Source organism: Actinia tenebrosa, unplaced genomic scaffold (assembly GCF_029948245.1).
Source record: "Actinia tenebrosa isolate PJP-AT-01 unplaced genomic scaffold, QUT_ActTen_1.0 PGA_scaffold10__47_contigs__length_13832649, whole genome shotgun sequence".
NCBI lineage: Eukaryota > Metazoa > Cnidaria > Anthozoa > Actiniaria > Actiniidae > Actinia > Actinia tenebrosa.
In genome coordinates, this window is record NW_028292570.1 from 6,074,474 (window position 1) to 6,134,348 (window position 59,875).

A 59,875-nucleotide genomic window follows, 5' to 3' on the forward strand; every position below is an offset into this window, starting at 1 on the left:
GTACACAAAATATCCTCGAGGAATATAAATTAATCAAACTAGTGAGTTAATTGGGCGCTGAGCGCTCACCTTTTATCAATGCGACCCGAGTCGAGTCCCGCCGGGTTTGATGTTTTATGGTGAGCAGAATTTCTAGTTGGTTCTCTCCTGTGCTTTGAGGGTTTCTCTGCGCGTTCTCCGGCTTTCCTCCCTCCTTAAAAATCAACTCCTAAATTCCAATCTCATCACGTAACGAGGGCTACAGGTTTGTTAGCCTCTGGCTAATAGAGATTTTTAGATTGAATTTTTTTTCTTCCCGCAAACGGCAAACGTGGCTACATTTTCATCATTTTCCTGTATTTTACTTTACCTTTTGCAAACTTTCATATCACAAACAAATATTGTTTTGTTTTTCTACTACTTGGATTTTTTTGCAATTCCTTTTCAGTTATTTAAAATAATTTTTCACTGATCATCTTGCGTTACACGTTTGCCGTGAACGGCTATCTAAAACTCTCTATTAAGTGCTACCCTCGTGAAAAAAGGACGTTTTTTTATTATTGGTGGCAGCCAGGAATCATTGATTCATACTATTACAAATATTTTGTCTCGGACCAAAAATAAAATTAACAGAAAGTTAAAATAACGTCAGCTGTGCGAGATAAAAGTTATTTTGAAAACCATATTTTTCTTTATCATGCTAATGAGTTGTTTTACGTATTTTGGGGTCGGTTTGTTCAACAACAAGTGATTACTAACTAACACTTAGGCTGAGAGCTCCAAGTAATTCATAAAACATGAAATAAAGATGGTTATCAAAATCTATAAAATAAAGTTAGCTGCCGAGTAAAAATAGATGGAAAATGTTTATTGCAAACTAGTTTTTTTGGGGGAGGGGAGGGAGGTTGTTTTAGCAATCAATTAACATAAGTCAGACTGAGCCGGCACCAAGTATGCATAACTTATGAAAAAGTACTATGAATGGTTATCAAAATCTTTAAAAACTAACCAACCTCTTCATAATCCAGGATTTTTATTAGGTTCGAGAATCGAATTGGGGATACGAAGCCTTAAATTATAAGATTGCAGTTTTAAAATAGCTCGTTAAGTTGTCTGGAATAATTACGCGGTACGTTCGTACTCAGCTTTCGGGGGATTCTATAAGATTAAGATTATTTCTTATCCTTGTCATTTGGGAGGTTCCCTCAATCACGTTTTTTTGGGGGGTGGGGGTGGAGGGGGGGGGGGGGGGAGGAAGAGGTTCGGTCGCACATCTTTATGCTTTTCTCTGGAAACTGTGACCAAGGTTACTTTGATTCCACGGTTTTATTAAACGAAACAGCAGTAATGGCCCTGTGGTTGTAAAGTCTCGATATTGTAATAGAAATATGCCATACTTGAAATAGAAAACGAACGAACAAAGCGGCTCTTTTCACTCGTGGCTCGACAAGTGCCGGGGAACACGAGTAGGGCGGCACAGGGATCCCGAAGTTAACACTTCCCACAAAACGAAAATGTGGAAGTCAAGTAGAGTGCATGCAGTCAAAAGTTAAAAACCCTGATTTAAAATGCTTTTCCCAATGCAAGCAGGGCAATGTGTCGATCGGTCCTGAAGTTTCATCACGAACAAGCCCTTTGCAAGTTGCCCTGAGCTATACAGTCGACTTGCGTTCCATTCGCAAACTCGCCATTTGGTTCTCTTCTAATCTTCCAGGGTTCGTTTAATTTTGTTCGGGTTTCCAATTTCTTCCTTTCACAAAGAGCCACAGTCTCGATAGCCCTTTTGTAAAAAAAAATATATGCGCTCAATATACAGCATATCAAACAATTGTCGTTCGCGGGCTTCCTGTGGTGACAAACCACGCTCCCCTCCCCTACACATTTCCAGTCCTTTTTCGGCCAAAACCAAGATGGCTGACTAGCTAACTAGTGGGGATGTTTTCACTCGATTTACTGTAAATAACTAATATTTGAGCAGTTTTGAGCAAGAAATTCGCCTATTTAGTAAAGAAAATTATATTCCAATTTCCAAATATGGTAAGTACATTCTTTATATGATAAAAGAAACGGCGCGAGCGGAACGACAACTTTTCTATGTGGAAAGTTTGATGTGCAGGGCGGCATGACAGTCGAAAAGCTCACGGCACGAACACGGTCGTGACACGGCAAGGCATAAGCCAGACCAATCACATTGCACGAGAATTAACCCATCCAGTTTAATTCTTTTCAATCCAACTCTATTTCCTCCCTCGCGGCCCCTCTAATTAGCATAACTCCCAAGGTCAATTTGAATGATTGATAATTACTTAGAGACAGGAACTCATTGAAATGCAGTAAAGTAAATATAAATAAATCATTTTTATTTAAGTGTCTAGTCTTTCTAGCGCTTTCGCAATAATTCGGGACACTTTTCGCTCACACGCACTATTACTACATTTAATATTCTATGCACATAACGCTCAAATCACATGTTGGTTTTTACGGAGAGGGAGGAAACCGGAGAAAACCCTCGTAGCATGGGAGAGAACAACACATCAAACAAACTCAATTCACATGTGGCGACCGCAGGGCTCGATCCAGCGACCCTACCCGTTAGACTCACAGCGGTGAAAGACAACGCGTTAGCGTTGAAAGACGACGCGTTAGCGGCGAACGCCACCCATGCCACCCAGTGCTGAAGTATGGTTTTCTTCAGGCACAGGAAGCCCAATCACTAGTTTTGGTATAGCGTTTTCTTGTAAGTAAAAAGACATCAATAACTATAGCCAAGAAATTGTGGTATATCAGGAGGTACGGAAGCCTTTGCTTATTTCGTAACTCAGTATAATAAGTGGAACACACACCGACTTACACCGAAAGTTATTGTGGCAAATATATATCCTTTGATTCATTCATTTGAGATGCACAGTCGATATGAACTCCTGTTAAGAGACTCCAAGGTTTCTGTTTTGTCACTAGATGCATATAATCAAAGTATTCTTCCAATGTACCAATATATGTGGTCTCAGTTTCTATATATTCTATATTGTGAACTCGACAAAGATTTTGTAATTCAATGTATATCGTTTGGTGTGAAATGTGATCATCCGGGTGAGTGTAGCCTTGAGAAAGTTCTTAGAAAGCGTGCTGAAGTGGACGCATGCGCAAACGTTTTTCAAATCCGTGAAACTTTAGTAATACTAAATAGCACAATTTCATGCAAATTCCATTGTTTTCTATTGTTTAATTAGCACTATTTTGTCCTATTTTGTACTATTTAGTGTTTCACGGATTAATTGTTCGCACTCTGTAAGGCATGTTTGAAAGTCAAATTTACTTATGTCTTGATAATTTGCATCCGGCGAATTCAGAGCATGCGCAGACGTTTTTCGCTCGTGTCGAGTCCAGTGAGAAAATGAGACAAAGTCGATAAAGGTATATATACACTGCTCATTCCCTCAAATACTCTCTAACAGATATAGGAAAAATTTGAGGTCTATTTTAAATAATCAACTAAATATAAAATACCAACGAAAGGCGACAACTGAAGATAGCTTCAGGGCGGTCAGAGAATTAAGAGCGAGACGAATACTGAACAGTTAAACATCTAGCGGGACTCGAGAACCCAACTGAGGCAGATTTTTTAATCTGCTTATACACTCGATGTAGCATACACTTAACATATAGATCTTTACCGAGTGACAAAAACACATTTCATAGTAAAACATCTGTTTATCAAGTAAAACTAAGTTCCGCTTACTTACGGTATGAAAACGTCTCCCATCCCTCCCTCCCTCCTCCCTCCCTCCCTCCCTCCCTCCCTCCCTCCCTCCCTCCCTCCTCTCTCCCTCCCTCCCTCCCTCCCTTCCTCCCTCCATCCATCCCTATACTATTCTGCAATTATGGATTATCAGACAAATATGCCACTTTGAATGCTCTTCCAAGAAGGTCCTTGCAAATCTGTTCCAAAAATTGAAAATTATATCAAAGGGCAATAAAGGCAAAAATTAAAAGCACACAAACCAAGCAAAAGCAAAAAGAAACAAGAGAATCAAACAAGAAAAGGGCAGCCGTTATCGTGTGAAAAACACGGTAAATAAAAACACTAAAAAAGTATTATATATGACTCTATAACGTAATTACCTCTGTGTAATTTGCTTAGTTATGCTTAACGTTTTTATTAGGTGGAAATAATCAATGGTCTGCAAACATACTGCCCAAGGACTTTCGCTTCATTAACCGCATCAGAGTTTTGTGAATGAAGGATCGGAAAGCCAAAGTTGTGTCAAGCTATCTGGAAGAGAAATTTTACATTTAAGACAAAGAAAAAAAGAAGGAAAGAAATAAAGGAAAGAAGATGGAAAGAACGAAAAAACACTAACTAAACAACATAAAATCATATATAATAAAAATAGCACGGTTTTTGCTATCTCAATGAAAGACAACAAACCTGAAAGCGAATGTTATTTGTGACTTTTAATTAATTTTTTAATTTTTCGACTGGTTTTTGTTTGAGTGAGAAAACTCACAGTACGTACGAAACGACACAGCAAGGCCGCTGCGCTGATTTGAGCTGGTATTTGTTTGATAAAAAAAAGTTACGACAAATTACGGCTCGCCTGCGAAACATCGATTATACCTCAGGAACGATATTCGGCCCTTACGGCCGTCAAATGGCTTCTACTATTTTTCACCAATCAAAACGCTGAAAAATTTTTTTTATCCAATCACAATACTCACTGTACGAAAGCCATTTGAGAGTCAGTATTGTACTCACGGATATATAAAATTCTTTAGAATTTTCGTATTTCTTATGTAATTTCCTATAATTTTTGTTTGTCTTTATTTATCTCACATCGTTTATTCTGGTTGCATGTAATGGCAAAAAAACTGCTTTGCGGAGGCCGCCTCTTGTTAACGTGATCAGATAAAATATAATTTTTTTTGCCGACCGCAGCATTGACCGCTGACAATCTCATTGTTTATTTGTTTAGAGTTTTCTTTAGTTCACTGAGTTCAATTCAAATTAGTTTTGTATTTTTGCGCTACATATTGTATTCCTTTAAGAAAAAGATATGCGATTCGTTCGGCATATAAATTAAGGTCGCGTAATCTAATACCATCAAATCAAGATACATTTGGACTTGGGGACCGATGGACTGACGACCGACTAACTCTCCCCATTCGTAATCGAAATATTCGACCACTTTAATGCTTTCTGCTCAAACAACGCTCATAAATTACCTTTAAGACCAAGGACTACTTAGCTGATAGATTTGGGGCTGTAGAAGTCATGAAGATGGCCATTTTTAATTGCGATCTTTATTTTCTCCTGGTTTAATGACAACTTCAAGAGCTGCCGTCTAAGGTTGCTGTCACGTAGGATTTCCACCGTACAAGCTGTCATGGTTTATGGTCTCCTTCTAGAAAACTTCCAAACTCTCCTGGTTAATCGTTATGGATCTGAGATTTGGCAGAAAATAATTGATCATGCAGGCGTCCAGCACCATACCTTCTCGACACATCACATTTATTCGGACTCGCTTCTTCAAAAACTTATAACTTCGGCTGTTGAAGTTACTGGAGATCGCAGAGACGATGTTCTTGAAGCTACCGGCTCTTTATTTGTGAATTTTATAGGACAGTATGGTTATGATAAAATATTACGGGTTTTAGGACGGCATATTCGGGATTTTCTCAATGGCCTTGATAATCTGCACGAGTTTATGAGGTTCACGTATCCAAAATTGAAGGCACCTTCTTTCTTCTGCACAGATGAGACAGAACGTGGAATGAAGATCCACTATCGTTCATCTCGTAAAGGATTTCTTTATTATGTTATAGGACAGATTAAAGAAGTTGGAAGAGTATTTTATGATCAGGACATTGACATGGAAGTTTTAGATCAGCGGGAAAGCAAAGAAGGATTTTCGGCAGTCATCCAGTTAAACTTCGACAACCGTGCGTTCATAGCCGCTAGGAGACGACCAAAAAGACATTCTGTCATTTCTCTTAACGACGAAATAGAGAATGCAAATATTCACATGGATGTATTTTACGAGGTTTTTCCCTTTCACATTGTTTACGATCATTCAATGACAATCACAAGTGTTGGCTCGAGTCTCGATGCTATTCTACCTGATCTCGTTGGAAAGAAAATTGCTCAAGAATTCTCTCTTATTCGACCGTTTTTGGAATTTTCATGGGAAAACGTAAGTTCATTGATTCAAAAGTATACTACTTTATTGATATAATATTTTTTTACCTTCTAGCATTTCAAGTTTATCTTGATTCCATGCCTGACTACTTAAATCAATTAGTTTTTCATCGATTCCACTTTTCTTGGGGAAGTAAAAGCTTAATTTAGATACAGCTTCAAGAGAATCCATATCTGAAAATTTTTATTGCATTTAAGAATTCCCATTTATAGAACTCACTGGAACTGCCAAAACTAAAGATCCCCTACCCTACCCCCCTACTCATGGACATACCCCCCCCCCCCACCCTCACAAGAAAAATTCTTAAGTTATTGTTGCTATCGAGTCCCCATCAAAAATTAACGTTTCAAATAAAAAATAAAAAATTCATTTCATTTTATTCCATTTAATTTAGTTCAATTACCATTATATATTACTACTACATTATATTTTTTGTGTGATCATAATAAATCGCTGAAAATCTCAATTAAGATTTCCTTTTAATATCTACTTCATTTGAATAACAAGATAAACTTGAAGCAGATTGCCGTTGTCAAGGATACAAAGATTATGATTCATCAAAATGGAATTAGAAGTTTCTAGAGCTAATGAAGAGAAAAATGGATTTGCGTTTTGGTATTGAAACTTTTCCATTTCTATTTTCAAGGTAGTTTTCCATTTTTTTTTTTTTTTTTTTTTTTTTTTTTTTCATCTAATTTATCCTACATTGCCGAACCAAGCCATATTTTCTTAACTACATTGTAGTAGATTTTTAATGCTGGTTTTTTGAATAAAAATTATGATTCTTAATTATTTAAAATAATATAGCTTTAGGTCTGAACAGCAGCAAATTTTAAAATATCAAAAAAAAAGAACAGGATTATTATTCTAAAACAAAACATGTTTCGGCAGTTAACCGCAATTCTTCAGTCATGAAAGAAATATGATAAAGCTTTTCCTTCTTATTCCCTCATTAGCAATACAGTTTTCATCCAGGCATAAATATTGTTAATTAGAACTGTCCAAATGGATTGCAATGACTGTTTCCTGATCTTAATCTGGTTTAACCTGAGGTTTTAATTTTGTTTTAAGTTTCAAGCTGATTCTATTTTTATTTGGTGCTCCTGTACCATCAATATAACTATCAAGCAGTTCTAATGTTATTACTTCTTATAATCCTTACTTATTCTTATAATCCTTCCTTCGTTCCTTTCTTTTTTCCTTCCTTCATTCCTTCCTTCAATCCTTTCGTCACTCCTTTCTTTGTTTCTTCCTTCGTTCCTTCGTTTATTCATTCATTTATTCCTTCATTCGTTCCTTTTTTTTTTTGTACTTTCAATCTTTCTTCCCTTCATTTTCCTTCCTCTATCTATCTTTGCACTCTTTTTCTTCTTCCTTAGATTTTCTTCCTTACTTATTCAGTTTTTGATTGATAAAGTTAAATTACCATGTTGATCGATCAAGATCTGGTTTTACGAAGGGTGGATAGCGCTATCCATACTTCATCTTTCACCAAAAACCATGTTGTGGAGGTTTGAAGATTATATTTGGTTTTTAATTAATTATTTTTTAAGGTAAAATACTAAAAAAATACTTAAGTCTTCACTTTACATCAATCATTCCCATGCCTAGTGATGTGTCATACTTAAGCAGCTAGTGCAGTAAAGGACCATTCATGCATAGTTAATTGAGTCTCAGATCTATTATCAGCTTCAGTTGTACTTGAAATCATTAATGCAACAGGATTTTCTACCACCTATATATGGTGATTGTCGCTGCATTAATTTAGTAAACAAGATGATTTTTGTTTCTCTCCTTCTCTTCTCTGCTCTGCTCTTCTCTGCTCTGCTCTGCTCTGCTCTGCTCTGCTCTGCTCTGCTCTGCTCTGCTCTGCTCTGCTCTGCTCTGCTCTGCTCTGCTCTGCTCTGCTCTGCTCTGCTCTGCTCTGCTCTGCTCTGCTCTGCTCTGCTCTGCTCTGCTCTGCTCTGCTCTGCTCTTCTCTTCTCTTCTCTTCTCTTCTCTTCTCTTCTCTTCTCTTCTCTTCTCTTCTCTTCTCTTCTCTTCTCTTCCTTCTCTTCTGAAGAGAAGAGAAGAGAAGATCTCATTTCTCAAGCTCCTCTATTTTCTTTCTATTTATTTTCTTCTGATTTATTTTCTCTTTTCTGACCTCTCTTTTTTTTTCTCTTTTCTTTTGTCTCTTTCCTCTTCTCTTTTTCTTATTTCTCTTGTCCTATTTCCCTTCCCTTTCCCTTCTCTCTTTCTTCCCCTATTTGCCCTTCCATCCTTTTCCATTTTATTGGCAGGATTATTAACAATTAAGTTTTAAGAATTGTTGCTCAAAATTGACTGTGTTACAATATTTCAGAAGCTGTATTTTTAGAGCTTAAACAAACCAGATTAACAAGATTTTTTCTCTTGACAAAGAGACCAGCTGTGATATATAATATATGGAGTAGTAGGCAAACAAAAATTTTAGTTTTTGGATAGCATTGAATTATTAATGGCATTTTTGAAGTTAGAAAGTTTTGATATAGAAAATATTACATATTGCACACAAAGTTTATTTTTAGCTCTTAAGCAAACATGTACAAATGTCATGTTGGATTGATAGTCTATACTTTTAATAGGATTGTTATACTTCATTTTAATGTATATTAACATAATAATGTAAGTTATGGATTTTAAAATGATTTTAATGCGCATTTGAGTATTTTATAGAAAATGCGCAATATGAATATGAAATATTTATTTTTTTCTTGTCATGCTGATTAGAAGACTATATCTCAAATATTTTCTATACCAAATTTAGATTAAATCTAATAAGATTTTGAATGTTTTTTGTTACATCTGCAACACATTGGACAATAGTATTTTTTTAGGTAGCAAATCCATGAACAAGCTAGAAGTTTCTTTCATCTCGTCATGTTGAGTAGAAGACTATAACTCGGATATTCTTTCTAGGTTTCTACATATGCCAAATTTAGATTAAATTTAATAAGATTTTCTAATGTTTTTGTTACATTAGACTGCCAAACATTGGACAAAAGTATTTTTAAGTAGCAAATCCATGAACAAGAAGTTTCTTTCATGTTGTCATGCTGAGTAGAAGACTATAACTCGGATATTCTTTCTAGGTTTCTACATATGCCAAATTTAGATTAAATCTAATTAGATTTTCTAATGTTTTTGTTACATCAGACTGTCAAAGGTTGGACAAAATTATTTTTAGGTAGCAAATACATGAGCAAGGTGTTTCGTTTTTCTCGCCATGCTGAGTAGAAGACTGTAACTCGGATATTCTTTCTAGGTTTCTACATATGCCAAATTTAGATTAAATCTAATTAGATTTTCTAATGTTTTTGTTACATCAGACTGTCAAAGGTTGGACAAAAGTATTTTTAGGTAGCAAATACATGAGCAAGGTGTTTCGTTTTTCTCGCCATGCTAAGTAGAAGACTGTAACTCGAATATTCTTTCTAGGTTTCTACATATGCCAAATTTAGATTAAATTTAATAGGATTGTCTAACGTTTTTGTTACATCAGACTGCCAAACATTGGACAAAAGTATTTTTAGGTAGCAAATATGTGAACAAGGTGTTTTCGTTTACTTGACATGCTGAGACATTAGACCAACTCTGATAATCTATAGGCAAAATATTTAATTAAAAATTGGTTGTTTTATATAATATATACTGCTACATACACCTAATTGAAAAAAACATTGTCATATAACACTAAAAAATAACAAAATAATAAATAGGAGTTACTAATTTTTTGAGCAAAACAGGTGTAATGTTTTCATTGTTTTAAAGTAATATATATAGATTACATTTTTGATATACCTTTTGTTAGTAGTATACAGTTATATTTCAAATAATGTCCAATACTGCATACTGAATGGTGCTTAGTGAATAGCAACTCGTGTCATTGTGGCAGATAATAATAGTATTTTGAAAGCCAAGTTCAGAGTTAGATACATTCTTTTGATAACATATTCAAGATATTCTATTTTTTGTAAGAACTGGTTTATTTACATTTTAGCTTGATTCTAAACCTCCTTTGTGCTCTTCATTATGCATGCAGTATCCAGTACTCAACATCAAACCTTTATTGATACTAACTTCAGGAGCTTTGGAAGGTGTGGGGCATAAGGGCTACCCTGCTTTTTCTCTTTTCCCATACTAGTCTCTTATATTTTCCAATCTTATCCCCCACTTTTTCCCATACTAGTCACTCTTATATTTTCCAATCTGAGCCCCCACTTTTTCCCATACTAGTCACTCTTATATTTTCCAATCTGAGCCCCCACTTTTTCCCATACTAGTCACTCTTATATTTTCCAATCTGAGCCCCCACTTTTTCCCATACTAGTCACTCTTATATTTTCCAATCTGAGCCCCCACTTTTTCCCATACTAGTCACTCTTATATTTTCCAATCTGAGCCCCCACTTTTTCCCATACTAGTCACTCTTATATTTTCCAATCTTAGCCCCCACTTTTTCCCATACTAGTCTCTTATATTTTCCAATCTTAGCCCCCCACTTTTTCCCATACTAGTCTATTATATTTTCCAATCTGAGCCCCCACTTTTTCCCATACTAGTCTCTAGTATTTTCTAATCTTAGCCCCCACTTTTTCCCATACTAGTCTCATATTTTCCAATCTTAGCCCCTACTTTTTCCCATACTAGTCTCTTATATTTTCCAATCTTAGCCCCCACTTTTTCCCATACTAGTCTCTTATATTTCCAATCTTAGCCCCCACTTTTTCCCATACTAGTCTCTTATAGTTTGCAATCTGAGCCTCCACTTTTTCCAATACTAGTCTCTTATATTTTCCAATCGTAGCCCCCCCCCCCCCCCCTTTTTTCCCATACTAGTCTCTTATATTTTCCAATCTTAGCCACCACTTTTTACCATACTAGTCTCTTATATTTTCCAATCTTAATCCCCCTCCCCCTTTTTCCCATACTAGACTCTTTTTTTTTTCTTTTTTTTTTTTTTTTTCTTTTTTCTTTTTCTTTTTTTCTTTTCTTTTTTTATTTTTGAAGAACAAAAGTTATATTAATCAACATACCAACTTGTTATCTCTCTTGTTGTGTTGAGCAGCTCGTTGATCGACCCATTCAAATGTGTAGGAAGATAAAATCTTGAACACTGTTCAATTAATTAATGTTTAAAGCTTCTTTTGATGGGAAATGCATGTAGAACAAACTAGAAGTATTTTTAAAACTCAAAAAGCATTGAAAACCAGGTGTTTTCTGTTACCAATAGGAAATAATATTGGGAGGATTATTTGATGGGGGACCTTACGTTCAATTGGGATTCGTTTCCATCCATCCGTTAATCCATCCATGCATCCATCCCATCCCATCCCATCCCATCCATTTATTTACTTTTTTAGTTTTAATGAAAAAATAGAGAATTGATAGAGAATAGAGAGCATAACATTCCGAAATTAATAAATATATTTAATAAAGTTTTGAATTCAAAATGTTACATATCAATGGAATTTTTCTTTTCAAGCTTAAACAAACGCAGTGAAAATTATAAGTTTTGTTTATATCTTGCTGAGATATTCTACTGATAAAGGCGCTATTACAGAGATTTCTAGAATCTAATATAACTTTTTTTTTCAAATTTTGACAAAGTTATAGCTTACGTGTTACTTAAGGTTATCTCTCAAAATATTTCAAAAATTGGTTATTGACGTTGATAAATGTGGTTTTCATTACATTCCACATCTTATCGTTTTGGCAGCTTGCAAAAAAAATTTAAATTTAGAGATTCAAGTGATTTGAAATGTTAACAAGTAGTTTCATTTCACAAGAGGTTTATAAATAACCCCATAAATCTGTTGATAATGTTTGGTTTTGCAGTCCAACTGGCAAACCTCATCGAAAAATATGTGGTGTTAGAATAATTAGTGTTGCATAAACGAGGGCTGGAACTTGGCAATTCCTCAGCGGACACACTAACCGGGATAAACCAGGACCGCTTAATTTAAAAAACTTTAGCCAATCAGGAGCGAGCAAAATCAGCATCATATTGAGATGAGATATTGTCAAGAGAGCATACAGTCAATTTCAAAAAACGTTGTCGTCGACCGGCTCAAGCCTAGGCGACTGGACCGAAAGGAATATGGGTAAAAATCACTGAAACGGTTAAATCTTCGTTCTGAATTAATTGTTCCCTAGTAATAGCTAGTAATAACATAATAATGGCGAGAAACAATCCATCAAATGCATGTCTTATGGTTTAGGGAAAGAAAAACAAAAAAGTTATGATCCAGTTCACAATTTCGAAAATATGAAGGCATTAAAAAAACGTCTCCTTCAACACTTCCCGCTCGCCTACGAAGGTTCGTGCTGTAAACCAACCATAACTAGTCAGATAAATTATGGAGTCAACTCGGCTTCAATGATTGCTACCCAGAGTTCCTTTCGGTCCAGTCGCGTAGACATGAGTTGGTCGACGACAACGTTTTTTGAATTGACTTTAAATAAGAGAGGGAAACTTCATAATAACATGCGTGCGCCGTGTAAATTATCGGTTGGGCTATTTTTAGTAACCGGATGCAGTTTAAATTTCGCCTTACCCTACTCCCGTGCGTCATCAATTTACGAGCGTGTGCTCTTTCCCTTTTGTTTTTAGTGATCAAAAGAATAAACGGAACGAGCGCACGCACGCGCGCGAGTTGATGACGCACGGGAAAATGCTAAACATCTTCACTTAAAGTTTTCGCGCCCTCAAAGTCTGTCTCCCTCTGGTCGAGTTTAATTTTATTGACAATGTTTTGAATGAAATCTCCAATGAACAGAGCCCCAACATCGCGCGCGCGTTATTAAGAAGTTCGTGCCATGGGGTATCAAATCATTGTCAAGTTAAAGGATATTGATAAGGTTGTTAAAGACAACATAAGTCGTGCAAAGAACGAGGGATCTAGATATGAAAGTGCACTTAAGGACGGCACAGGGGTGAATTTAATAGGGAAACCCTAGTGAGGTCTTGTGGGACGTGGTGGTTTTTGGTAACTCAATCTAATTATTTTTAGAAAAGTATAAAAGGAGGAAAGAAAGAAAGAGATAAAGAAAAAAAGAAAGAAAGAAAGAAAGAAAGAGAGAAAGGAAGGCCGGAGGATGGCAGAAGAACGAGAGAAGAACGAAAGAAGACAGAAAGCAAGAAAGCACGAAAGAAAGATAAGACGAAAAAAGAAAAAGAAAAAAAGAAGGAAAGAAAGAAAGAAAAAAAGAAAGAACGAAAGAAAAGAAACAGGAAAAGAAAAAAAAACTATAAATTCTGAACGTGACATTTTTACATTAGCTTTTGCGACAATCTTGTTCCTTCTATCATGTTTCTCTAAACCGGCTCTCACCCGCTTTGTTCTGTTCCTATTAACATATAGAAAACTAAGTGTTCACTTAAGAAGCCGGCTTGTGGTGTCAGGAAATATCCCTCTTATGAAGTGAAAAACAGCACATGTCGAAAAGCACGTCCTTTTAGTAAAGTATATTAGAGCGATTTTAATGTTTCGATTTTCACAACTTGATTACATCCGGATTTTGTCTTACGATAATCCAAAATTTATCAACACAGTAGAGTGCAAACAATATATCCGTGAAATATTAGTAATACTAACTTACACTATTTTATGCTAATTCTATTGTTTTCTTTTGTTTAACTAGCACTATTTTGGACAATCTAGTAATCAGTGTTTCACGGATAGAGAGCAAACAATTAATCCGTGAAACACTAATTACTAAATAGTACAAAATAGTGCTAACTAAACAATAGAAAACAATGGAATTTGCATGAAATTGTGCTATTTAGTATTACTAAAGTTTCACGGTTATATTGTTTGTACTCTACCAATGTTTTGAAATCCCACGGACTTTTCAATGATATCTTTGAATAGCTGACTCTTAAACGAGGCTAAGCCTGTGCAAATGAGTCTGTAGTCTTCGAAAATAGCGGCTTTTATGGAATTGAGGGGTTGCAAGCATTACCAAGAGAGTTAAAAGACAAAAATATGGCGGCCATTGTGGTACCGTTAACAATGGATGCTAATGAGAAATCTTTTGTTAAATGCTACCAACATGGCCGAGATGACGTAACGTGCAAACGAAGAATACGATGGGTTAGTGTAGGGTGTTTCACTTAGTGCCAAACTGAAAAATCACCAACCGGTTACAAGTATTTGATTTGAATTTTCTTATCTTTCAGATTGCTTACCACACAAACGTCGTTTTTGAATTACAATCTCGTCAGTCATCAATCAACATAAGGCTTTTAAAACAAAACGGAGTCAAGCGTAACCATTCGTCTTTTGGCTGCCCCGTGGCTAATGGCGGTCCAGTCGAGAACAGTGTGCCTGTCGAGAACTGGATCACTAGCACTAAAGAGGAGATGCAAGGACGTATTCACCTCAAGGGACAAATGATGCATATTGAGGAATGGAAATCCATGGCTTATCTGGCCACGCCTGTGTAAGAGACCTGTCATTTTTATCACCTTGGGGAGGAGGGGTCTGGAAATTTTTGCTTCAAGGTGGCAGCTTTAAAAAAAGTGCCGAAGTGTGACGTCTTCAAATTACAAATTGTGCAATACAGGTTTGAAATGTTCATATTTTAAGAGAACACACTATCGTCTACATTTCTGCCAACTTTAAGGCTGTTCCTAATTTCAGAAATGGAGATATTGGGTATTTATGCTCCAAAAAGCCAAATTCTCTACTTACACATCACCATAATACTTTGCGTCTTTGGGGGGAAACCAGAGAGTAAAAACCCACTTATTTTGCTGAAGGCTGATCAGACAATGTTGAAAATACCTTGTTTGGTATCCAAAAATAAAATGAAGAAGTAAAAAAACAGAAAAAGATAGAAGCTTGAAGACGTTTAAGGTAAATTTTAGAAAAATTTTCGTAAGTCAATACATTTTCTGTAAGACCTAAACTCTTGATGATCTCTACACGCAAAAATAACTTGGAATAAACTGATAATCAGTACTGTACAGATAAAAGCAGGTATAGTATAAATTCAATTAAGAAACCTTTCAATTTGGGACAGTTTTTTGATTGTTTACCCCCAAAGACATAAGGCATTATGGGGATGTGAAAGTAGAGAATACATTTTCTGTTATTTTGGACTGGATCCAATCACGTTAGATGCAGCCTCAAATAAGAGAAAATGCGGGGATATTTTCGTATTTAATCACCTATATCTCAGCTGTTTTTAGCTCTATCGCTCTGAAATTTCACACTTTATTAAATTTATACATAAAGTTTCTGATAATGTTACCAAGATCCTAAATGTCTTTTAAAATATTTCGTGACGTCATCACTTCGGTACTCTATTGGATGAATACAATAGAAAGAGAAACAATGTAAACAAAACAATAGAACGAGTCAAGAATGAAAACTGTCGCTTGTTTTGGCCTCTCAACAGCTCTTCTTAGCGGGTGGGACATTACTAACAATAAAGATTGACTGAACCCCTCCCCCCACTCCCATCCCTACCCACAAATCACTATCTTCATTTTGTTCAAGTGGTTCTGGTTAGTGTGGCTGCTCAGTGACATAATCTGATGTCTGTTAATTTGTTTGTTTTTGTTTTGTTTGTTTGTTTGTTTTTGTTTGCTTGTTTTTGTTTGTTTGTTTGTTTTTGTTTGTTTGTTGTTTTTTGTTTGTTTGTTTGTTTTTTCGTTTTTTGTTTTTTCGTTTTTTGTTTTTTTGGTTATTGGTTTATTGGTTTATAAACCTTCTAAACATATAAATCTGTTTTCAATGTACTTTTATAGGATTCAGAATCTGGATGTGATGTGTCGAATCGGACTGTTCATCAATGATCTCAGTATGCATGATTCAAGTAGAGATCTTGTCTTGGCAGGAACACAGCAGTCTGCTGAATTGAAGCTTGCCCTTGATCAGGTTAGTGGGAAGATTATCCTCATACTACTCATCAACATCATCATCGTCTATTTTCACCATCATCACGTCACCATTATATTAATGTCATCGTCATATCATCATCACATCGTTATTATCTCATCATCACCAACAACAACAACATCAGATCAACATCATCACATCATCATCTATCACATCAACATTATCACGATTATCATCATCATCATCGCATCATCATCACCATCACATCACCGTCTGCATTACCATCATCAACATCACCATCATCACATCACTATCATCGTCATCATCATCTCCATTACCATCATCATCATCATTATTTCCACGATCGTCAACATCTATTACATCCATCACCACGCCCTTTCTTCTCCCGTGAATCGACTACGGGTGTACTGCGCATGTCTCGTACAAAAAATTATGTTTAATCTACTGCGCATGCCGCGTACAAAAAATGATAATGTTTTATCTATACCATAGGAGGTGCAAAAGAGTGCTAAACTAGAAGAGAGCATGCGCCAACTCGATATCGAGAAGTTACGAACAGACACGTTGCTGTATCAGATGATCCCAAAGACTGTTGCAGATCGCCTGCGTAAAGGAGAACCAGCACTCAACACTTGCGAGGTAAGCTGCAATCTAGCATCAACCTACCCAATCTCGTACCCAGAGCCTGCGTTTCTTCTGGACCGCGGCGAGGAACTAGGGCATAATCCATCTTTGGCGCATGCGCAATTTTCCGGAACTGAAATATAAACAATAAATTAATCTTCCTTTTTAAGGATTTTTTTTTCAAACAGAGTTTCGTGTTTACTCCCGATCGAAAAAAATTTAGAAATTGGGAACAATTTTTTTTCCTTGCCAAGTTTTTGAACGCATGCGCTTTTATAACGGAAGTACAAGAAATCCTGGTCTCGAAAATGGGTTATGCCAGAGCCCTCGTTCTCCACCGCGGGCCAGAAGAAACGCAGGCTCTGGGTACAAGATTGGGTAAATTGAACGTTTTATAACGGGAATAAAACGGGAATCTTAAACTGTCTAATGGTAGTAAAAAGTGTATATTGTAAATCATCCTCAGAGCAAATCGACCAATAATATTAACTTTGATCACTCGGTGTATTTTATTTGAACTCATTGCTTCATTTTCGAGGGTTTCAAACAGTAAAAAGCCTTGAAATAATAACCGGGGGAAAACGTGTGAAAAAAGTGTTCGCTGTTCGAGTTTCCTTACTGTAATATTAGGAAGATTAAGACTAACGTTTTTCCTTCCCGCAAACGGCAAACGTGACCACGTTTTCATCGTTTCCCTACATTTCACTTTACCTTTTGCAAACCTTCTCGACAAAGACAAGTATTCTTTTGTTTATCTACTGCTTGGATTTTTTTGCAATTCCTTTTCAGTTATTCAAAATATTTTTTCACTGATCATCTTGCGTTACACGTTTGCCGTGAACGGCTATCTAAACTCTCTATTAAGTGCTACCCTCGTGAAAAAAGGACGTTTTTTTAAAGACGATAATTTTAAAGAATTTTTTAATGGTCAACTGACGTTTCACGTTTGCCGTAAACGATAATCTTAAACTCTCTAGTAACCGGGAAAAAACGTGTGAAAAAAGTGTTCGCTGTTCGAGTTTCCTTACTGTAATATTGTTATACTTCGTAGACGTTTTCCGAGGTGACGATATTGTTCAGTGATGTCGTTGGGTTTACTACAATCTGCTCACTCATTTCTCCAATGGAAGTGGTCACTATGCTGAATTGCATGTACACAACGTTTGACAAGCTGAGCGAAAAGCATAACGTCTACAAGGTAAAGTTGATGTATAATTCCACTTGGACAGAGTGGCAGGGTTTACTTGAAGAATGTACAGTGTATGACCTCTCCTTACGGCACCTCTATCAATATCACAGACAGCCCGGATCATTACCATCACCACCATCATCGTCATTGTCATCTACATCACATCAGGCATCAAGCTTTATTTATTTGAACAAATAAGCATTTTCTTACCTTTCAATGATCTAAATATAGGATTTAGTGTAATCTAACATAAAAGGAAATGTGAATAAAGATATATTGTACTGTATTGTATTGTAACCTTATAACACAAGTGCCTTATTCTGGCATCTTTTCGTTCATCAGGTCGAAACCATTGGTGACGCATACATGGTGGTCAGCGGTGTTCCAGAGCGCACTAAATACCACGCAGAGCATATTGCAGATATGGCTTTGAACGTACTCACTGCAATGCCCAACATCAAAGATCCCGCACAGCTTACTGAACACCTTCAGGTCCGCATAGGGGTCCACACGGGAACGGTTGTAGCGGGTGTGGTTGGATTGAAGATGCCGCGGTATTGTCTGTTTGGAGATACGGTGAATACTGCTTCTAGGATGGAGTCAACAGGACTGGTGAGCTTTTTTTATAGGATTTGAAAAGTTTAGTTATGTCGAACCCTCTAACGCCCAGATCAAACCATGAAACAACCTCTGGGCTGATCTAAGTCAGGGCATGGCTAACTCACAGATTAAACCCTGAAACAACCTCTGGTGTGATCTAAGTCAGGGCATGGCTAACTCACAGATCAAACCATGAAACAACGTCTGGGCTGATCTAAGTCAGGGCATGGCTAACTCACAGATTGAACCCTGAAACAACCTCTGGGCTGATCTAAATCAGGGCACGGCTAGCTCACAGATCAAACCCTAAAACAACCTCTTGGCTGATCTAAGTCAGGGCTCGGCTAACTCACAGATCAAACCCTGAAACAAACTCTACGCTGATCAAAGTCAAGGCTCGCCTAACTCACAGATAGAACCCTGAAACAACATCTGAGCTGATCAAAGTCAAGGCATGGCTAACTCACAGATAGAACCCTGAAACAACATCTGAGCTGATCTAAGTCATGCAAGGCTAACTCAGAAATCAAACCCTGAAACAACCTCTGGGCTGATCTAAGTCAGGGCATTGCTAACTCACAGATCGAACCCTGAAACAACCTCTGGGCTGATCTAAGTCAGCGCACGCAAGCATTGAGAAAACGGCATTTTTTCTTACCATGATTTCACAATATTTCCTTAGTTATTGATCCTCTTATTCTTACTTCTATATTTTTTTATTTTCTTTTTAGCAAAACGCGATTCACGTTAGTGAGTCAACCGAAAAAAGGCTGTCGAATGAGAACTACATACTCAAGCATCGAGGAAGCATGGATATCAAGGTATTTTATATTTATACAGTCATACCTGTCTATAACGGACCTTTATATATCGGTCACCCTGTATATAACGGTCACTCAGGAATTCCCCGAAAATCTTGCCATGCATTCACTGTAAAATTTAATGGCGTCTATTTCATCCCCTAAAAAACTTGTCATCTCTAGTGCAGTTATCGTATTACTGTGAAAATTTCAGTGCACGAACACGGCCATGACGCGGCAAGGGATACGCCAGACCAATCACATTGCACGAGAATTTACTCTCCATCCAATCAAATACCCGGAACACGGCATAAACACGGCGCGGACACAGTCACGCCAAGGTCACGGCAATGCCAGACCAATCACATTGCGCGTGAAAAAAACAGCCAATTAAAATTCTAGAAAGCATCATGGTCACGGCACCTCACGCTTACGGCACTGAGCTTTTCACAGTCATACGAAATCTGCTCAAATCTCCACCGCCAGTACAGCAGTAGCGCTCGAACTGCTAACGGGCTCGAACTGAAAGCATGTAAATGCGCCTCTGGAAACTGCTATACAGTCCATGTATGACCCCGGACTACAGTTCCAACCAGTTTGAGTTAGTTAGGGTTGATTTGAGAGGGAGGAAAAACCGGTGGACCTGAAAAACCCTCGGAGTCCGAAAGAGAACCAAACAACTCTGCTCACATGGGGGTGACCGGAATTCGGTTATTTGTTCATCATCAATAAGAGGACAGACAGATAATGCTAACGTCAACGAGCGCGCGCTCTTTCCGTTGGTTGTTTTGATCACTAAAAATGAGAAGTTTTTATCGCTTTTGTTATTTTAAAAAACATATACACCTACTTGCAAGAAGGTTGTCATACAAGAATAGAACATTAGTAATTTAGTGAGAAAGGAATACATTAAAAGACAAAAGAAAAAGTTCAGCTTCAGTGATCTTCTTTTGTTTTTTAATATAATTCCTATCCCACTAAATCATTAATGTTCTATTTTCGTATGAGAACGTTCTTGCAAGTAGGTGTAGACATCTATTTGTTAATCTTTTGCAGCTTTCTCATTATGCTTCTTATTTTTAACCAGGGAAAAGGAGGAATGAAAACCTATTGGCTGATTGGTAAAAACGAAGACCCTCCCCAGGATCTCGACTCCATTGGTGACGCCATCAGCTTGATATCAGACAACGATTTCATTGGAGGAGCAGAATCCACCATGTCCGATACTTCCGTTAACGTATTCTTCGGAGATCATTCGTACGATACTCGTATGACGATCAGTCAAGCCGACTTGCCGATACACGATCACATCTGCGCACCGGACTCCGAAGGCGAGCCTGTGGCATACTACGGACACTGCCCGCATAATGCTAAAAAAGAGGAGAAGTTACGCGACAAGTGGGATGAATTAGAGAACTCCACGAAGGAAGACAGTTTGAAAAACACCGACAAGAGTTCGAAGAAATCATCGAAGAAGAAAGCGAAAAGTTTGACAAAGGAAAAGAACGAGAATGATGAAAAAGCTATTGAGGATATCAAGAAAGCTGAAAATGGCGCTAAACAAGAAGGGAAAGGGTTGGTGTCGACTTCTCTTTGTGTTATATTGTAAATTAATTGTAAATTAATTGATTAATATTGATTATTATAATATTAGATATTAGTATAATAGAGCGGAGCTGAGCTGTGATTATGAGATTTTCCAAAGTTTCTCGGAGCGAAAGTAATACTAAGACGTTTTTTAACCTAAATTTTGTCTTTTCTCTGATATTCAATATTAATATTGATTCTTACGATATTAGATATTAGTATAATAGAGCGGAGCGGAGCTGTGATTATGAGGTTTTCCAAAGTTTTCCAGAGCGGAACTAATACTAAAACGTTTTTTATCCTGAATTTCGACTTTTCTCTGATATTTAAGTCTAATATTATACTAAAACAATTATTCACCTCATGCTCAGTGAATATGGTAAATATTTACCTCGCCGCTAGAAGACTCGCTCGGTAAATATTTCCCCATATTCACTTCCTCTTCGGGGAATTATTTTAATTTTAGACTTTAATATCAGAGAAAAAAAGAAAAGAAAAGCCTTGGTCATTTTACTTCCGGTTACAACCATTGAATGCCGTCTCATAATCACTGGTCACTACTCGACCAATCTCTATATTACATACATTAATACATACAAATTTTATCGATGTTCCCTTTGACAGGGCTTTTCAGCCTTAATATAACAGAAATAAAGTATAAAATAATTTACAATCCATTAAAACACTCATTAATAATTCATAAGCTTATGGTCCAATTGGAGCCACCATACACGTCACGTTCATGAACCTTTATACCCGATAAAGTCCTCTTCATTAGTATTCAAGTGATTTTATATAAAGACACATGTGTCTTTATATAAAGACACATGTGTCTTTATATAAAATCACTTGAATACTAATGAAGAGAACTTTATCGGGTATAAAGGTTCATGAACGTGACGTGTGATCTTTATATAAAGACCACTCGAATACTATGAGGATGACTTCATCAGGGATGAAATATGCATCCAAGTTTAGATGAAGACTTAGAGCTTCTTCAAGGCCATAGTCAACCCTAATGATCTTTGACTAACGTGCCTATCTTTGCCTTGGCACGCAATATCCAACGTGTGGGAGCTTCTATTGAATCTGGTTGCGCATGCCCGTGACGTCAAATCTCTATCGAAGTATAAAAATCCATGTTCGTGACGTGTATGGTGGCTCCAGTTGAACCAAAATCTTATAAATTGTTCATGAGTGTTTTAAGCAGTTCAAAAAACTCGTAGATCGTCTTTTATCAGGTATTTATACCTGATAAAACACTCCTACTCGTTTTTTAAACACTACTTAAAACTATATACATATAATATAATTATCAAAACTATATAAGAAAACTTAATTATTCGAAATCTATAAGGATAATCTATAAAAACTACAAATACTTATCTAATCTTTATTAAATATCCTTTTAAAAAGGGCACGCTTAAAACTATTAATATTTATACTATTTTTTAGATCAGTAGTAAGTGCATTTATGTCTAAAATCATCATAATGGATGGATTTTGAAGTATTTTTTAGCTAGGGTAGTGCGAAATCTTTTATCGGATTAATATTTTAAAACTGTTTTCTGTAGCAACGTAAGTCAAACGAAACATTCATTTACCCAAAAGTCCATTCTCAAACTCATTCACATTTGAAAAAATATAACATACGAAATAGAGTTTCTTCGCCCAGGGCGGCAAGGCAAAACAAAGATGCTGAATGACCATCCCACGATATTTGAAAAATGTCCTCAGTTGTGGAACTGTTCATTTTCAAAATTTTACTTTTGTCTAGTCGTCTTGTTATTATAACAAAGCTTTGTATATTTGCCCCCTGAATAACCTATAATGCCTTGCGATTCAAGATGGCCGCCGCTTCTACAAAGTAGCCTATTCGACTTTCCTTTTTTTTTTTTTTTTTTTTTTTTTTTTTTTTTTTTTGGACTTCGAAAATTGCTAATCCAAACACCTCGATGTTAGTTTTTAGACTAGCTTTTTCAATCAATGTTTGAAAACCAGATAAAAAACTTTTGTTTCAACTGCTCATTTCTTCGCTTTACGAAGCCGATATTTTTCTGCTTGCGTCGCTAGTTGAAACTAATCCATCATTTTATTGAACAACATTTAATTTTCTTACATAAATTATCTCCCCAAAAATAAACATTGTAAGTATGGATATTTGTACCATAATTGTAAAAAGATCCAGTTGATCTGAAAAAGTGCAGTAGAATGACGTCACTGCAAAACTGAGTTGTCAGTGAAGTCTGCGAAAATTGTACATTGAAAAATGAAAACATGCCCGCCATTACAATAAAAATATAATATAACTCAAAATATGTAACTCATAACATATAACTCATTTAACTATTTATATTTAGAAACATTAGTTTTTTTCCATTTGGTGACTTAGAAATCCGTGATTTCAAGAGGAAAAGTGATACCTCAGTTTTGAAAATTTTCTCGATTCAGATTGGCAAACATTTTTTCTCGGATCAGCTTGATAACAAAATTTGCGAGGGATTCTGGTAGTAAGTAGTGTAGCTGTAAATGTCGTCGTGCTATTGTAAAATTTGCAAATCAAAATTGACGAATTAGCCAATCAGCGAACACTTTGTTCGTATCTCAATATTTCCTAGTTCCAAGTTTTTCAGCTTGATAAAAGACTGGAACAGCTTTTACTCGAAAACACAGAAAATGAAACTCATCCGTGGAAAGATTAACCAAATACGTTTTTTTTTTTTTTTTTTTGTAAAATAGCATATTTCAGCGTTCTTAGGCCCCGTCCACACGTATCCGGAAATTTTCGTATCCGCAAATTATTTTTTGCGGATACGAAAATGTTTTCGTCCACACGCAGCGTATTCGAATCGTTTTCACCGTCCACACGTATCCGTTTTCGTAAAATGTGCGGATACGGACACAAAAATTTGCGGACACGTGTGGACGCAACCCGTATCCGAAAATAAAAAATTGCGGATACAAAAATTTGCGGATACGTGTGGACGGGGCCTTAGTGGGAAATATTTCGTTTTGACAAGAAATAATAGAAAATACTTAAAGTTTTCGCTGACAAACAGCGCCTAGATTTCTAATCACCCTGGCCCGGTTGTACGAAGGGTGGATAGCGCTATCCGGCAGATAAATCCTTATCCAGTGGATAAGTCGATGCTGTTGTCCAATAAATTTATCCACTGGATAATGTATATTCGTCATCTCATATTCGTCGCCGATAGCGCTATCCAGGCTTCGTACAACCGGGCCCTGGTGCATGCCAACAGTAATACAATAGAGCATGTGCATGTTACGTCATAGCCACTATCTTGGTTGACGATAACACAGCATTCCTTATTACCTACTCTTGTTAGATCAACCAACATGGCGGCTGTTCCATTGTCATTTATATTTCAAGGGATTTTGAGTCACAAGGTTGCACATACTGTATATCTTATTTTTTTGATAACGAAAGAAAAAAAAGATTGTAGGAAATTTGGATAAAATGGTCATCAAGTTCTCTTTGACAATTTTCTATTAAGATTTTCTTGCTCGTGTAAATGATGAACACGTTTTCCTTAACAAGTTTCGGTTGTACTCGCAATGTCTGTCAATCAGCGGAGCAAAAATTGATTCCAATCTCGTCTTGAGCAATTTTCATTTACAGAATTGGGCTTGTGAAAAGACAATCACTTTGCAACGTTTTCCTCGTTGTTATATTAGCCGTTCAGAGTTTGAGGAAAAACTGGGTCGAGTTACAGTGCATTATGGGACTAACAATAACGTTCTTTTTTCACCTCATTCCGTGATCGAATTGAAATTTAGAAGTTGATTTTTGCGGAGGGGACTCGAATTCGGGTCGCATTGATAAGAGGCGAGCGCTCACAACGCTACGCCACCCGTGCTTCCAGTAACTGTTCTTGGACATACTTCCAAGATGGCGTCTATTTCGTCCCTTAAGTATTCTCACAATGCACTGTTACGCCACCTCGACCCATTATTATACTCGACCCTGAAATGGCTAATACACGAACAAATTTGGGTCTTGACAATTTTCCTAGTCAAGGAAAAACCTAGCATTCCAGCTTTTTATTTTTTATTCATTCGGTAAGGAAAAAATGACCATTTTCCTACATCTACACGAATAAGTTTTCCTTGTAATTAAAACGTTTTCTTGTACATTGGTCTTAACATTGAAATGGCTTCCAATTATTTTTGGGCCAATCACAACGCTTTACAGTTCCAAGGTATGAATTCTTCCTTTCTGGAAAAGGAAACCAATATTACAATAATGAATTTGTATTCTTTTATTAATTTCTTGTATATACCATAAATAAATATATATATATATATATAGACTCAGATTTTCCTTATACTTGTATTACCGGAGAAAAGCAATCGTATAATAAAACTACAAGTATGCAAACTGAAGTGTATTCCCTACGTTTATAAGAGAGTTTTCACGTCTGCGCATGCTCTGAATCCGTATACAAATTAGTCAAAACATATGTAAATTTAACTTTCAAACATGCCTGATAAATTGGACTTCACAAAATGCCAAAACTTAGTGTCCATGCTTGAAACTTAAGGCTGATTCTTTCATATTGTGTTAATAGAGTATCTTGGTCTCACAAAAGTATACTCGCGAAATGTTTTGTATACTCGGAAAAAACATTTATTTTCTTCCTCAAACTCTTCTAAATTCTTTAAAAAGTGCTGAAAGGCACGCATGCGCAAACGGTTTTCTCTAGTGTCACAGCGGCCATGTTGGTGTACTCAAAGAAATACATTTTCTATCCTCGGGGAATTGAACTCTATTTTTATGCAAAAACTATGCAGAAAATTTCTATTGTTTGGTACACCAATATGACTGCCTTGACACGTGAGCGAAAACGCTCTATTAGTACATTCAATAGTCTCCCTCGCATCCGTTTTTAGTGTCGGTTGTCACGCAGCGTTGCGTGACGACCGACACTAAAAACGGATGCGAGGGAGACTATACATTCAAGAGAGCACGAAGGAAGCCAGGACCTTCATGGTCTCTTGGTACATTTGCTACTCTCACGACCATTTGGAAACCATGTTTCTAAAAAAGGGAAAAAGGAACGTTTTTTGTACAAAGATTTTTTTTTTTAATATGAAAATAACAGTTAACTTGGCTTCCAAATGTGCTTTTCCTTGCTCTTCCAAGATTGATTAAACAATGCAACAAACTTGCTGATATATATATGACTTTGATAACGAATCAATTCAGCTCAAGGTCCCCTGGGGAAGGCTCTGCTGGATGGCAAACAAACTTTAAATTGCTTCGTATCTTGAAATCGAAAGTATCTTATAAGAGGAAAAAGTATTTTTGAACCGGTTTTGGATACGACATTAGTATTCCAGCAAAAAAAAATTTAAATAAAGGAAGCCCAATTTTTTTTTTTTTTTTTTTTTTTTTTTTTTTTTTTGTTGTTGTTGTTGTTATTTTTTTTTTTCCTGCCATCCATTAACAATCAATGTATTGCAAAAAGCCTATTTTGGAATGTCTTAGTTTGCAGCATAGGTTGCTATCAATAGACGTCACTTCCAATAATAGGCGCTTTTAATGGCTTAAAAAATTCGCTTACTGGCCGAAAGCTCGGTTATTAAATTTATATAAGAAATGAGGCGGTAAGCCGTGTGGGATGGGCTCGGAAATCAAAACAACTGTCCACGGTTTCTAGTTGAGCAGGCTCATTTAATCAAGTCAGGGTTCGTGCTGAGGTAACCACTTAAAATTCAAAGACTATTCAAGATGTATACGATGACCTAAAAATGAATTTTCAAGGAGTATGTTCAGCTAAATATGCCAAGGTTGTACACGGTGGTTGCACATGGCCGACTTTCAGATTTTCCAATCTTTTTGACTAGATCTATTTCAGAACCATACAAGTAATGATCAAAGCAAAAATTCAAGGAGTTTTCAAGGAGTTTAAGGAGTAGCACGGTTCTGAATCTTAAGTTCAATTACGGCAAAAATTTCAGTTAGTCACCAAATCCAAGCTAATATTCGAGACTGAATCGAAGTAACTAATTTATCCAGTGATGCATCGAGTAATTTTATCAAATAAAATAAATAATTTACTAAAAAAAACGTAAAGCAATACCACTTTGAAACACAAAATAAACTATCGTAATTTGTTTTTCAAGAGGTGCTTAAACCCAACAACTTTTGCTTTTTCACTACTAAATTAAAGAGGAAATGGCTTACGATTTCAACTTCTAAAAGATACGACGATCACCCCCGCTTTTCGTTGTGTGCGAGTACCTCCACCCCCCGGAATCAAAGGTATCTTGCATTTTTCTATTTGGAATTAAAGTTTATAAATGTGATAACAGAACGAGGAATTCAGTTCTGTATTCCCACGGACCTCTAACTTAGAATGAATCTTATTTATATCTTCTCTCTTTTATATGGCTCGACTTAATTAAAGTCCTCAGTGGACTCGACATCACTAGTAGAGTATGTCATTTCTCTCAGTCCCTTAAATCCATTATTGCAAAGACCAACAAGTTAGTTAAGGTTCTTTTTTCGAAGGTAGTTGGTTTCTCTCTTTCTGCAAAGCCAAAAAAGCTATATTTAAATTCGATAATACGAGATAGCTGCGCCCTGACTAGCTTCTAAGATTTCTCAACCAGGAGGTTGAATTGTTTTACTAGGTTGACGTACTTTGGGGCTTATTTGCTTTTCTGCGTTTGCCTATTTATTATACTATTTAATTTAAGTGCTTCGTAAGTAAATAAGCCCGAGGTTCATCGGTTCTACTACTCGACCTCTGCAAAACCTGTTGAATTATTCGTGAAGAGTAGGAGATTGTCTCCCGGTTCAACAGCCTATCCCAATCTGGAGGCATAATACTAACATACTAACAAATCATTCATGATTGTAAGCTCCTGGAAATGGCGCTACATATATTCATCCCTTAATATAAGCTAATTTCCAATTCGATATACGAGATAGCCGTGCCATGACTTCTAAGATTTGTTAACCCAGAGATAGAGGTTGTTTTAAGTTGAAGTACTTCAAGCTTATTTGTTTCTTCTGTTTGTTAACCCATTAATACTATCAAGTCCAAGTGCTTGTTAAGTGAATAATGCCTAAGCTACAAGAGCCATTGAACAAAAACCTTCCGTCATTCATCACAAGTGCCGGGTTTATTCATCAAACGAGTGATTCAGTATAATAGAGTAAGTTCAACTCGACAAAGAAGAAGGGCACTTTACAATTAATTTATATTTTAAACAACCTCTGGGCTGATCTAAGTCAGGGCATGGCTAACTCACAGATTGAACCCTGAAACAACCTCTGGGCTGATCTAAGTCAGGGCACTGCTAACTCACAGATCAAACCCTGAAACAACCTCTGGGCTGATCTAAGTCAGGGCATGGCTAACTCACAGATTAAACCCTGAAACAACCTCTGGGCTGATCTAAGTCAGGGTACGGCTAAGTCATAGATTGCACCCTGAAACAACTCCTAGGGTGATGTACGTTAGGGCATACGGATAACTTACAGATACTGAACCCTGAAACAACCTCTGAGCTGATCTAAGTCAGGGTACGGATAACTCATACATTGAATCCTGAAACAACCTCTGAGCTGATCTAAGTCAGAGCAAGGCTAACTCATGAATAAAAAAGGGAATTTACAAAATACACAATATGCATGTTTTTAACTAACCATTCTTGTGTAATGCATTAGACACAGCAAGTGTGTCGGTTTGGGGCAGATGTCATTAAAGATGTGCGCCGATTTATCAAATGCAAATTTAAAAAAATACAAAAAGCGATCGGTTCTTCCTTTTTTCGTTACCCTAAGAGATAAGAAATGCGGAATTCCTAGATTTTAAATTTAACTCTCTAAAAGATAACAAAAAGCTGACTTTTACCCTTCAGTTTAGTTCAGTTTAGTTCCTCTAATAGGTAACCAAATAATACATTTACACAATTTAAGAAATTAGCCTATTTGTTAAATAATTGATTAAGGAACAAGTTACGACATGTTCAGTGTCCCTGTTCGTTATGTTAACACTTCTGGACGTGGTGGTCTTGATGGTAAGTTTGACCACCTATCTAAACAAAAGAAGAGGATATATAGAGCTGCTTGTTATAGGCTTAGTAGCTCAGTTGCATACTCTCTCAGTGATAGCACCGTTTGACTTTGCTGAAGCCGAATATACAAAGGAAGAAAGAAAACCAAGCTATAACCATTCGTAAGTATATGTTTTGATTGCAATTCGAGTTTAATTTGCGATGAATAGACCTTCAGCACGACGGTCTTGCTAGGTGTACCGCAAACCTCAAACTGCAGTTCGAAGCCAGGCGTTTTACGTCAAACTTTCCAAACATTTAGCAAGGTGCCATAACGAAGTTGTTGCTATTAGAGCATTGAATTTCATGTTTGCGGGCATGTTCCTTCGCCTCATCCGTAGCACTTAACAGTAAACCTGATGCTAAAGGTCTTTAATGCAGTACAAGTTTTATCTCATGTATAACTTTCTAAAGTTATGTAACCTGAAAACTTTCGTCCTTTTTTCGCTGTTATTCATCTTTTGATGTGGATGATTGCGATTCATCTATCTGTACAACTTGTAAAAATTATTTTCCAGATCAACACCATGAATTTCAAGTTCCTTTTGCTACTTTGTTTGATCTTTGTGATCTTGATGCCCGACGCCGAGGGCTGGAGACGACGACGACGTCGCCGCAAAAGCCCAACCGGTTGCCACAAGTCTTGTCATAAGTATTGCGGCATGAGATGTAATCCTTCCTGTCACTTTACTTGCTGGAAGCGATGTTACTGGGTTAATTGCCACGGAAAGCGCGATGCGCCTGAAGATGAGCCTGAAATCCCGTACAAAGATCTTGCACCAAGTAAAGAATGATAGGAATCATAGAAGTTCAGATTATTAAGGATTATCAAGGAATACCAATAATCTTTTAGTATGCACTGAATGAAATATGTAACTTAAGAGTAAATTGCAGTAAACAATGAAACATTCACTTGAAAGTTGTTTAATGTAGTTTTTTCCACCATCACTCTATGAGCTCCATTAAAGTACACCTAACCTCTACAGGATGCCTTCGTGATTTGAAAGCCCTCATTAAATATAAGAATTGTGCTTACCAATCTTCGATATCTCTTTTCGTTGCCGAGAAGTTGAATGATGACGTCCTCATAGGATCTTAGTAAAAAGTCAAAATCATCGAATGCAAAATATCTCTGCGAGAATTAGCCCAAAATGGCTGAAACGTATCCCGATCATAGTGCAGAATACATCAATCAGATTGGTGTGTTTGATGGTGTTGCCTCAGAAAGCCCCTTTCACCCAGCACTTTTGAAGATAAAACAAGAATCCTCATTTTTCTTCTTCTGGGATTGATACATTATCGTTCCCAGACCCTACTCATTAGCCAAATATTTGGCTCTGGTAATCCCCTTTAATTTCAAGTGATCTGATTGGCTGACCGGTACTAAGAAGGTGTTATTTTTAGGTTGATGTGTTGGAAAATGGAACGGCAGCGACTAAGTAGACCCCTTGCACTGAGTCGCGAGAGAAATGGTTCTGGGGGACAGAACAATGGATTTTTTTTTTCATAAGAAAAGACGGCCTATTGTTTTGTCCCCCAAAACAATTCCTCTAGGAAATCAATGCAAGGGCTCCATATTTGAAACCTTCTAAATTCTTTCACAAAAATATTCCCATAAGGCCTACACTTCTTAGGATAGACAAAAGAATATTGAATACTACATCACTAAATGGAGAATATCTTTTGAGAAGTCGCTTAGAAAAGAAATTCGAGTCTGGAAACACTGTGACCTTATGATCAAGCTACTCAAGGCAAAAGCAATATCTGGAGAGATATTTAAATAACGGAATTTTTTATTTAAAGTGAAAGTAAAAATTAATTATTTCTTGTATATTTATTTTCATAATAATATTTATAACTGTATTTGTAGCTCTCATGCTATTTTGAGGCATTTTTAACTCAAAACTGTTTTCAGCGCTCAGTGAATGTTTACAACGCTACTTAGTTATTATGCATATAACGGTAGCAAAGACTGACTAGCTGAGCTTGTGCTCTGGTGATCTGGTGATCTGGTCGCAAGATTTAGGCTTGCGTTCCCCGAGGTTTCCCATAGCCTACGATTTGGCTATTGAGTAAGGAAGAAAAGAAAAAAATTAGAAAGAAAGAAATGAGGATTCCTGTTTTATCTTAACAAGGCTCTTGAAATGAGGGTCTTTCCACAGCGACAGCTTCAAACATACCAAGCTGATTGCTTAAATGACACTATGAAGACAGTTGAATCTTGTTGTATTCAGTTTAGCTCTTCTAATAGGTAACCAAATAATGCTTTTAAACAAATTAAGAAATTATCCTACTTGTTAAATAATTGATTAAGGAACAAGTTACGACATGTTCAGTGTCCCTGTTCGTTATGTTAACACTTCTGAACGTGGTGGTCGTGATGGTAAGTTTGATCACCTATCTAAACAAAACAAGAGGATGTATAGAGCTGCTTGATATAGGCTTAGAAGCACAGTTGCATACTCTCTCAGTGATAGCACCGTTTGACTTTCCTGAAGCCGAATATCCAAAGGAAAAAAGAAAACCAAGCTATAACCATTCGTAAGTATATGTTTTGATTGCAACTCGAGTTTAATTTGCCTGGAATAGAGACCTTCAGCACGACGGTCTTGCTAGGTGTACTGTAAACTTCAAACTGCAGTTCAAAGCCAGGCGCTTTACGTCAAACTTTCGACACATTTAGCAAGGTGCCATAACAAAGTTGTTGGCTGGGAGAGCCACCATATTGAATTTCATTGATGCTGAGTGTTTCTCCATGTTTGCGGGCGTGCTTCACAGTAAATTTGAGAGGACCAATTTGGCCCCAGAGAGCCATTTTGGCTTTTTCAAAGTAGTGCTATTTTAGCCCAGGCTAGGGCCAAAATAGAACAAAATGCCATTTTGGCTCGACAGAAGCCATTTTGGTATGGGTCTATCAGTACTGTTTTGGCCCCCTCAACTAGGCCAGATCAGGGGGGAAATGCATCTTGGCTGTCCAAGTGTAAATTTGATAGAATTACATCTAGTGTCATTTTGGCCCCATGGAAGGCCAAAATGGCATAAGGGGCCAATTTAGATTGCAAGGGCTATTTTGGCCCTCGGACATTAAGTGCTGTTTTGGCCCCATGGAAGGCCAAAATGGCATAAGGGATCAATTTAGATTACAAGAGCTCTTTTGGCCCTCGTACATTAAGTGCTGTTTTGGCCCCATGGAAGGCCAAAATGGCATAAGGGGTCAATTTAGATTACAAGAGCTCTTTTGGCCCTCGGACATCAAGCGCTGTTTTGGCCCTATGGTAGACTAAAATCAATGGTGACTAAGAGGCTACTTTACATCATAGGAGCTAATTTGGCCCTCTTACATAAGTGCAGTTTGGTCCCCATATGGTTGGTCAAACTTTTTAAACCACACTTGAGGATGGAGCACAAAAAAAGAAAATAATTTCGTTATTTTATACTTCAATTCCACAAAATTATCATAAATTAAATACCTAATATGTTCAATAAATGAGAAATAGCACATGTAACAATTTAATATGTGATAATTTTAAAATACTTTAATTTTGTTTCAACTCCAAGAAAAGGATTATTAATAATATTATCAATAGCAGTAAGGTCGTCAAAATATTCTTGGAGTCCTGGAACCGCTCTAAAGTCTACCCCAGCAGTATCAAGTCTATTCCATAAATTTTGTTTCAATAACGAGATGGAATTTTGTACAATTGATGTAGTGTTTGCTACAACAGAATCAACCGTTCTCTGAGTAAGTTTGTGTGCTGCTTTGGTCCCAAGCAAATACGCCGTATTCAATCGCCTTACAGTGTCCTCGTTAAGAACGTCATACTGTCGATCACCGGAAACGTTTCTTTGGTCTTGTTCATAGTAAATATCGTCTTGTTGTACTTCGCGGAAAGATTTGTCTTGAGGCCCTAAACAGGACGAATCTTCTTGGTCCCCTGCTTCCTCGTTACTGGTATCAGTGGAGGGATTTTCTGATATTTCTAGTCCACCGTGTGGCGGTCCTAGATCATCAATTACCTTGTGCATTATGTCCCGATGCTTTCTACGCAAATGTGTTTTGTATCCCTCGAAATCATCATAGCTCTTAGAGCAGCCAGGAGCTTGACAGACAATGTGGAAGTTGTCTTCATTTTTATGATACCTTTCAAGATGGTTTTTCAACAGAGAAAGGGTCAAGAAAACAGAGACGCACATAGAGCATGCTAAAGGCATCTTCATGATGTATCTCCTCTATTTGAGCTCTTTGTCGACGCGGCAGTCAAAAAAAGCGCGCGCTTGGTCTCGTGACCTCACGTAATAAAGTTGATTGACATAAGACGGATTGCCAACGAGTGAAGATTCGTTATCCTGTATATTTTGATAAAATGATGGACTGTTATCTGCCTTATCATATATCAATTGTATCATATATCAATTGTATGTATGTGTCTGCTTGTGTACATCCTACTCTGCATGTTTATATGTATGTATGTATATAAATTTAGTATATATATTGTATAGTTTATTGATATTATTATTAGTGTTAGTTTTTAGCTTAATTTCATATCTTAAATATTTTAGTCTATTTCTTTTGTTTTATTTTTCTTTAGTTAGGGCTCCTGTTGATAACAGTAAATTTATTGTATTTTACTGATAGGATAACCCTGTTTAAATAAAAGTATCTACTACTCAAATCTTTTTTTTAAAGTTTTACTCTGCCAGCTTTCTGCTTCAATAAGCTAGGTTATTTCTCGCCAAATTGAGGAATTTTGAGAATTTGACGCGTCAGTGACAAATTCCAGATTTCAATTCCAGATTTGTATAAATTGGTGACTCGTGTGATGATTCTGTCTTTTCCTTCGAGCCGCTTTATTGTAAGGAGTACTTGACCGCGTGAGTTCATCACTAATATACACTGCCCGATCGATATGGAACTCAGTGAAAAGATCACAGATCTAACAGTGAGTGAGTTGGGAGAGTTGTTGGAGTCCCGTGGTTTGGACAAAGAAATCGTCAAAGCTTTCAAAGGTAAATCTTAAGCTTACGTTAGCCTATTGGTATATAGAGAAGTTAGAGATGTGCATGGCGGTCCATCTCAAACAACTGCAAACAAAGCTCATGTGTTTCAGAACTCATCTTATCTCCTTCAAATGCCAACTAATTTCTTATGGTTTATTTTAAGATGCTGAAATCGACGGGAAATTGAGTGGAAATCGGGGACATGTTGAAGTCCCTCAAACGGAAGCGCGCCGCCATTAGCGCGTGGGTAGAAATAACTGGCAAGGTATGTATTTCTAGTATAGATATAAATGTTTTCCACTTATTATTGGTAAAAGAAGAAGAAGAAGAAAGAAGAATATTTTAAAATGTTTACTGTTGAAGAGGAGGTAAAATTTACTGATTCTTTTCTGAAATTCGAGCGCACTGTTTGCGGTTGCAGTATCTAGTCACGTGCAAGTTATGGCGGGAAAAATCAGAAATCGCATTGAGCATGCTCGAAGTACAAAGTCCGTATTCGTATATTTCATGATTCAGTAGTGATTCAGTACGATTACGTTTATTCATGTTAAATGGTTTTTTTTTTCATAGACTTTTGACGATGAAGGACAGCCAGCAGCAAGAAGCCTGCCTAGGAAAAGGCCTGTTCCAGCTATCTTGGAATCTGATGACGAAGATGGTGAAAATGATACGACTTCGAATATGACAAACAGCTCCTCCGGCTCGTCCAACTCGTCTGCTGCCGTTTTTGATGTAGACAGCTCTAAAACGTCTACGCCCAAGGCCAAGCGTCCAAGGAACACTCCGATGCCTTCTAATTCGAGTTATCAGGTAAGTTATAATTTGTGTTGTACGTGGTTGAATCAGGGAGGCATTTAAAGACTTATATCCATTTCCCAAATTTATTTCCTCAAAAGCCGGCTAGAACGCTACGAATGACTGCATCATGGTTTGCATGTTTGTTTTTTTTTTTTTATCTTTAACATAATTTTGTTATTGTACTAAGTGCAATTTGGTTAGACTTTCTTTCAAAGTGGTATAATTTATACTTTGGAATACCTTGGAGGCTCACTGAGCATAAAGTTATACCTTTCACTTGGTACCTCACCTAATGTGATAGAGGCTTGCTATAGCTTCTGGAGCACATTTTTTGTGTGTGGTTAAGTGCCTAGGTATGGAACTTTGTCTGTGTGCATGAGGTAACACAAAGTATTTCGTTTGTTTTAGGATCAAGATCACAAAATCTCAATTAATAAAGAAATATTGCAGCAAAAACAGAGAAAACAAAAACAAAAGGAGAAAAAAAACAGTTTCAAAGAACTGAGATACCCTAAATTAGAAGAAAAGAATTTTAGAGAAAGACAGCGACGAAAACAGAGAAAAAAGAAACAAAAGGATAAGAAAAATAGTTTCAAAAAAATCCAATATTCTAAATTACAGGAGGAGAATTCTAGCTTAAAATCTGTTAATGAAAAGCTTCACTTAAAAGTAAAAAGCAATATTGAGGAATTAAGGACCAAAACTGAAAATATTCAAAAAATTAAATCAATTGGAAGACATTTTAGAGCATTGAGTAACCAATTAGTTCGAAGAATCAATTCAAATCAGCTTAAGCTTGTTATAGATCAAAAGGGCTGTGCAGTTGTTCTGGGTAAGGGCAAGTTTGGTATTTGTAAGCTAACACAGTTTAATGCATCTGGATCAAAGTGTTATGTCGCTGTTAAAGAATATGTTAATAACACTGTTGAGATAAAAGATATACTGTACGAAGTGCAGATTGTACAGCAATTATCACATAAATGCTTCCCATTTGTCTTTGGAGTTTGCACTGAAAATACCCTAAAAATAATGTTTGAGCTTTGCTCTGAACCAGATGTTCTCAAATTGCCAGTGACAATTCAGTCTGTCTTAACCACCTCAAATTTAAGTGAGGAAATGCACCAGTGGTATGCAATATTAGCTAGCTGTGCAGACGCACTTCATTATTTGACTGTTCATTTAGTAGTTCACGATGATTTGAAAGCTGATAATATAGTACTTACAATGTGCAATGATGCATTCATACCCAAGATAGTTGATTTTAATAAGGCCAGATATCAAAGATTGTGTTCTCAAATCCTTGCCCATTGAAGACAAGTGTATTTATCTTCAACGTTATCCTCACATTGCACCAGAGGTGATCAATGGCCTTGCAAAGAAATCACCCCGAAGTGATTTGCATAGTTTTGGTTTCCTAATAAGGCAGGTTCAGAAAGTACATAACTCTGAATTTCTATCTGATATTTCTCTTGCATGCATGAGAAGAAACCCACTTGATAGACCAACTGCAGAGAAGCTATGCCAGCACTTAAATTCTGTAATATAAAGCATTTGCCTTGGTAATCACCAGTTTTTAAAAATCAATCATTTCAGTTTATTTTAATTTATACTATATATCTGCATGAAAGACATTGAAAAAAATGAACTATGCTTAAAAAGGTCATTGCTCGAAAGTAATCCATAAATATATCTTATCATATATCTTTTTGCCTCATTGCATAACTACAATATTTTGAAAAATGAAAACTACTAAGTTAGAAATTATATTTTTATATATTACTGTTTGTGAAATAAATGTGTTTTTAATCAACAAATGTTTATAGTAAACATTTTTGTTCAATCCATGATACTTCCATAAATAATATTATTCTGTGAAATATTCAACTATAATTATCAAGAGCATTTGAATGCATAGTATTGTTTGCACATTCCTGATATTAGTTGAATTTTGAATACTATTTTCAAGATTCTTGTTTACAATACATGCATATAATATTATATATATTCTATTATTGAATTCTCACATGTATGTATTGGTCAATACTAAGGGACCTCAACCCCCTGGGCAGTGGAAATATCCCCCTACATGGGCAGGCTATGCAGTCAAGTATCCCATGTCAGGACAGGAAAAAATCTAATTTTTCTCTCTTGGGCAAGCACTGCCAACATTCAAAAGGGCAAACCATAGCTAATTAGTCCAGGAATATAGTGAAATAATTGTGCCCTCATTGTCAGACATTACTAATTTTTTTAAATATGCATTATATTTCAGGTAGATTGGCTGAAAAGTTACAAACTACCAAATAGGGTTAGTAGATTTCAGACAATCAGCAAAATATATCATATATGGTTATGGACTCATCTGCTTTATTGATAAGAATCTGGCTTATGGTTGTTATGGCCTGAGGATGATATTGTTATTTATTATCTATATCTAGCATACAGCATAAGTAAGAAAAGCTAAAGTAATATATAGAGTGGGGGTTGGAGAACTTTATTGATATCCTGAAATGGCAAGCTGTTTTAAAACCCAAAATGTGAGTTTCATAAGTTCATTTTACTAACATGATCCAATTCTTTATTTTTAGTTTTCATGTGCTGTTGAGGCTGGACTGGCCAATAATTTTCTCACCCCAAACCTCATTAATGAGATGGTGCGTGATATATGCACTAGTGTGCAAAACTTTACACGAAGCCCTAACATCAGGGAAAGAGAAGCTGTGGCTAAGTTAATTGTAGAAACTTATCCTTTTTTGAAAGCCCCTCAACTCAGCAAAGATGCCAAGCCTTGGGTAAGCAAATATGATTACATTTTCAGGTAAAATTGTGTAATGCAATTAATTTTTTTTCTTAAGAACTTAGGTATATGTAAATATGCATGTCTAGAACATGGTAGCACATGTTTAAGATAGACAACCTTGTGCCTATTACTATGACATTCCAACAATTAACCTATCTGGGCCAAAAATCACGAAAAATCTATATGAAAAAAGTTTTAATGGAAAAATAAAATGGCATATTGTTTGAAACTGGCATTCTTTCAATACAGGAAAATAGTCTGATTGATTCTCTGATTAGTTTTGTTCAAGTGGGTTTGTTAGTGTGTCAACAGTAAAATTATTAATTTTGATGACAAAAAATATTTTGTCTAGATAAAACCTACCAATTGTTGCCAACAATTAACATGTATATACATTTATGTATGTAGGGGGCCTTTGAAGTAAAGATCATGAATCGGTTTAAAAAGCTTCAGCTCAAAAGAACCAACCAAGACACAGAACGTACAAAAGAAAAAGCAGCCAGTAGCCTCAATCCAAAACTCTCCAAACAAAAACCCTGGATGGTGGTCCCTACAGATGATCAAAGTGAAGAAGAAGTGAAGGGTACAATCCTTGCAATAAAGCAGGAGTGGAAGAAGACGAGAAAGGACCATGGCAACATAAAAGAAATGATGAACCGAACCTATGCAAAAAGAAGAGAGATGGTTCCCATTGAGCAACAGCCTCTCAAAGAAATTGTTAACATGTTCCCACCTGTCCAGAGTATGCTCTATGTAAGTGTAAATCAGCTACAGTGTACAAGATAATGTGTAATTATCAGGACCTTCAAACAATTTAGAAAGCATGGGTAATATTTGTTCTCTGGGTTCTCTGATGATTCTTTACTCCATAAAATCAACTTATAACTTCTAATTGGATCTAATTCAGTTGCTTCTTTAGTGGACCTAAACCTGTAAAAATAATAGCTGTCTGCAGTTTGATTTCAGGTTATGTTCTCCACATCTATTTCTACCTCTCACTAATCCATGTAGCAAATTTATTTAGCAGTTTGAATACTCTTCAATGAGAGAGATGAGTCTAAATTTATTTATTTTTAAATATCTGTTAACAGATTAAAGCTGACTTTGCAAGAGTAATGGGAAATCCAGACCTGACGACCCAGATGAAGAGCAGCTTCAAAGATGTTTGGAGCTGCCGGACGTTAAGCTATGCCAAAAAGAACAGCAAACATGAAAAAATATTTTTGGAAATGACTGCTGTCATTAACAGTGGATGCCAAGAAGAAGGTAAAACAGAAACATTTTTTAACTTTATAATTTTTTCCACTTCATATTTACCTCTTTCTTTGGAGGAATTGTGAATGCAAGTTTTACATGAATTCCCAGAGTCCCAAAATACCTTTATTTGCCCTATTTCATACTGATGTCACAGTGAGTTTACATGGGAACAGAATCACATAAATCAATAGAAAATTCAAACAAAATCTTCATTCTCTTCTAAAGTTTGGCTTCATTTTGTCTATATTATATTTTATGTTTCAATCATGGTATTTTGTTGACATGGGTGTTTTGTTCCCATGTTTTCCCTTTGTGTTGTTTCCATTCTGTCCCCCTGCAGTGACCATGATGAAATAGGGCAGTTAATCAATGAATATAAATAAATAAATTATGACTTTAAAAAAACTAATTCATGAAAAAGAAGAAAAAAAAGGAATGATGACTCATCAGGTAATTGAGAGAAAACAAAGATAATGAGCAGCTTCTTAGTACATTGTTTTGTTGAATATTTTTTTAGAATTCAAAGAAAGATCAGCCTTGAAGTTGGCCTCAATGATCTTGAGGCCTCCAAATAGAAAAGGAATCCAAAACAAGGATCATGAAGAGGCTGTGATCAAGGTCATTCCAGTAAGTGCAATAAAATATTAGCCTTGAGTGTTATGAGGTGATATACTATATTGCCCCCCTCCCAACCTACACAATGATAAGGAAATGATTTTTAAAAAGTTGCAAATTGTTATTTTCACAGGACCATCAGTCACTGGATGAGGCCATCAAGGGTTTGCGGCAGCCAGTCATTATAGTTGCTAATGACCTCTACAATTCAGATTTAATGTATGTGGCTGCAGAGGGCATGTTGTTCTCAACAATCACCACAAACAAGATTGCTGATGCAATAGTTGGAAAAAATATTTTGTTTTTTAGAAAAAACCTTAATGGGTGTCACAGATAACAAAAGCCCTGTGCCTGTTGACACTCTTATTGGAATATTATCAAATTTAGATATGAATTAATAAGTGTGTAAACTCTAATATACCTAAGCAGCATTTACATTGTATTCTATATACTATTTTATTATGGAATGCATTATAGAATCCATTTCATGAGAAAAGTATGCAAGCATAGCCCTTGTTACAATCAATCTCAGATGAGAAACTAAGCAAAGGAGCAAACAAAGCTGCAGACGCAAGACTTGACATCCATGCACGAGGTTTCTGGGAGAAGCAACGTTCTGCCTTTTTTGACGTAAGGGTTTGTCACCCAAATGCAGATACGTACAAAGATCTAGATCTACCCAAAATCTACAAGCTACATGAAAATGACAAGAAGCGGAAATACACCGAAAGAGTAAACGAAATCGAACATGGAACATTTACTCCCCTTGTCTTTTGTACAACAGGAGGTATGAGTAAAGAATGCAAAACATATCACAGCAGGCTTGCTGAACTGATAGCCCGAAAGAAAGGTGAAGAGTACCACAAAACAATGGCATGGATTAGGGCCAAGACTTGTTTCTCTCTGTTAAGATCTGCACTTGTATGTCTACGAGGCTCAAGGACTATAAAAAGAACTTATAATGATATAAACAACATAGACTTAGACATTCAGGTTGCTGAAAGCGCCATTTTATAAATTTAGATTTTTAGCTTATTAACGTAGATTTTTAGATAAAGATACATAGTTATATATTTAATATATATTTCAATTTTCCTTATTAGTCAGTTTTTCATCTTATAATTCCTTCTTCTTTGTAAGTATTATATATTAACATATTCATATTTAAATAATGGACAAATTCTATTCGTTTTTTACAATCTTGAAAAAATGTATAAATATTTTAAAAAGATAACTTTCATTCATTATGCATTGCATTGGCTAAAAAGTAATCTGAGTAAATGCTGCTTAGGTATATTCAGAGTAGACTGTCTTTTATGCCTAGTTTTTTTATTCATGTTACATTAGGTTACATAAAGATTTATAAATTTCCATTAAAAAAATCTGGTCCTGCTTTATTTATGTTTAAGTTGAATATTAAATATGCCAAAGCCGTTTTCATAAAAAAATACCTGCAATATAAGTGCCAAAAATGAAAATGTCCCTTATCTTAAAGAGCAAAAACAGCCCCAAATTCAGAGCCAGAATGTTTACCGTTTCAGAAGTGCCAAAGGAGCCCTATTTTTGGGGGCTGTTTTAGAATCAAGATTTAGCCCTAACAGAGCCAAAATAGCTACCATTTCTGAAGTGCTAAAACAGCCCTCTTAATAAGGGGCCATTTTAGGGTCAGCATTTAGCCCCACATAAGGGCTCAAACAGCCCAAAAATAAGAGCTAAAATAGCTCCAATTCCTGAAGTGCCAAAATGGCCCTTTTCACAAGGGGCCATTTTAGGGTCAGCATTTAGCCCCACATAAGGGCTAAAACAGCCCCAAAATCAGAGCTAAAATAGCTCCAATTCCTGAAGTGCCAAAATGGCCCTTTTCACACGGGGCCATTTTAGGGTCAAAATTTAGCCCCATATAAGGAGCTAAAACAGTCCCAAAATCAGAGCTAAAAAAATGGCCCCTACCGGTAGTGCCAAAATAGCCCTACTTTAAGGGGGCCACTATAGGGTCAAAATTTTGGCCCCATTTTTGGGGCCAAAACCGCCCTATCCGATTTGCTGTGTTCTTCTCCTCATCCCTAGCAGTTAACAGTAAACCTGATGCTAAAGGTCTCAGTTTAATGTAGTACGAGTTTTTATCTCATGTATAACTTTCTAAAGTAGTTATGTAACCTAAAAACGTTTGTCCTTTTTTCGCTGTTATTCATCTTTTGATGTGGATGATTGCGATTCATCTATCTGTACAACTTGTAAAAATTCTTTTTTCAGATCAACATCATGAATTTCAAGTTCCTTTTGCTGCTTTGTTTGATCTTTGTGGTCTTGATGCCCGACGCCGAGGGCTGGAGACGACGACGACGTCGCCGCAAAAGCCCAACCGGTTGCCGCAGGGTCTGTCACACGTTTTGCGGCACGAGATGTACTCCTTCCTGTCACTTTACTTGCTGGAAGCGATGTTACTGGGTTAATTGCGGAAAGCGCGATGCGCCTGAAGATGAGCCTGAAATCCCGTACAAAGATCTTGCACCAAGTAAAGAATGAAAGGAATCATAGAAGTTCAGATTATTAAGGATTATCAAGGAATACCAATAATCTTTTAGTATGCACTGAATGAAATATGTAACTTAAGAGTAAATTGCAGTAAACAATGAAACATTCACCTGAAAGTTGTTTAATGTAGTTTTTTCCACCATCACTCTATGAGCTCCATTAAAGTGTATATGACACGAAAACATTTCATCGTCTAAAATGTATAGTTTGTTAATAATAATAAATATATCGTAATGAAATTTGTTTCAAAAGCTTATTTCTTGAGATATGTGAGAAAATTAATATCAATTTGTGACGTCATTTTGTTGACACATACTCTAGATTCAGTAGTAATGCACAAAATATAAATTATAATTCGTATAAAATAACTACAAAGGGCATATTTTATTCAATTTCATTTGATAGTTCACGTAGTACTCTTCAAATGTTGGGAAACTGAAAAGTGTACTACCTGAAATTAAGATTCCACATTCAAACAAATTTCGTGTATTTGCAACTAAATCTGGAGACTTGTAAACAAAATGACGTCACAACTTGTGCTAAATTTTCTTGAATTTCTAGAGAAATACGTTTTTGAAACAAATTTAACTGTGTTATTCTTATTAATGACAATAAAATACACATTTTTAACATTAAATTTTTTTCGTGTCATATGCACTTTAAAGTACACCCAACCTCTTCAGGATGCCTTCGTGATTTGAAAGCCCTCATTAAATATAAGAATTGTGCTTACCATTCTTCGATATCTCTTTTCGTTGCCGAGAAGTTGAATGACGACGTCCTCATAGGATCTTAGTAAAATGTCAAATCATCAAATAGAAAATATCCCTGCGAGAATTAGCTCAAAATGGCGGAAACACACGTTGATTATAGTGCAGAATACATCAATCAGTTTCGTATGTTTGATGGTGTTGCCTCAGAAAGACCCTTACGCCCAGACACTCTTGAAGATAAAACAAGAATCCTCATTTTTCTTCTTCTGGGATTGATACATTATCGTTCCCAGACCCTACTCATTAGCCAAATATTTGGCTCTGGTAATCCCCTTTAATTTCAAGTGATCTGATTGGCTGACCGGTACTAAGAAGGTGTTATTTTTAGGTTGATGTGTTGGAAAATGGAACGGCAGCGACTAAGTAGACCCCTTGCACTGAGTCGCGAGAGAAATGGTTCTGGGGGACAGAACAATGGATTTTTTTTTTCATAAGAAAAGACGGCCTATTGTTTTGTCCCCCAAAACAATTCCTCTAGGAAATATTTGCAAGGGCTCCATATTTGAAACCTTCTAAATTCTTTCACAAAAATATTCCCATAAGGCCTACACTTCTTAGGATAGACAAAAGAATATTGAATACTACATCACTAAATGGAGAATATCTTTTGAGAAGTCGCTTAGAAAAGAAATTCGAGTCTGGAAACACTGTGACCTTATGATCAAGCTACTCAAGGCAAAAGCAATATCTGGAGAGATATTTAAATAACGGAATTTTTTATTTAAAGTGAAAGTAAAAATTAATTATTTCTTGTATATTATTTTCATAATAATATTTGTAACTGTATTTGTAGCTCTCATGCTATTTTGAGGCATTTTTAACTCAAAACTGTTTTCAGCGCTCAGTGAATGTTTACAACGCTACTTAGTTATTATGCATATAACGGTAGCAAAGACTGACTAGCTGAGCTTGTGCTCTGGTGATCTGGTGATCTGGTCGCAAGATTTAGGCTTGCGTTCCCCGAGGTTTCCCATAGCCTACGATTTGGCTATTGAGTAAGGAAGAAAAGAAAAAAATTAGAAAGAAAGAAATGAGGATTCCTGTTTTATCTTAACAAGGCTCTTGAAATGAGGGTCTTTCCACAGCGACAGCTTCAAACATACCAAGCTGATTGCTAAATGACACTATGAAGACAGTTGAATCTTGTTGTATTCAGTTTAGCTCTTCTAATAGGTAACCAAATAATGCTTTTAAACAAATTAAGAAATTATCCTACTTGTTAAATAATTGATTAAGGAACAAGTTACGACATGTTCAGTGTCCCTGTTCGTTATGTTAACACTTCTGAACGTGGTGGTCGTGATGGTAAGTTTGATCACCTATCTAAACAAAACTAGAGGATATATAGAGCTGCTTGATATAGGCTTAGAAGCACAGTTGCATACTGTCTTAGTGATAGCACCGTCTGACTTTGCTGAAGCCGAATATCCAAAGGAAGAAAGAAAACCAAGCTATAACCATTCGTAAGTATATGTTTTGATTGCAACTCGAGTTTAATTTGCCTGGAATAGAGACCTTCAGCACGACGGTCTTGCTAGGTGTACTGCAAACCTCAAACTGCAGTTCGAAGCCAGGCGCTTTACGTCAAACTTTCGACACATTTAGCAAGGTGCCATAACAAAGTTGTTGGCTGGGAGAGCCACCATATTGAATTTCATTGATGCTGAGTGTTTCTCCATGTTTGCGGGCGTGCTTCTTCTCCTCATCCCTAGCAGTTAACAGTAAACCTGATGCTAAAGGTCTCAGTTTAATGTAGTACGAGTTTTTATCTCATGTATAACTTTCTAAAGTAGTTATGTAACCTAAAAACGTTTGTCCTTTTTCCGCTGTTATTCATCTTTTGATGTGGATGATTGCGATTCATCTATCTGTACAACTTGTAAAAATTCTTTTTTCAGATCAACATCATGAATTTCAAGTTCCTTTTGCTGCTTTGTTTGATCTTTGTGATCTTGATGCCCGACGCCGAGGGCTGGAGACGACGACGACGTCGCCGCAAAAGCCCAACCGGTTGCCGCAGGGTCTGTCACACGTTTTGCGGCACGAGATGTACTCCTTCCTGTCACTTTACTTGCTGGAAGCGATGTTACTGGGTTAATTGCGGAAAGCGCGATGCGCCTGAAGATGAGCCTGAAATCCCGTACAAAGATCTTGCACCAAGTAAAGAATGATAGGAATCATAGAAGTTCAGATTATTAAGGATTATCAAGGAATACCAATAATCTTTTAGTATGCACTGAATGAAATATGTAACTTAAGAGTAAATTGCAGTAAACAATGAAACATTCACCTGAAAGTTGTTTAATGTAGTTTTTTCCACCATCACTCTACGAGCTCCATTAAAGTACACCCAACCTCTTCAGGACAGGATGCCTTCGTGATTTGAAAGCCCTCATTAAATATAAGAATTGTGCTTACCATTCTTCGATATCTCTTTTCGTTGCCGAGAAGTTGAATGATGACGTCCTCATAGGATCTTAGTAAAATGTCAAATCATCAAATAGAAAATATCCCTGCGAGAATTAGCTCAAAATGGCGGAAACACACGTTGATTATAGTGCAGAATACATCAATCAGTTTCGTATGTTTGATGGTGTTGCCTCAGAAAGACCCTTACGCCCAGGCACTCTTGAAGATAAAACAAGAATCCTCATTTTTCTTCTTCTGGGACTGATACATTATCGTTCCCAGACCCTACTCATTAGCCAAATATTTGGCTCTGGTAATCCCCTTTAATTTCAAGTGATCTGATTGGCTGACCGGTACTAAGAAGGTGCTATTTTTAGGTTGATGTGTTGGAAAATGAAACGGCAGCGACTAAATAGACCCCTTGCACTGAGTCGCGAGAGAAATGGTTCTGGGGGACAGAACAATGGATTTTTTTTTCATAAGAAAAGACGGCCTATTGTTTTGTCCCCCAAAACAATTCCTCTAGGAAATCAATGCAAGGGCTCCATATTTGAAACCTTCTTAATTTCTTTCACAAAAATATTTCCATAAGGCCTACACTTCTTGGGATAGACACAAGAATATTGAATACTACATCACTAAATGGAGAATATCTTTTGCGAAGGCGCTTAGAAAAGAAATTCAAGTCTGGAAACACTGTGACCTTATGATCAAGCTACTCAAGGCAAAAGCAATATCTGGAGAGATATTTTAAATAAGGGAATTTTTTATTTAAAGTGAAAGTAAAACTTAATTATTTCTTGTATATTAATTTTCATAATAATATTTGTAACTGTATTTGTAGCTCTCATGCTATTTTGAGGCATTTTTAACTCAAAACTGTTTTCAAAGTTCAGTGAATGTTTACAACGCTACTTAGTTATTATGCATATAACGGTAGCAAAGACTGACTAGCTGAGCTTGTGCTCTGGTGATCTAGTGATCTGGTTGCAAGATTTTGGCTTGCATTCCCCGAGGTTTCCCATAGCCTACGATTTGGCTATTGAGTAAGGAAGAAAAGAAAAAAATTAGAAAGAAAGAAATGAGGATTCCTGTTTTATCTTAACAAGGCTCTTGAAATGAGGGTCTTTCCACAGCGACAGCTTCAATAATAACAAGCTGATTGCTTAAATGACACTATGAAGACAGTTGAATCTTGTTGTATTCAGTTTAGCTCTTCTAATAGGTAACCAAATAATGCTTTTAAACAAATTAAGAAATTATCCTACTTCTTAAATAATTGTTTAAGGAACAAGTTACGACATGTTCAGTGTCCCTCTTCGTTATGTTAACACTTCTGGACGTGGTGGTCGTGATGGTAAGTTTGATCACCTATCTAAACAAAACAAGAGGATATATAGAGCTGCTTGATATAGGCTTAGAAGCACAGTTGCATACTCTCGGTGATAGCACCGTCTGACTTTGCAGAAGCCGAATATCCAAAGGAAGAAAGAAAATCAAGCTATAACCATTTGTAAGTATATGTTTTGTTGCAACTCGAGTTCAATTTGCAAAAAATAGGTATTGTAAGTTTAAAACGTTTCTCCTCTTTTCGCATTATATATCTGTACAACTTGTAAAAATTCTTTTTCCAGATCAACACCATGAATTTCAAGTTCCTTTTACTGCTTTGTTTGATCTTTGTGATCTTGATGCCCGACGCCGAGGGCTGGAGACGACGACGACGTCGCCGCCAAAATCCAACCGGTTGCCGCAAGGTCTGCAACAAGTATTGCGGCATGAGATGTACTCCTTCCTGTCACTACGGTTGCTGGTACCGATGTAACTGGGTTAATTGCCATGGAAAGCGCGATGCGCCTGAAGATGAACCTGAAATCCCGTACAAAGATCTTGGACCAAGTAAAGAACGAAAGGAATCATAGAAGTTCAGATTATTAAGGATTATCAAGAATTACCAATAATCTTTAAGTATGCGCTGAATGAAATATGTAACTTAAGAGTAAATTGCAGTAAACAATGAAACATTCACCTGAAAGTTGTTCAATATAGTTTTTTCCACCATCTCTCTATGAGCTGCTTTAAAGTACACCTATAACCCCTACATGATAACTTCATGAATTAAAAGCCCTCATCGAATATATAAGTGTCTTGGTTTGAGGGTCTTTCCATAGCGACACCTTCAAACATACCAAACTGATTGCTTAAATGACTCTACAACATAATCAACATAAGTTTCAGCCATTTTGGGCTAATTCTCGTGGAGATATTGATTATTTGGTGCTTTGGCTTCTTAGTAGCGCCCTTTGACGATATCGTCATATTGAGTATCTCAGCAACGAAAAGAGATATAGCGAACTAGAATAGTTAACGCTATTCTTACTTATTTTATGAGGGCTTTTAAGACAAGAAGGCATCCTGTAGGGTTTAGGTGCACTTTAATACTACTGGTACTAAAGTTGAAGTCGATGTACTCGATTTTCACACTAGATAACGTGGAACTACGATGAAAATTTGTAGTTATTTGCAGTCGGTTGTCAGTGCCGTATCAATTTATGAAATACGTAATAATCCTTTCTTCGATACCCTAAAAGATACCAAGGTATGCCGAAATTCTAAATTTAAGACCCTAAAAGATATCAAATCGCCGACTTTTACCCTTAAGAGATACCACAAGCACACCTGATATTCTTATCCCATAGTCAACCCCCACCTCCCCCTGTGTTCTATGAAGACAGTTGAATCTTGTTGTATTCAGTTTAGTTCTTCTAATAGGTAACCAAATAATGCTTTTAAACAAATTAAGAAATTATCCTATTTGTCAAATAATTGTTTAAGGAACAAGTTACGACATGTTCAGTGTCCCTGTTCGTTATGTTAACACTTCTGGACGTGGTGGTCTTGATGGTAAGTTTGATCACCTATCTAAACAAAACAAGAGGATATATAGAGCTTTTGGTTAAAGCATTAGTAGCTCAGTTGCATACTGTCTCAGTGATAGCACCGTCTGTCTTTGCTGTAGCCGAATATCCAAAGGAAGAAAGAAAACCAAGCTATAACCATTCGTAAGTATATGTTTTGATTGCAACTCGAGTTTAATTTGCCTGGAATAGAGACCTTCAGCACGACGGTCTTGCTAGGTGTACTGTAAACCTCAAACTGCATTTCGAAGCCAGGCATTTTACGTCAAACTTTCCACACATTTAGCAAGGTGCCATAACAAAGTTGTTGCTAGAAGAGCATTGAATTTCATTAATGCTGAGTGTTTCTCCATGTTTGCGGGCGTGTTCCTTTGCCTCATCCCTAGCAGTTAACAGTAAACCTGATGCTAAAGGTCTTTAATGCAGTGCAAGTTTTATCTCATGTATAACTTTCTAAAGTTATGTAACCTAAAAACTTTTGTCCTTTTTTCGCTGTTATTCATCTTTTTATGTGGATGATTGCGATTAATCTATCTGTACAACTTGTAAAAATTCTTTTCCAGATCAACACCATGAATTTCAAGTTCCTTTTACTGCTTTGTTTGATCTTTGTGATCTTGATGCCCGACGCCGAGGGCTGGAGACGACGACGACGTCGCCGCCAAAATCCAACCGGTTGCCGCAAGGTCTGCAACAAGTATTGCGGCATGAGATGTACTCCTTCCTGTCACTACGGTTGCTGGTACCGATGTAACTGGGTTAATTGCCACGGAAAGCGCGATGCGCCTGAAGATGAACCTGAAATCCCGTACAAAGATCTTGGACCAAGTAAAGAATGATAGGAATCATAGAAGTTCAGATTATTAAGGATTATCAAGAATTACCAATAATCTTTAAGTATGCGCTGAATGAAATATGTAACTTAAGAGTAAATTGCAGTAAACAATGAAACATTCACCTGAAAGTTGTTCAATATAGTTTTTTCCACCATCTCTCTATGAGCTGCTTTAAAGCACGTCACCTAACCACTACAGGATGCTTCCGCCTGATTTGAAAGCCATTATCAAATAAAGACGGTACGATTTTCGCCTACAACTATCGTATACCACACGCTCACGTCATCCTACAACTCGAGTCGTAGCGTGTAAATCAAGCCTATAACTCGCCTACGACAGACGCGAGCGTGTTGTATACGATTGTTGTAGGCGAAAATCGTACCGTCTAAATCGGACTTAACGTAATCTATATAGTTGTCCAATGTCAGGATACAAGCGAGTAGAATTGGTTAGGTTTCGGCGTGTCTTATAAATTACCATAGCTGGTAGTGAGAGCATGTTAAAATCATTAAACTGTAAAGTTGGAAGGAAATAAGCCTAAAAATCGCAAATACATGATCTTGAAAAATTTGAATTTAGTAAGAAAACTTTTTAGAGCCAACAGATGTGTTTCCAACAAAGATTTTATCTTCCATACAAAAGGTTCTGTCCCTGTTAATCTTGCTCCGTAGAACCCAACCAGCGAAAGAAGATTTTTAACGGTAAAGTGATTTCGTTAATATTAGGGAGTTTTAGATTTACGTTCAAGGCAAACGTGAAACGTCAGTTGATCAGTGAAAAATCCTTTTAAATTAATGAAAAAGAATCGCAAAAAAGTCCAAGTAGTAGAAAAACAAAAGAATGTTTGTTTGTGATATGAAAGTTTGCAAGAGGTAAAGTAAAATACAGGAAAACTATGAAAACGTGGTCACGTTTGCCGTTTGCGGGAAGAAAACAAGTCAATCTAAAACTCTCTATTGACATTATGAGGGGCACTTAATTTTCGCCTCATTAATATATTTTCGCACCACTTAAAAGACACTTCAGAAACATTCAAAATACTTAAGACCGTAAACATTGACCACCAAGTTTTACATTCGAAATTCATGTGGCCATTGACTCTATATCCATATTTGGTAAGCATACCTTGTATGGAAGTGAACCTTGGTTTCTTTCCGTTCATTTTCCCGCCATTTTAGAGCTGTACTGGTACAAAAGTCTCGGCTAACTCAAAAACAATAGACCTTATTCGTGGTGTGACAATGTTTTCCCAATTCAGCGTGACAAAACTCTGGGGGAATGAAGAGCTATTGTTTTGAAACTCGTCGGGGATATCATCGTTATTCCTTTCGTATCCTTTGGGATAATCATGAATTTTTCGAAGAGTAAAAACAAAAGAAACTGAATCTCCTGGAGGTTCGTCACACTGAATTGCGAAAACATTGTCACACCACGAATAAGGTCTATAAAGTGGCAACTGAATAACGATACCTATACAGTCAAGAAATGTTAAAGAGCTCGTGGGTGTTTCTCTGGGTGCCAAAGGTTCATCGTTGTTTTCTTTTCTCTATTGATTTTTTTTCGCTTTCGCTGCTCGACCTCGTAGCTTCGTAACTCGACTAAAGGCCCCTCTGGGATCCAGGGTAGGGTCTTTCTTGGTGTAGTATGCTTTATCGCTTTTTATTTCTGTGTTAAGAGTTTTTGTTTTGTAGTGCCATTTTTAAGCATTGCTATTGTTTTATGCGCAATACGCGTGCATTTCAGCACTGTTTTCTAAGAATTTAGAAGAATTTGAGTGAGAAAATAAATGTTTGTTTTCTCCGAGAGTATACACAGAATTTCACGAGAATACTTTTGTGAGACCAAGGCACTGTATTAACAAACACAATAAGAAAGAATTAGCTTTAAGTTTCAAGCATGGACACTACTTTTTTCTATTTTGTGAAGTCCATTTATCAGGAATGTTCGAAACTCATATTTACATATTTTTACGATAGCATGAAGACGTTTTGACTAATTTGCATACGGATATAGAGCATGCGCAGGCGTTTTTCCTCGTGTCCGTAATTACATGAGCAAGTTTCACAGGCTCGTACCCAGTCGCCTCTCTTGCTCGCGCTGTGGTTGATGGGAAGGATTTTAGTGAGTTCGCGATGTATCAAGGGAAGGAAAGAAAACAAAAACAAAGCGACCGGTCGTCACCTTTTCTCCCTCCTTCACAAAAAGCCTTCGCAAGCATTAATCGTCTTTCCATATTTAAACCGAGGTTGTAAATTATTGTTTCAAAAGTACAGATTCTAGTTTAGATATTTAAGTGGAACAAGAATTTGAAAGGATTCGCAACAAGTTTTTTGAAATAAATTTGACCGAGCTTCTCTCTTTTGGCAAAGAATCGGGCTAACCGATTTCATCAGCATCGATTGAAAAAAATATTCTTCATACTTTTATATTTTCATTGCAACAGAAAAGCTTTTCTACTCACTTTGGGTTCAATACAGGAGCAAAAGGTTAGAAATTTGGTTGCTATCGTTTATTATAAATTATTCTTTATTGTTGCTAGATATTATTTGATAAATGGTTCTAGTTGAAACGTTGCCTTGCTTCAAAATATTTCCATTGAATGGCTTATTTTTCTTTATTTTAACTTACAACTGGATAGATGACTTGTATAAATTTAATATATGTGTGTTTACGACGAATGTCGATTAATGTAGTTTATTGAATTGTCCGTCATAACCGAGTTTAGAGTTTTAAGATTTTTAGCTTACTTTTTGGAGAGACTTTTAGCTTAATTTACAGCTTGGGTCGCTTTGTACATTATAATTGACAAAAAATTGTATTTTTATACTTTACGGCAGCGAAAAAACAAATTTCAGCTTGCAAATCGAAGACACAGAGTTCGCATGTTTAAGAAAATCGCAGTAGGATACGAAACCAAAGAAAAAGGGAGAAAGAAAGGAAAGAAAAAGAAAGGAAAGACAGACAAAAAGAGCTGACATATATCCACGTATTTTTATCAAGGTTATGTACTAGCTCGGAATGTAACAAAGCCATGAAAGTCAAAACGAACGTAGATTAGTTAGAGTTTGTTTTAAAACAAGCGGTCGACGAAGGATCAACGCAGCATATTGACCCGTTACAGATGTTCATCTGGTTCATTTGCTTCAAAAACTTTCTTCGAATCTGAAATTAGTGTGAAATCAATGTGCATAAAAAGTACGGGTTTTGAATTAGTTATTTTCTAGCACGAAAATCGTCCGAATTTAAATTCAGCTGAACCTTTACAGGAGTAGAACTTAATGGTCCAATAATCACTGGTTAAAGTTTTTTCTTGATATTCAGATGGGAAGTATTATATTTTTGCGAATTTTTATTGAAGTTTGTGACCGACGTCACACACTCAACACTAAACACCGCTCCATACATTTCTTTGTATTTTGTAATCAAAATATCTTCTAGTTTTACACTCAGTATTGATGGAAAGATACCATAAAATGACTATAACCACAAGTTATGTACGTTAAGTCCCTAAGCGGAACTTTGGGCTTAATAGAATTAAAGTAAAACATGCAGTGATTTATAAAGAAATGTGTGGAGCGGTGTTTTCTTGAGTGTATGACGTCACAGACACCTATAAAAATTGGAATATAAAGAAAAAACTTTAACCAGTGATTTTTAAACCCTTAAAAATTATTCCATTAAAGTTTCAGCCGAATTAAATTTCCAAAGATTTTCGCGCTAGTCCCCCTTTAAATTTTTTTTTTTTTTTTAAATTTGATACTAAATCATTTGATTAAATAACGCTACGGGATATTCTATTTTGCTCTAAAACTCCAACATTTTGTCACTTTTAACATTTTTCTCGGAAAATGTTTTTTAAAGATTTTTTTTTTTTTTTTTAAGATTTTTATCTATTTGTATAGTTTTGAAAAGATTTTTATTCATTTATTTCTCGATAACCGCTGTCAGAAGTTCATAACTAGTTATGAACTTCTGTCGCTGTTCTATTCTATTTTGCTATAAAATTAATTTTTTAAAATTAATTTTTAACATTCATCTTGACAGCAGTTTTCAAATACTTATATTTACGCTTCGTCAATAGCCACTTAATGAAAGTTTTAAAAGCAATTGATTTAGGTTTGTGATAACTATATCCAAGCTGTTTTTGAATTACTGTTCAATAAGATGTTACAGATGTAATTGAAATCTAAAATCATAAAACAGACGATGCGATTATAAATTTTGGAATGAAATACATGAGAAATAAGGTGAATATCGTACCGTATGTAGTAAGTTTACCACAACGGATTTTAAAAAATGATCAGAAAGAATAGTTTTTTTAAAAATGAAACATTAAAAGCTTTTTTAATTGGACAATGAATGAAGTTTTTTCTCTAGGTTCTCCGGTTTTCCTCCCCCCGCAAAAATCAACTTCAAATAAATTGTAATTCGATCTAGAAGAGCCTAGATGAAAATTACTCTGGCTGTGTTATTCTAATTGAAGTCAGTTTTATCGAAAAAAATTGGTTCTCTGTAAGGTTATAATGTGTAATTTGCTGCAGATGTTTAACGTCATGAAGACTTTTTTCCATTAACTACACCATTCAAAGAAAAAATAACAGTGGGAAGTACGAGTGAATAGAATGTGGCAAACTTTAATCAACTGAAAAAATAAGCATCTGGATGGATGGGTGGATGGATGGATGGATGGATGGATGGATGGATGGATGGATGGATGGATGGGTGGATGGGTGGGTGGATGGATGGATGGATGGATGGGTGGATGGGTGGGTGGATGGATGGATGGATGGACGGACGGACGGATGGATGGATGGATGGATGGATGGATGGACGGATGGATGGATGGATGGATAGAGAGGGAAAAGTTTCGAATATTTTCTTCCACTTAAGATAAAGGAAAACGCAAAATATTCAGCCAATCACAAACCTTCTTTCAGATGATGCTTCACATTGTCATGCTGGCATTTTATGGCATCAATTCTTGTGATGCAACAACCAATAAGAACACAGCATGTGAAGCCCACTTGAACACGTCCTGGGATGGAAACAGTACATGTGCTCATTCACGTGACTCAGAATGCAACGTCCACGTGACCTGTGGTTTGAAAACAATAACTCAGCTTGTCAACCTCATTTCATCGCCTGAAGCGGTATCCAGATTGTAAGTCGTAAAACTGCTCATTTTTTGTTTTTGTTTCTGGGTTCCAGGGCTGGAAACTCGTGCTACCAGAGAATAGACCATTTCACAGATCCCGCGGCTCAACCTCAGCCTCGTTTAGCGTGTAATATATTCTTTAGAAATTGCCTACAACCTGTGAAATTTTTAAGTGTTTCAATTGTTCGTTGATGTGTAAATTCCTTTCATTACTGCGGACTGTAGTCAAATTCTAAAGAATAATTACACGCTGACGAAGCTGAGGTTGAGTAACGGGATCCGTGAGACGGCCTATTCCCCTTCCCCTCCCCTCTCTCCTCAAAATTCCTCCTCGACATCTTCAAGCCCCTGGGTACCTCCTCGGGCAATTTCTCTAATAAAAAGGAATCACCAAACACTTTCAAGATTTGTTTTGCTATAGAGTATTATATACGTTAGTATAATTTCGTCTAAAGGGGTTTTCATCCTCTATTCAAACACCTCGCATCCGCCTCGTTTTTCAACTCGCATCTCGGTGTTTGAAAATCGGATGAAACACTCTTTCACGAGTTAATATATTACTTGAATCTCTTACTTTTACATTTTCCAGAGATATCTCAAAGAACAGCCTTGTCGAGATAAAAGAGCACATGTTCTTGGAGTATAAAAATCTAGTTGCCCTGTAAGTTGGTTGTCAAGCAATTAAAATATTGTACAAGTTGTGAATATACTTTTTATGGTTGACAGCACATGTTGGTCGTTGTTTGACCACAATAGGCCGTTTACATGATGGCGTCATTTGACAATCACTACCAAAATGTTTCACGAATTTTCTTTCTTATTCAAATTTGTTTTCCTCGTGAGAATAGTAAGACAATTGTTGCTAGTTAGCTGAACAAAAGAAAGAGCGCAAGGGAGTCTGGTAGCTGTAGTAAATGACGCTATAATGCATTCCAAGTGACCTATTTGGAATAGATAATGAGATTTAAAGAAATTTATCAGCTGATTGAAACAGCAATTCTTTCTGGTTGGCAGCACATGGTGGTCAGTGTTTGACCACCATTTGGAGCAGATAATGGTCAGATTCAAAGACTTTTATCAGCTGGTTGAAACCTTGGGGTGCATGTTACGTCATAGCCGCCATGTTGGTTGACCAAACAAAGCATTCCTCACTAAGCTTCTCTTCTAATTTACAATAGCATTCGAAAACGATATTCGATAGCTGTTTTTTACCGTAGACGTACTACCCCCATCCGCAAGGATACTTCAAGCGATTTTAACCTAGTGGGGGTAGTGTAGTGAGAGTTTGGTAACTATACAAGAGTTAGCCTAAGGGGGGTAGAGTTGTGATTTTGCTCCCTTTACGAAAGCTTTACGAAACTTCTCCGATGGTGTTCGTTGCCACTCGAGTTGGCGAATTTACGAGTGACTTGTCAGGCTTAATTATATGCTAATCCTTTGCTAATCCCTGCTATTGTTCTTCAACTTTAGTACCGAACAATAGGGCATTTCTTGATACGGTAGCCTAATTTGCTGATTTTTCTTGAAGGGACTTGTCCTACAACAGCATACAAGTAATACAAAGGAAAGTATTCAATGGACTAATGAAACTCAAGACACTGTAAGACACTGATTGAAACTAAAAAAATATGAATCATGAATGATGTTGAGAAACCTGTGCGGGAGGTCGTGGCTCAAGCCTCGGCCGGACCAACACTCAGGGTCTTAAAATAACTGAGAAGAAGGTGCTGCCTTTGTAATTATATCTGCAAATGGTTAGACCTTCAAGTCTTCTCGGACAAGGACTTAAAACCTGAGGCCCTGAATTATTATTCTTATTATTCTTATTATTCTATTATTATTATTATACGAATTATTATTCTTTCCTAGAGATTTAAGTTTCAACTTGCTGCACGAGTGGGACACACTAGACATCACAAAGCAACTGCCATCCTTAACAGAACTCAACATCACAGGAAATCCCTTCTGGTCGCCAGGACAACACATCCGGGACCTTCCAAACATCTCATACATTAGTGGTATCGTGACCTATGCATTACCATATGAGAACAAGAACTGTGTTCTTTGTGAGTTACAAAAACACGCCGACATGAAGAATAGAATAAGCAAGGTTAATTTGGTTACTGTAGATGGCCTCCACTGCTTTGAACTGCTTATTGATTTTGGCGCCAATTTCTCCGCTGTTTGGCATTCAAACTTTTCCATCACCTGTGCGTACAGATACGACCTTTGCAAGTCGCCTCCTTTCACTAAACCACCTTCAAACATCTCTGTTGAATTTATTGACGGCTGTTTCCTAGGAATTAGGACGTGGGGATTACCCAACATTCCAATCGGTATTGCTACGATGATGGTAAACTTTGTCGTTATGGCTACTGTTGCCTTGACACCCAGCCTGTTCAAGAAAGCTAACATGGTTTTAATGGCTAGCATGGGGTTGGGGGATTTTCTGCAAGGATTGTGGTTGCTTATTCTCACCATCGTCCGAATTTCCATGTCAAGTTTGGAGTTTTTCGACAAGAAGATGCCTTATCTCTGCTACAGTCTATTTGCATTGTTAGTGACCGCACAATCTCTTAGTGCCTTTGTTAGTTTTATTGTCACGATTGAACGGTATCTTTGTATCGTCTACAGTACTAAATCCCAATGTACGAATCACTCGTAAAATCGCTATAGCTCTCCTAGTATTGGTAGGGCTGCTTATCTTAGGTGTTAATGTAACACCAGTCGCTCTACAGATGACCTCTCCGTTTACCGATTACTCATGTCTAAACCTTCATGTCCCGAATAAACCATTCTTTTTAGAATCCATCGCTTATGTCTCCGTAATATCTTACGTTGTATCTTACATTCTTTATGCTCGGATTTTTTGGACTGTGCGAAGATCAAGCCTCAATGTCGGCATCCAAAGAGAAGGAAAGCTTGCCAAGCGAATCATTACTGTCATAACTACGAATCTTCTGTTTCTCTTGGGTCCCATGATAGCTGGGCAGCTCCTTGTGACATTGTACGATTTAAGATGGAAAACAAAGATTATATGCTGGAATGCAGTTTTACTTTGGTTTCTTGGTATCAACTCTTTCTTCAACCCACTGCTTTACGCCTTTCGTTTCGAGAGATTCAGACGTTCACTCAAACTGCTGATGAAAGGAAGGCCTAATGAAGTTGGTGTAGTTCCAAGCAACAACTGATCGACTAACACAGCAGACAAGGTTGGGCTAAGAAGGGATTGAAATCTGGGTTCAAACGGTTGATGAAAGGAAGGTCTAATGAAGTTGGTGTAGTAACAAGCAACAACTGATCGACTAACACAGCAGACAAGGTTGGACTAAGAAGGGATTGAAATCTGGGTTCAAATGGTTGATGAAAGGAAGGCTTATTGAAGTTGGTGTAGTTGCAAGGGTTGAAAACTGAGTTTTCAATCAGCTGATAAAAGTCATTGAATCTCATTGAATATCTTTATCTGCTTCAAATATTGGTGAAATATTGACAGAATTGTACGTAGGAAATGGTGAGAAGGACAAGATAAATAGGCTTAGTTTTAGATCGTTTTCATAGGCAGCATTGTGCGTCATTAAACGCCATCCGGTTAGCTCAGTTGGTAAGAGCGTCGGTCTGTTGTGCGGGAGGTCGTGGTTCAAGCCTCGCCCGGACCAACTCTCAGGGTCTTAAAATAACTGAGGAGAAGGTGCTGCCTTTGTAATTACATCTGTAAATGGTTAGACTTTCAAGTGGCTCGGATGAACACTTTAAATGGCGGTGTCGTCTCTCCACACTCATCATTACTAAACAACATCGGAGGGACGTAAAAGAACCACTGAAGACGTAAAGAAACCCTGGCAGTGACCACCCTTAGTGCCTACACCTCATACTAACCACCTCTCGTTCAAAAACTCATTGTGAAGCGCCTTTGAACATATGTATACAGTCAATTCAAAAAACGTTGTCGTCGACCTGCTCAAGCCTACGCGACTGGACCGAAAGGAATATGGGTAAAAATCACTGAAGCGATTAAATATTCGTTCTGAATAAATTGTTCCCGCTAGTAATAAGATAATAATGGCGAGATAATCCATCAAATGCATGTCTTTGGGTTTAGGGAAAGAAAAACAAAGTAGTTATGATTCAGTTCACAATTCCGAAAATATGAAGGCATTAAAAAAAAAGTCTCCTTCAACACTTCCCGCTCGCCTACAAAGTTGGTGCTGTAAACCAGGCATAACTAGTCAGATAAAATTATGGAGTCAACTTGGCTTCAATGATTGCTACCCAGAGTTCCTTTCGGTCCAGTCGCGTAGGCTTGAGTTGGTTGACGACAACATTTTTTGAATTGACTGTATGGAAAAGAGCGTTATATAAATAGATATCATTATATATCATTATAGGATTAATAATAATCATTTATTCTATTTTTAGTGTATTCCATCTGAAACAATATACTAACTACATGTAGAGAGTTAATTGCTGTATATTTACTTTTTATTTCAAATTTACGAGACCAACAATGCCCTTTGGTCTTGGAATGCACTATTCAGTATGCAGTATTCAGTATTCGACCTTTTTTGAAATAGATGTATATTATAATTCAAGTGCAGGTTGCTAATCGGTCTCAGATTTCAGATTTCAGATTTCATTGGACTACGTTTTTGGAAATAGGTGTATGACTATTCCAGCGCAACGCGCAAAAGTATGACCACATTTAATCGCATACTTCTATGCACAGGCTTTTTCCTGCCAAACACTAAGCGTTTACAAGCCTTAGCTGCCAACTTCGCATCGAAATGTGTCGGTTTAACGAACAGAACCCGTGCATGGTAGTATGTGAATACATTTAATGTGGTCGAAAATTCCAAATCTTTTGTCAAATTGTGAGAAAAATTGTGAGTTGGGTAAAAAGAAAGCTTTTTGTCACCAAGTCCAAATATCTTGTCAAAGTCAGCCAACATGGGGGCTAAAAAGCCATATACACATCAAGAATTGAAGACTTAGCTCTATCATAATAAGTAGTGGAAATCCTGAAAGAACTCTAAATCTTTACTCTCTTTAAGGGTTGAGTTAGAAGAGAACGAGTTGTTTACCTTAATATAAAAGCTTAATTGCAATCATCTTGAGATTCTTTAACGTTGTTGATTTACGATTAAGTGTGTAATGATCAAATCGATACCTTGTTTACTAACGTTAAAGGGGCACTTGGACATGGATGGAAAGTGGAAATGACTTCAAACTTAATTGGTTTAACTTTTCTATTTGGCACCAATAGTAGCAAAGCAACATATTTTCTTCACAGTACGTCAAAAGTGGCGGATAAAAAAGATCAATCATAGAGTACTATAGGTTTTGCTCATTTGTGTTGGATTCGGCGAGATGCGACGTCTAGACTGGACCTAAGTTATATATTAGTCATATCTTAGTTATATATTAGTTATATAATATTTATGTATTAGCTATATATCATTTCATATATCGTAGAGTCCCACCTGACAGGCGCATTTGGACACATTGGAAAATGCTGCGATATAAATAAAGTATTATTAGTATTAGTACTATCTAAATCATGAGCAAATGATGTCATTTACTCAAGCCTGTTGTTCTTTTAACTTTTAAACCAAACTTTCTTGGTGAGAAATGCAGAATTTTTTGGTAGAGTAAATCTTGAAAGTCATCTATATTCATCGTTAATTTACTTCAACTAGAAGTAATTACTTTCCAAATTTGATGGATTTTCGCCTAAGTGCCCCGGTTTTAAGAGTTTTACTTAGACAAAGTAAACATCGTCCAGCATTGAATCAAACTTCACTGGAATAATCTTTAAGGGTCTAACCATCAC

The 59,875-nt window shown here is 36.7% G+C and overlaps 4 protein-coding genes and 4 long non-coding RNA genes across 10 annotated transcripts; all 8 read left to right on the top strand.

Annotated features, from left to right (window-relative positions):
- Positions 1 to 5,039: 5,039 nt before the first annotated feature.
- Positions 5,040 to 21,682, top strand: LOC116286782 (soluble guanylate cyclase 88E). Its single transcript, XM_089026913.1, has 8 exons — positions 5,040 to 6,170; positions 14,380 to 14,642; positions 15,955 to 16,084; positions 16,559 to 16,705; positions 17,742 to 17,888; positions 18,222 to 18,491; positions 19,211 to 19,300; positions 20,367 to 21,682. The coding sequence occupies exons 1-8, from the start codon at positions 5,364 to 5,366 to the stop codon at positions 20,886 to 20,888; spliced, it is 2,376 nt and encodes a 791-aa protein (XP_088883039.1). The 5' UTR covers positions 5,040 to 5,363; the 3' UTR covers positions 20,889 to 21,682.
- A 7,186-nt stretch (positions 21,683 to 28,868) lies between these two features.
- LOC116286783 (uncharacterized) lies at positions 28,869 to 29,873 on the top strand. The gene is made up of 2 exons (XR_004195991.2): positions 28,869 to 29,076; positions 29,473 to 29,873. It is a non-coding gene; the product is annotated as an uncharacterized LOC116286783 (long non-coding RNA).
- Positions 29,874 to 31,297: 1,424 nt separating this feature from the next.
- LOC148912864 (uncharacterized) lies at positions 31,298 to 42,073 on the top strand. Its single transcript, XR_016119145.1, has 2 exons — positions 31,298 to 31,495; positions 41,676 to 42,073. It is a non-coding gene; the product is annotated as an uncharacterized LOC148912864 (long non-coding RNA).
- On the top strand, positions 31,502 to 40,611 carry LOC116295695 (uncharacterized). Of its 3 annotated transcripts, XM_089026633.1 has the most exons (9): positions 33,581 to 33,961; positions 34,116 to 34,217; positions 34,523 to 34,762; positions 37,023 to 37,058; positions 37,339 to 37,542; positions 37,959 to 38,303; positions 38,642 to 38,816; positions 39,325 to 39,434; positions 39,556 to 40,611. In XM_089026633.1, the coding sequence occupies exons 2-9, from the start codon at positions 34,155 to 34,157 to the stop codon at positions 39,757 to 39,759; spliced, it is 1,377 nt and encodes a 458-aa protein (XP_088882759.1). In that variant the 5' UTR covers positions 33,581 to 33,961; positions 34,116 to 34,154; the 3' UTR covers positions 39,760 to 40,611. The 3 variants fall into 3 exon arrangements, with proteins under 3 accessions (XP_088882761.1, XP_088882760.1, XP_088882759.1); XM_089026634.1 differs by having other exon boundaries at positions 33,580 to 34,217; XM_089026635.1 differs by lacking the exons at positions 37,023 to 37,058; positions 37,339 to 37,542; positions 37,959 to 38,303; ... (1 more) ...; positions 39,325 to 39,434; positions 39,556 to 40,611 and adding an exon at positions 35,159 to 36,403 and having other exon boundaries at positions 31,502 to 33,961.
- A 1,915-nt stretch (positions 42,074 to 43,988) lies between the features above and the next one.
- LOC148912865 (uncharacterized) lies at positions 43,989 to 45,026 on the top strand. The gene is made up of 2 exons (XR_016119213.1): positions 43,989 to 44,193; positions 44,629 to 45,026. It is a non-coding gene; the product is annotated as an uncharacterized LOC148912865 (long non-coding RNA).
- A 1,445-nt stretch (positions 45,027 to 46,471) lies between these two features.
- Positions 46,472 to 47,174, top strand: LOC148912866 (uncharacterized). Its single transcript, XR_016119212.1, has 2 exons — positions 46,472 to 46,652; positions 46,774 to 47,174. It is a non-coding gene; the product is annotated as an uncharacterized LOC148912866 (long non-coding RNA).
- A 453-nt stretch (positions 47,175 to 47,627) lies between these two features.
- LOC116288223 (uncharacterized) lies at positions 47,628 to 49,021 on the top strand. The gene is made up of 3 exons (XM_089027094.1): positions 47,628 to 47,738; positions 47,975 to 48,201; positions 48,621 to 49,021. Exons 1-3 carry the CDS (start codon positions 47,643 to 47,645, stop codon positions 48,631 to 48,633), a joined length of 336 nt encoding a protein of 111 aa, XP_088883220.1. The 5' UTR covers positions 47,628 to 47,642; the 3' UTR covers positions 48,634 to 49,021.
- A 2,182-nt stretch (positions 49,022 to 51,203) lies between these two features.
- On the top strand, positions 51,204 to 56,713 carry LOC116288222 (uncharacterized). The gene is made up of 5 exons (XM_031694990.2): positions 51,204 to 51,379; positions 53,831 to 54,054; positions 54,638 to 54,709; positions 55,577 to 55,648; positions 55,918 to 56,713. The coding sequence occupies exons 2-5, from the start codon at positions 53,831 to 53,833 to the stop codon at positions 56,711 to 56,713; spliced, it is 1,164 nt and encodes a 387-aa protein (XP_031550850.2). The 5' UTR covers positions 51,204 to 51,379.
- The last annotated feature ends 3,162 nt before the right edge of the window (positions 56,714 to 59,875 follow it).

Coding starts and splice junctions, on each gene's coding strand:
- LOC116286782 (XM_089026913.1), top strand. CDS start 5,364: ATGGTTTATGGTCTCCTTCTAGAAAACTTCCAAACTCTCCTGGTTAAT. Junction 6,171..14,379: donor TGGAATTTTCATGGGAAAAC/GTAAGTTCATTG, acceptor CTTATCTTTCAG/ATTGCTTACCACACAAACGT. Junction 19,301..20,366: donor GAGGAAGCATGGATATCAAG/GTATTTTATATT, acceptor ATTTTTAACCAG/GGAAAAGGAGGAATGAAAAC.
- LOC116295695 (XM_089026634.1), top strand. CDS start 34,155: ATGTTGAAGTCCCTCAAACGGAAGCGCGCCGCCATTAGCGCGTGGGTA. Junction 37,059..37,338: donor GTTACAAACTACCAAATAGG/GTTAGTAGATTT, acceptor CTTTATTTTTAG/TTTTCATGTGCTGTTGAGGC. Junction 37,543..37,958: donor GCAAAGATGCCAAGCCTTGG/GTAAGCAAATAT, acceptor TTATGTATGTAG/GGGGCCTTTGAAGTAAAGAT.
- LOC116288223 (XM_089027094.1), top strand. CDS start 47,643: ATGAAAATTTGTAGTTATTTGCAGTCGGTTGTCAGTGCCGTATCAATT. Junction 47,739..47,974: donor ATACCCTAAAAGATACCAAG/GTATGCCGAAAT, acceptor TAATTGTTTAAG/GAACAAGTTACGACATGTTC.
- LOC116288222 (XM_031694990.2), top strand. CDS start 53,831: ATGATGCTTCACATTGTCATGCTGGCATTTTATGGCATCAATTCTTGT. Junction 54,055..54,637: donor CCTGAAGCGGTATCCAGATT/GTAAGTCGTAAA, acceptor TACATTTTCCAG/AGATATCTCAAAGAACAGCC. Junction 55,649..55,917: donor CTAATGAAACTCAAGACACT/GTAAGACACTGA, acceptor ATTCTTTCCTAG/AGATTTAAGTTTCAACTTGC.